At 33.2% G+C, this 72,089-nt stretch overlaps 4 protein-coding genes and 1 long non-coding RNA gene across 8 annotated transcripts; 4 read left to right on the top strand and 1 right to left on the bottom strand.

The window, feature by feature from the left end:
• The first annotated feature begins 14,806 nt into the window (after positions 1–14,806).
• Positions 14,807–17,820, top strand: LOC107628479 (uncharacterized). Its single transcript, XM_016331131.3, has 5 exons — positions 14,807–15,415; positions 15,507–15,583; positions 15,771–15,810; positions 15,927–16,041; positions 16,975–17,820. Exons 1-5 carry the CDS (start codon positions 15,130–15,132, stop codon positions 17,615–17,617), a joined length of 1,161 nt encoding a protein of 386 aa, XP_016186617.1. The 5' UTR covers positions 14,807–15,129; the 3' UTR covers positions 17,618–17,820.
• Positions 17,821–24,637: 6,817 nt separating this feature from the next.
• LOC107627707 (uncharacterized) lies at positions 24,638–34,063 on the top strand. Its single transcript, XM_016330529.3, has 6 exons — positions 24,638–24,665; positions 25,265–25,320; positions 32,749–32,817; positions 32,924–33,045; positions 33,347–33,414; positions 34,035–34,063. The coding sequence occupies exons 1-6, from the start codon at positions 24,638–24,640 to the stop codon at positions 34,061–34,063; spliced, it is 372 nt and encodes a 123-aa protein (XP_016186015.2).
• Positions 34,064–40,196: 6,133 nt separating this feature from the next.
• On the bottom strand, positions 40,197–45,790 carry LOC107625790 (pentatricopeptide repeat-containing protein At3g12770). 3 transcript variants are annotated; one of them, XM_016328505.3, is made up of 3 exons: positions 45,472–45,790; positions 43,558–43,800; positions 40,197–43,062 (listed from the first exon to the last, which is right to left on the bottom strand). In XM_016328505.3, the coding sequence occupies exon 3, from the start codon at positions 42,776–42,778 to the stop codon at positions 40,256–40,258; it is 2,523 nt and encodes an 840-aa protein (XP_016183991.1). In that variant the 5' UTR covers positions 42,779–43,062; positions 43,558–43,800; positions 45,472–45,790; the 3' UTR covers positions 40,197–40,255. The 3 variants fall into 3 exon arrangements, with proteins under 3 accessions (XP_016183991.1, XP_088359908.1, XP_016183992.1); XM_088503782.1 differs by having other exon boundaries at positions 43,558–44,323; positions 45,472–45,739; XM_016328506.3 differs by lacking the exon at positions 43,558–43,800 and having other exon boundaries at positions 45,472–45,765.
• Positions 45,791–49,807: 4,017 nt separating this feature from the next.
• On the top strand, positions 49,808–53,641 carry LOC107627706 (uncharacterized). 2 transcript variants are annotated; one of them, XR_002357834.2, is made up of 5 exons: positions 49,808–49,959; positions 51,434–51,490; positions 51,654–52,159; positions 52,238–53,025; positions 53,308–53,641. XR_002357834.2 is itself a non-coding variant. In XM_088503885.1 (4 exons), exons 3-4 carry the CDS (start codon positions 52,034–52,036, stop codon positions 52,826–52,828), a joined length of 717 nt encoding a protein of 238 aa, XP_088360011.1. In that variant the 5' UTR covers positions 49,808–49,959; positions 51,434–51,490; positions 51,654–52,033; the 3' UTR covers positions 52,829–53,276. The 2 variants fall into 2 exon arrangements, 1 of the variants encoding a protein (XP_088360011.1); XM_088503885.1 differs by lacking the exon at positions 53,308–53,641 and having other exon boundaries at positions 52,238–53,276.
• Positions 53,642–56,819: 3,178 nt separating this feature from the next.
• On the top strand, positions 56,820–58,711 carry LOC148575219 (uncharacterized). The gene is made up of 2 exons (XR_015905226.1): positions 56,820–57,234; positions 58,481–58,711. It is a non-coding gene; the product is annotated as an uncharacterized LOC148575219 (long non-coding RNA).
• Positions 58,712–72,089: the final 13,378 nt, after the last annotated feature.

The following is a 72,089-nucleotide window of genomic DNA, read 5'->3' as shown; positions in this document are numbered from 1 at the left end:
CTTCATATGGCACCTAACTTGGGAAATTCCAAGTTAGGCGCCACCTTGGCTGAACGTTATTGTGGAGTTTGTGGTTCTGGCACCTAACTTGAGGAATTCCAAGTTAGGCGCCACCTTGACCATACCAAGTGTATACTATTTTATATCGTTGGAAAGCTTTAGAAGTTAGCTTTCCAATGCCACTGGAATTACATCAATTGGATTTCTGTAGCTCAAGTTATTTTCGTTGGAGTGCAAGGAGATCAGAGTTGACAGCATCATTCACTTTCTTCTCTTTTTCTATAGAAACTCCATCAAATTCATCCGAATGCTACCTGAAATAAACAAAATTACACACAACTCAAAGTAGCATCTATAGTGGCTAAAAGATATTTAAATCTTGATTAAACTTAACAATTCGAATGCAAATTCACCAGGAAAAGATAGAAAAGATGCTCACGCATCAGCTAGCAACTCCAGCAACCATTCAAGATCCAAATTAGTACCTGAATTTAGGTGCTACATACCACATGACACATGATGAGCAGAATTTGATGGAGAAACAGGAGTATGAAGGAGATGAGCAAGTTGTGATAGGCAATGGAACATGTTTGCAAATCAATTTTTTTTTTGTAATTCGTGTTTTAAGTCTAATTTGAGCTCTAGGTTATTCTTGATGAGAAAATTGTTACATGTACCTGCCATCACTAAGAGTTTGATGAGTGTATATCAATTTTGTTGTGATAACAAAGTATTATTTGAATTCCATGCTGATAAATGTTATATCAAATCATAGGAAAACATGGCAGTTATTCTTCAAGAAAATGTGGATACGGAATTGTATAAATTTGTCAAGTTCATCACTGCACACACACCAGCACCTGCACATGCACATGCACATACACATACACCAGCAGCCTATGCTTTTTCATTAAAAAGCTTGAATTAGTTTCTTCTTTGGCATCTAGATTAGGGCAACCAAGTAAAAGTGTCATGTCTAAATTTCTTAACATTTGTAATCTCTCTTTTACAATTGATAAACTAGAATATCCAGGTTGTTGTATTGGTAAATCACACCAATTATCCTTTCCTATCTCACAAACAATGTACATAAAGCCTTTAGAACTTGTATACACAGATATTTGGGGCTCAGCACCCATATCTGACAATAATAAAAATTAGTACTTTGTGAATTTTATTGATGCATTCTCAAAGTTTACTTAGATATATCTTCTTGAATCTAGAGCTCAATTGAAATCAATCTTTAATCGCTTGCAACAAATTATTGAGTTGTAATTAAACACAAAATTAAATATGGTACAAAGTGACAATACTGCTGAATATATTAGTTTATCGAAGATTTTTCAGAAAAGAGGCATTTGTCATAGGTTCTCTTGTCCGCATGTGCATAAGCGAAATGGCTCAGCAGAAAGGAAACACGGGCATGTAGTTGAAATAGAGCTAACGTTGCTGGCTGGAGCTTCAATGCCTACCAAGTTTCAAGGAGAAGCTTTTACAACAGTTGCCAAGTTAATCAATATGCTACCTACACCAGTTTTGAATGGACAATCACCTACAGAGAAGTTGTTTGGGAAGAGACCTTCCTATGAGAATCTAAGAGTGTTCGGGTGCTTATGCTTTCCTCACCAAAGACCCTTCAACAAGCTCAACAAGCACAAGTTGGATTTCAAATCATCACCCTGTACATTTGTTGGCTATGGAACAACTCAGAAAGGATACAAATGCCTCACTCAGCAAAGAAAAATTATTACAACTCCAAATGTAATTTTCTTTGAAGACAGATTCCCTTTTAAAGAAGCAGCTAAGGACGGATAGCAATTTCAATGATTCCTAAAATTTCCTTAGTCAATAATAAAGATAGACAGCAGCAGTAACAAACTAATTTAGCCTCAAGACAGTAGCATCAGCAACTAATACCAACAAAGTAGTATAGTTCAACCTTAAATGGTTCAGCCTCAAGACAGCAACAGCATCAATTAACCTAGGAAAATGAAGGTAGACAACAACAACATTCTATTTCAATCTCAAGACAACAGCAACAACAACTAGTATCAACTAATCAATAGCAATAGTATACTTCAGTCTCAAGACAGAAACATCAACAATTGACCCAAACAAATGAAAGTAGACAGCAACAACAATATCCTAATTTAGTATCAAGACAACAGTAACAAAAACTAGTACCAACAAAGCAGTAACAACAATTAGCACAAACAAGTGAAGGTAGACAGCAGTAGCAGTATAGTTCATATCAAGTTCAATAGTTCTAGTAATTCAAAGAATTTCCTCAATCAATAATAGCAGACAACAGCAACAATTAGCACAAGCAGAACAACAGCATGGTTTAGTATCAAGTTCAGCAATCGCAATGATTCCAAGAACTCTCAATCAATAATAAAAATAGACAGCAATATCAACAATTAGCACTAGAAAATTTGTATCAGCAGTATTTGAATTCCACAATTTCCTTAATCAATATTGCCAGACAATAACAATAATTAGCACAAGCAGAACATTAGCATGTTTCAATATCAAGATCAGCAATTCCAACAATTCCAAGAATTTCCCCAATCAATAGTGTAGATAGACTGCAACAGCAACAATTAGCACTAGCAAATCAACAGCAGCAGTATTTGAGTTCCACAATTTCATTGATCATTAATAAAGAGAGACAGCAGCAACAACAATTACAATTAGTGACAGGCACCACAAACAACATTCAGAACATACAACATCTGTTAGATAATACTCAAAGCAGCAAATACATAATTGAATAATCAATTAAAATAGTAACACCTCAACAAAAACCACCAGTAGCATCAACAACCCCTGTTTCAATACCTATAAATGACATAGAAATTGTCTTACCACTTGATGAAGAAGCACTTACAACAGCAGCAACAGTGAATGGAGACTCCATGATCACCAGAAGCAAGGCTGGTATCTTCAAAACAAGAGTATTTTTAGCTAGTGTGGAGCCAAGAAATGTACAGCAAGCATTGCAATCCCCAGAATGGAAAGCAACTATGGATCTGGAGTATGAAGGACTGATGAAGAATAAAACCTAGGAACTAGTCAATCTTTTCCCAAATAGAGAAGCAATAGGAAGCAGGTGAGTGATCAGAATTAAATACATTCTGATGGTTTATTGCAAAAATACAAGGCAAGACTGGTGGCATAAGGGTACTCGGAAAGGCCAGGTTTTGACTTCACTGAGACATACAGTCCAGTTGTCAAACCCACTTCAATCAGGCTACTTCTATCAATTGCTCTGGCTACGTCATGGATAATTAGGCAATTGGATGTAAACAATACCTTCCTACATAGAGATTTAATGGAAGAAGTATATATGAAGCATGATGAATGAATTTTTGATGGTGTAGAATTTCACAAATGAAATCTCGTTGCAAGTATAGTGTCTAAACCAACAAATAATCCTCTCATGCAAAAATTTGGTTGTCACAAGTAATAAACCCCTATAAAAATAACCGAAGTATTCAAACCTCGGGTCGTTCTCCCTAGGAATTGCAATAGAGTGTTCTTGTTATTGGTTATGAGTTGTATATTTTGGGGTTTTGGATAAGAAACAAGAAAAGTAAATGGCAATGAAAATTAAATGGTAAAAAGAGGTCTTGACAAGGTTTGGTGGTCAAGGATCTCTATCCTTATCACTAACCACAACATCATAATTGCAAGGATCAATCCTATTAAGTCATCCTCTAACAAGTAAAGAAAAGTCAAATGAGCTACACCAATCCAAGTCCATAAGTCCTAGCCACTCACTAATTGAATTAATGAGAGCTAGAGTCAATGACTACCAATTATCATCAATCACTTGGACATTAGTGACTCAAGAATTCCTAAGTTACCTTCCCAAGCCAAGAAATAAAATTCTACTCTAACATCCTTCCAAGCATTTTGTCAAACACTTGGAAGGAATAAAAGGAAAGTAAAATCAAATTACAAGAAAAGTAAATCTACACTACTCAATTGCAAGGAATTAAACAACAACAAAGCAATTCAACAATAAAGGAATATGAATCATAAATTGTATTAAAAGAAAAATAGAGGAAACAAAAGTGCATCAACATAAAAGTAGAGAATTACAAGAATTAAATACTAAACTAGAGAGAGAGAAAGAGAAGGTAGAAGAACAAGAATTACAAAAGGAAAAATAAATCAAAGCATGAAATTAACCTAGATCTAGAGAAGAATTAACCTAATCCTAATCCTAATTCTAGAGAGAAGAGAGAGCTTCTCTCTCTAGAAACTACCTCCTCCTAAAACTAGAAACTAAAAGTGAGTAAAAGATGTGAACCCCTTCAATCCTTGGTCCTTTTAACCTTTTCCTGCCAAAATTCAGCTCCAAACTGGGCCAAGGGCACTTCTGAATTTGCTAGGCACGATTTCACTTAAAAATCACGTGCCAACACCGATGCGTACGCGTACAGCACGCGTACGCGTCTCTGGAGTTTTTATGATCCACGCGTGCGCATCCATTGCGCGTGCACGTCGATGAGTGCCTCCCAAATCTTTGGCTTTCCATGATTTCTCCACTTTGCATGCTTTTCTCTTCATTCCTTTGATCCATTCCTAACCTTTTCAACCTGAAATTGCCAACAAACACATCAAGGCATCTAGTGGAATCAAAGGTGAATCAAAATTAGCAATTAAGGGCCTAAAAAGCATGTTTTCACACTTAAGCACAAATTCGGAGACAAACATGAAACCATGCTATTTCATTGAATAAATGTAGGTAAAGGGTCATAAAATCCCCTAAATTAAGCACAAGATAAACCATAAAAATGGGGTTTATCAAAGCAGCCTAAAGGATGAAAAAGGTGACTCATTGATAGTTTGCAAACTAACCAAGACACTCTATAGGTTGAAGCAAGCTCCCAGAGAGTGGTATCACAAACTGGCCAATGGATTAGCAGAATTGGATTCAAAGCAACAAAATTAGATGTGTCAGTATTTTTAAGAAAGATGAATGGAGTGAAAACTTTTGTGTTGATGTATGTAGATGATATAATCATCACAGGAAAGTCTGAGGTGCATATAAAAAAAGTAATTGAAAGGCTGAATGCAAGGTTTGCACTCAACGACATGGGTGACCTTAGCTTCATTATTTTCTTGGTATTCAAGTAGCAAAAACAAGTGATGGAGGGTTGCTTCTGTCTTAATAGAAGTACATTAATGAAGTACTAAAGAAAGCAAATATGGAAGGATGCTCAAGTTGTCATACTCCTCTACCATCAATAGTGAAACTATCAGCTTTTGGTGGTTCTAACTTCAATGATCCTCAGCTCTATAGGTCAATAATTGGTAGCCTGCAATATTTGACTATGACAAGACCTGAGATTTCATATAGTGTACACAAAATATCACAATTTGTATAAGCTCCTTTAGATGTTCTCTAAAAAATGGTAAAGAGAATACTCAGGTACCTCAAAGGCACAACAAACCATGGTCTGCTCTTGAAGAAAGCTAATTCCATGGAAATCACTGTATACAGTGACTCAGATTTGGATGGCAACCCTGGTGATAGAAAATCTACAAGTGGGTATTGTGTGTTTCTTGGTTCAAATTTGGTTTTATGGGCTTCAAGGAAGCAAACAGCATTGACAATGTCAAGCACAGAAGCTGAATACAGGAGTATGGTAGGTCTAGTAGCTGAGCTAATTTGGGTGAAGAACCTAATGATTGATTTGCAGTTTCCACCAAAAGAGGCACATATGGTCTACTATGACAACTTGAACGCAGTTTTACTGGCTGCCAACCCAATCTTACACTCTAAATCAAAGAACTTTGAGATAGATTTTCATTTTGTTAGAGATCATGTGAATAACAAAGACGTTAAGGTGAGTCACATTCCAGAGACTATGCAAGTAGTTGACATTCTAACAAAGGTAGTGTCCTCTGATAATTTTCTCAGCTTTATAACTAAACTGAGCATTGAGGATCTAGACAGTGCAAATGGAGAATCAAGGAACAATGAAGAAAATGGGTCAAGGAACAATGACAGTAACTACAGAGCAAAGAGAAGAACTCAAGAGAGAAGACTGCTAATTTCATGATTGTTGACTGCTATAGCTTATTGTTGATTGCTATAGTCTTTAATTGCCTAAGAAAAAAAAGAGATAGAACAGTTAATTGCCTAAGAAAAAGAAGAAAGCAGAGATGATAATAGGACTTTAAGAAGAAAAAGACAATAAAGATGATGATAGGAGTGTAGTTCTCAAGTTAAGTGTCTTAAAGCCCAAGTAACTAAAGCAGCAGTTAGTTTTACCGTTAGTTTTATCTTTCTATTTTTAAGTCTGTTAAGAGTTAATTGCAGCACTCTCTGTTTATAATTTGTTAGAATTAGTTAGCTGTTAAAATCTTCTAAAATAAAGACTCTAGAACTAATCTATATCTATAAAAGGTTCATTCTCTCATTGTCATTGTTGCTGTTCAATCACAAACTAAATCACTCACTATAGATTTAGTTTCTCTTCTCTTCTTCTTCCTCTACTCTTCTTCTTCATCTACTCTTTTTTTTTGAACTTTCATCACCTAAGTTCATATATGATACCTTTTAATAAATTAGTTATTAGATATATATTTGATACAAATCGAAAATTTTTAGGATAAAATTGAAATAAAATAAAATTTAAGAGTATTTTTAAAACTTTTAACAAATTTTAAAAATAAAAAAATATATTTTACCCTTAAAAAAATGAAAAAAGTGTTGAATTTTTTTAAAAGATGCCAATTTTTTTTTTAAATGAATCGTCAAGCTAAGATAGTCTATTGAACCAATTATTTTTCAAATTAATTAGGTCAAGTCTGCTTAACGTCTAGTTTTTATAAATATAATTTTAGAGACCAAAGTCTGCTATTTAAACTGAATAAATAGTTTAGCCCGATGGATTCGCTACCTTGGTACTATTTCTTTAATTTGGCAAATATCTTGGATTAACTTAGTTATCGTTGTAGTTCGTAGTATAATACTAGCATGTGTAAGGCGTATATATACACGCTACGTACGAATGCAGAATAATAAATTCATATATTAAGGATGCATGATTGCATGATGTTTAATATTAATTTATATTTGGTGAAAGATTTATAATGCTTAAATAATTCCATTTGTACATAATTTATTGATTTAGCAGAATACTGTCATAAAACGACAGACATGCTCATTCTCAATTGATAATAATGAAGTTTAGATCCGAATAAGTAGGGTCACGCACTCTAATGTAGCTTGTTGTATCAATTAACAAAATTATGATTATTTGAGATAGAAATTAAAAACATATAAAACTGAAGAAAAAGGACACAATTGGACTGTGGAGCGTTGACCTCATACTCCTAGCTAGCATGTTCAAGTTGCATGCAGTGAATCTTTTCTAACATATTCTTAAATATAATTAATTACTAGCAAGTAATACAAAAACACCTACATTTTTTATATAAATTTATTTTCTTTTTGAAATTTGTGCTATCACACAATGGTGAGTAGGCTTGGTTTTTACAACAATATAAAATAAGTAACAACGTAGCTAATTATTTTAGCATTTTCATTTTTATGAGAATGAATTAATAGTGATAGGATAAAATATATTTTTTATTTTGATAATTGTAGAGTTAAAGTAGTCTTTTATAATATTTTTTTAGGTAACATCGACTCTATAAAAATCGCTGCAATCTAATAACATGATACAAAATTACATTAATTTTTAAAGTCGTTATAACACATTTTGCGAAAATTAAAAACCGCTATTAAAAAAAAAAAAAAAAGAGCTGCAATTTAGCAATCTTTTTGTAATGTTCTTGGTGAGCGAACGTATAAATATATAATCATTTATGTATCTTATCCTATATTTTTGGGGTAAATATTTTTATAATAATATTAGACTAAGTCTTATAGGGATAAGTATTGTTTTGTTCTCTAACGTTGAAGGTTAGAATCGAAACCATCTCCAACATAATTTGTGATTTAGAATCATCCTTAACTTTTTTTTTTCGTATTAAAATCGACATTTTAATAAAATTTTTAATTTTATTCCTAAAATAGCCCTATTTTAATAAAAAAATTATAAATTTAAAAAACAAAAATAAAAGAACGCGTTTTGGGAGGAGGGGAAGGAAACGCGTTTGGGGGGGGGAGGAGGAGGAAACGCGAAGGGGGAGGGGAAAGGGGAAAGGGGAAAGGGGAGGGGAAGGGGGGAGGGGACGGCGCCGGCTAGCGCCGACAAAGTTTGGAGCTGCCGTCGCCGTCGCCGTCGCCAAAAGAAAGAAGAAAGGAGAGGGGCTGCGACGGGGGAGAAGAGAAGAGGGGAAAGAGAGAGGGAGCGCTGGTAGAGGGGAGGACCGTTCATGCATGCTTCTGCCGCCGTGGAGTGCGTCGCTAGGAAGAGAAGCCCGATGCGAGGAGGGCGGCACGCAAAGGAGAAAGAGAGGGATCCGAGGCTGAGCTGGTCCGGTCCGCGCACGCTCCGTCACCGGTCCGCGGGTGATGGGTGGCCGAGGAGAGAGAGGGATCCAAGGGTGGAGTGCGTTGCCGGTCCTCGCACGCTCCGTCACCGCTGCTGGTGATGGGTGGTCAAGCGCCGATGGTTCTGCATCTGCTTCTTCTGAATCTGCTTCTTCTTCTGCTTCGCTTCTGCATTTGCTTCTGCTTGAGTTTTTGCATCTGCTTCTGTGACTGCTTCTGCTTCTGCTTCTGTGACTGCCTCTGCTTCTGATTTTGATTTGTTGTTTTCTGATTTTATTGTTGTTGTGTGTTAATTTGGTTGTTGAATTTGTGTTGATTTGTTGAATTTCTGATTCCTAGATTTGTTGAATTTATGTTGATTTTATCAATGTTATTTTTTTTGTGGTGGAGGTAATGGTGCTGCTGCTGGTGGTGGAGGTAAAGGTGTTGGTGGTGGTGAAGGTAAAGGTGCTGATGGTAGTGAAGGACATTTTTGTCCAAAAAAAATTAAAATGACGATTTTAATACGAAAAAAAAAAGTTAAGGATGATTTTAAATCACAAATTACGTTGGAGACGGTTTCGATTCTGACCCTCAACGTTAGGGACCAAAACAATACTTATCCCAAGTCTTATATTATTATTATTCATGTCTGTAGAGAGTAATGTAAATCATGTAGAGTGAGTTAGTAATTATGAATTTTATTTAGCAAATGATTTAACGATTACCACTAAAGTCATTCTATTTAGTCATTAAATTAAAAATTAACGACTGATTTACTGTCATCACCATAGTTTAGTTGTCGTGATTCTAGTTCTCAATTATCTGAATAGTTCGCAAAGGTAAGAAATGAAGAAATAGTTGAGAAATTGCAAGAGAAAAATAATGCTTTGACAACTAAATTGGAGAAGTAGAAAATGAACTCAATAACCAATTGCTACGATGAAAAAGCTGAATTTTGAGATTTTGATTCTTCAATTATGGGATGAAGAAACAAATGAAAGCGAGGATGACCAATGATGGTGAGCAATCTTCCAAAGAGTGATGATAATTATATATTCATAGTAGTATGATTAGTTAGTAATTGAAAAAATTCAGGAAATCAACTACAACATAAGCCAAACTCAAGCCAATCTTTATATTTTTATTTTAAAATTTAAAAAATTAGAGTAGTAAAAAGTTATTTTTTTTTATAACAGATTTCCTATTTTTTAATTAGTTAGCTCTAATTAATTACCTCCTAGTTAATTCTCTAGCAGAACCCGTTAATAATTAAGACATTTGGATGATTAAGTAATTGGTTATATAAACATTACTTTTGCTTATTAGTTATATGGAAATTGTGAAATGTTATTTGGTTTTTATATGAAAAAATAGGTCTATTTTTTTTTATTTTTATATTTTGTTCATTTACAATTATATTTAAAAATCAAGTTTTATTCCTGCTACATGTGAAATATAGTAAAAATTTATATTTAAAAAAGCAGTAATAACTAATTTAGTGATCAATACTAACAACCTATTTAGCAACAAAAAATACAGCGACCAAATTAGTAACTATTGAAATTATATATGTTAAATTGTTACTAATAATCTATTTATCTAACAATTGACTTTTAGCGACCGATTTAAAAACTAAAATTTTGATAGTCATTTAGTGACTGATATAATTTGGCATGGGTTTGGTGGCTCTTTGTTAAAAATTAATTGTTAAAATCGGTCCTTAAAGGCTAATGACCGAAATTAGTCGTTAAATATAATTTAGCGACCAAAGTTCTGGTATCCATTCAAATAAGTTGTTATTATTTGATTATTTTTTGTAGTGCAATAATTAAATTTGTTTACAACTAATATAATAAATCTTATGAGATATAAAATATGTATTTCAAATTATTGACTAATTTTTTATATACATATTACATATCATCGCATAATAATTTTGTTGAAAATATTATTTACCTATATTATTTGTTAGTGGTTGATGTTTCATTAATGGATATATAATTTGTTTCCCATGGGTAGGATTATAAAGGGGAGAGAATTAATATACCTGCAGAACCTAACATTATCAAGAACCTCGTGATGATTAATTAAAAAGTAATGTAAATTTTGCTTTCACTGATTAGCTTTTGTTGATCTGGATCACGTTCCATGCATGCATGGAAGGCCACACGGTCATGCACGTGTGAGGAATGAAAAGGGTCCTATTTACCAACTCAAAAGCATTCTTTCCTCTCCCCCAAATTAAAGTGGAAAAGAAATAAGGTTGTAGCCTAATAATGGTTTTAACATTTTTTTTTTTTGTAATAAGATATTGCCGAGGTGTAAAGAGATGGATTGCATTTGTTATTATTATAATTTTATTGAAACTATTGTTACTTCCCTATAATGTAAGTTTTTTTTAAAAAGAAAGTTAGTTTTATATTAAATAAATATTTATAAGTTGGTTTTTAAAAGCTTCATTACTTCATTAGTATATTTTAAATTTATAAGTTTTATATATCTAGATATTCATTTTAGTTTGGGTAAATTTTTATATATAATTTATGGAGATAATCCATTTAATTTAGGTATTTAAGCTGACATGAGATTTTATTATTCTATAATTATGACTGGATTAACCGCCAATATTTAATCATATTTTTTAATTCTCTTCATCTCTTGGCTAGTTTTGGAGTTGAGTCAGTTATTCTAATATTTTTTCAGACTGTTTGTGAATTAAATATAAAAATTATTTAAACTAACAAAAATTTCTTGTAATAAAGTTAAGTTGCTCTACGGATTGAATTTCAAAATTTTGTTAAGGCATTTACTGCTAGACATGTATAAGGAGTAATCTTTTTTTTTATATATACTGTAGAGAACTATTAATTTAAAAGAACAATATATACTGATCATAATTATAATTTTGACTATTTTATTATCGTTTTGAAAGAAAAAATAAAAATAAATTCATAGGAGAAGAAACCTAGCTCCATGATTCCCGATTGAACAGAAAAATATTTGAAATTATTATGATGTGTTGTGTGTTTTTGAGAGACACGTGATCTGGACCATTGGATCTGTTTTATTTGGTTTTATTTTCTTTACGCATAGACAGCACAACACATATGAATCCATAGAAATCCAAGTCACAGATCACTGTCATGTCATACACACATGCTCCGATAATTTTCTCTATGTGTGTGTTCTTCACTAATAAAACATTGATCTTGTTACGAATTTATTACATTATAAATTTTATAGGTTAATGGGTTTATTGGAATACTAATAAGGAGTCAATTAAGGTAATTAAATTTGGAGAAAGAGCAGTGCTTTTTTTCTATATTTGTTCTTTGATTATTTCGGACTTAGGAGTGGAAATGAGTTGAATAAAATAGAGTTTAGATCTAACTCTAATTCTATATGTGAGTTGAGAATATTTTAACTTTAATCTTATCTATTTTTAATTTGTGGGTATTTAACTCTACATGTAAATTACAAAAAAGATGTAATATTATTATATAATTTGATGATAATTTAAAATAAAATTAATTTTTATGTAAAAAAATATATTAAATTATTAATTAATAATCTTCTTTTAGTAGCTAAGAATTTTTTGCAGGTTATTGGTTCAACATATCCACTTAAAACATATTTATATATATATATATATATATATTACGAACAATAATAAAAAAATTGAAATACTTATAATTTTTGTTGAGTGAAATAAAAAATGAAATTAGGAATAAACTTTTATTATTTTTTATCTATTTCAAATAATCTGAATTACTCATTTTTCTTGTATCAATCTCGTACATCTACATCTTTTTATAATAAACATTGTTTTAACATGCATCAATATTTTTTTAAAAACTAAATATGCATTTTTCTGTTAATTTAAAAATAATCTAAATACATCAGCTATAGTTATACCAGCAATTGTTAAAAACTGTCACCAACTCTAATTCTTACACCTTAAGAAAACAATAATTTTCAAATGATTGTGTTTTGCAACGATTTATAACCGCCACAAAATTATAAAACAACAGCTGCTATTTGGCGGCCCTTTGTTTGCCTCTCCTCTCTTTTCTCCCTGCAGAGCGCATGGACAATTAATATATGGTCTCTATATATATAATGAATTTGGATCCTTTAAAGTGAAAAAATTAGTAAAGTAATAAAGTAAAAAATTAATTACTATTAAATTTTGCTAAAAAACTAATTTGAAGTATGGCCAATTATAACCAACTACTTAAAAAATACGCTAGTTACATAAAAAAAAATAAAACAACTCCTCTCTACCCTTATTTTCTGAAATTTTAAAATTAAAAACAAAGAAGAGTTAACTGAGTTAACTTATGTTATAGTTAATTTCTTAGAATTTCTCATTACAATTGATTTTATAATTTTTATAAAATATGTGCTCTAATATCTTAATTTGAGAATAATTAATTTCTAATTTTACCATTTTACTAACTTCTCGTTTTAAAAGAATTTGATCCATATATAATAACTCAAGGTTTTCCTATATAAAGCTCCATCAAACAAAAGGTGGGTGTTTGATATGTCATATTAACTATGATAGGATTTTATACAGTATGACTTTGATTGTTATTTAGTATAGACTCTACAGTTAATACATTGTGTCAATTTATCCATGATATAACCCCATTAAACACCAAAACATTGCTAACGTTATTAAGTAAGGGGAAACGTATTTAATTGTTTTTCTAATTACATAAAAGGATATTGTGACTTTGTTTTTATATTTTACTAATTAGATTTTTTAATAAATGATATTGTTAATAAATGAATTTCAATATAAATTAATAGTTACATAAAAAAAATTAAAGCTTGTCAAACGATAACTTTTTAAAAATACTTGCATTATATGTTATTATGATTTTTTAATGAAATAATTAATAAAATTTAGAATATTTTATGATAATTTATTTCTACAATGCGTAGTAAATGAATTGAACAATTTAAATATTTTATAACAACATTCATTTAGATATGTTTAAATAAATTTTATAAAAAATAATTATTTCTGTTAATGTAGGAAAATATATTTGGTTATCACTTATCAGTGTAAACTTTTTTACATTGAAAATATTTTTTAAAATATTTAAATAAATATTATTTAACATAAAAAAATTTATTATATAATAACAGTTTTTAGTTTGATTAAAATACTTGGTATTTTTTGTTAATTTTATTAATTATTGTTATTTTTTCCGTTAGATTTTTTACTTTAAAATAGAATTACATGCATAATAATTACATAATATAATATACTATACAATGACATGCCAAATATTGTATATTGTTAATTTTTTATTAGATTATATATAAAGAAATATGACGCCTAAAATATATATATATATTTTTTTAAAGAATGAAACTAGAACAAACAACAACTTACTTGTATTAACTTCATATTGTCCCGGAAATTTGGGGACTTAACCTAATACTTGTTCATTTCTTTATATTTTCAGAAAAACAGGGCTAAGCTAGCCAGTATCGGTAAATAAAAAAAAAAATTTAAATGGTGTTGACAATTATTTTAAAAGATAACGAGACCTTTAAAAAAAAATTATTTTTGGTGTTTAATTTTTATTTTTGTGAGACTGATTAAATTAATTTCTCTGTTAATATTTTTTTTTTTTTGTATTAATAGAATAAATTTACATGACATATTAAACTGTTAATTTATTCGTTAAAAACCAACTAGAATTGACAGATTCTTTTTTGTTAAGAGTCTCGTTATTATCTGATCTTTTGGGGATAAGGACAGTTTAATTAGTTTTTTTATTATTTTTTTTCAAATACTTTGATTAAATTTATTATCTAAAACTGAGAAATATTAGTTATTTTTAAATTATTTTTATTTATAAAAATTAAATAAAAGATATATTAGTAATTAATATATTATATAAATATGTTTTAGAGAGAAATCATTGAAAAAGGAGTTAATTAATCTTATAAAATTAAATATAAAAAATCAAAAAGAATATTTTTTTAATTAAAAATTTCATAATCTTTTAAAAAAATTATCAAAGATCAAAATAGATATCCACCCATAAAAATATTATGATGAGAAGAATCAAAGCCCTGCTTATTTTATTATTATTATTATTAATATTATTGAGAAGAAAACATGTTTGTCTATTATGATAGAAACGTTCCAGCGATATAATAGTAAAATATTAGTGTGACTAGCTATCCGTTCATCGGTATTGATTACTTTATTGTCACACCAAAAAATAGCTTTCCTTATTCAAGTGGCAACAAATAAAGGTCTTGTATTCACATGAAATTATTAATTATATTCCTTGCATTCCATCATCACCACCATGCATATTCAAAACACATATATGTTTTTATTCATCACCTCATCACTCACATATGCATAAAGAGAAGAGAGAGAAGAAGGAGTAATAGATAGAAGGAGTAATAGATAGAAGAAGCTAGATGTTCTAATTAAATTTCATTTGAAGATCCATCTAGGGTTTCTACTACTTCTTGGTATATCTCTTGTTAAGTGTCAAAGCATGGAGGAGGATGAACAATTATTATTAGGTTTTAAGTAGTGGATTTGGTTCCATTAATTGACCTCTAGGGTCAAAAAAGTCAACCCCATTTCTTTCTTTGTTTTTTCCCTTATTAGTCTCCAATTAAGTATGGAAGAAAGCCATGGATCCCAATGTTCCAAGACAAGCCCTTCAAACCTTGAGGAAGAAGAAGAAGAAGAAGAAGAAGACGACGACGAATGCGAAAACAAGAAGAATAATGGAGGAGGAGGAGGAGGGTGTTCAAGCAATAGCACAGTGGAAGAGAATAGTAATAATAATAATGATAAGAAGAAAATAAGGCCTTATGTTAGATCCAAGTTTCCAAGGCTTCGTTGGACACCTGATCTTCACCTTAGATTTCTTCATGCTGTTCAAAGACTTGGAGGTCAAGAGAGTAAGTTCCATATATATATTATTCTTAATTGGATTATTTCAATTTTTGCTATATTATTATTTATATTTATTATTATCTTTCTTGGGAATAGGAGCAACCCCAAAACTGGTTCTTCAATTGATGAACATCAAAGGATTAAGTATTGCCCATGTCAAGAGTCATTTACAGGTAATTAATTAATTAACATAGATAAGTTTGGTATACCCTCGTGATTTTTCTCTTTATATTTAGTTTTGAATTTTGATTTATTATTACAAATAATAGGTTATTTTAATCTATATATATTCTTAGCATATCCTAACTCATTAGCCTGATTTAATAATTCGTTGCTTATTTTCTTTTCTTTTTTTCTCAGATGTTTAGAAGCAAAAAATTGGATGAACCAAATCATCAAGGTACAAAATGTTTGTTTCCCGGCCCCGTGCATATTCATAAACTTATAAATGCATGTTAGTATTATTTATTAGGGTTTCCAATTAATTGCAATTAGTCCTAATTGTATGTATCACAGTGTTGGCCAATCATCATAGTAGTCGTCTTATGGATACTGGAGACAGAAATATATATAATCTTAGCCAACTTCCAATGCTTCAAGGGTATAACCCAAGCACAATTTCATCCCACAGGTACACATGTATAATCTAGATCATAGTTATATTTAGGTTTAATTACTTTATTAGTCTCTATAATTTTAAATTTATAATTAAATTTTTATATATTTTTTTAATTTAATTTTTATATTACTTTTAATAATTTTATAATTAGATCATTTTCATATTAAAAATATTAAAATTAATAAAATATTTCTTCTAAAAAATATATAATCAAAGATCTAATTAAATTCTTAATTGGTATTATGTTTAATTTGTAAAAAAATATTCTATTAACTTTAACATTTTTTACGTTGACAAAAATTTAATTATAAACTAAAAGTAGTGTAAAGATTTAATTAAAAAATACAAAAAATTAATTATAAATTTAGTGAAATTACAGATATTAATAAAATAATTAAATCTTATATATATATATATGATTAGTTCCTTATCTTTTTTACTTATGTTAAGTACATGTTAAAGCTGTATTTATTAGTAAGTATTTGAAGTAAAAATATAAATACATTGATAGAAAAATTAAGGTAGGTTTGTTTTGTGTTTTTATTTTTTATTTTTAGTATATTCTGTTTTGATAGAAATCAAAATATTATAAGTACATTTGGTTTGTATTTTTATTTTTTGTTTTTATTTTTAGTATTTTTTATTTTTAATTCTGCTTTTTTCTTTTTGCTTTATAAAATTATAAAAAAAAGAAATAACTGAAAATAAAAAAAATATAAATATAAATCAAATACACTCATATTATTTTTATTTTTTTCACAAAATTATAAAAACAAAAAATATGAAAACAAAAGAAAAATAAAAACACAAACTAAATATACATATTTCTATTTTAGTTTTCAGCGAATTAAAAATAGGTCAAATTTTCTCCTAATAAATACTTTGAAATTTGGTCTTAATATTAATCAAACTAGTAATAAATTGTCTTTCCTTAATTTTTTACAGATTTGGATATGGGGATAATTCATTCACAAGTGCCTATGAAAAAATGGTGCATAGACCTTTCAATTGGGCTAATAGCATCTTCCGGGTTGGTTCTTCTTCCAATTTTATTGAGCAGCAACAACAACAACAACCAATAATAACAAGTAATAGTAGTTTTAAAATCCATGAACGAAGAAAAGATGATCATGAATTCCTCTCATTTGGTAGTAGTAGTGCACATGATCACTCCCTATGCACTAAAAGATTGAGCAATAATAATAATGTTGGTCTCACCCCATTATTATTATCATCACAAAATCCAAGAACACAAGACAATAATAACAATCATAACATCATCATGCCATTGAAAAGGAAGGCATCACCATCATCATCATCATCATTAGCTACTGAAAAAATTGATTTGGATCTTTCATTAAAATTGAACTCAAGGATAGATGGTGATGATGAAGAAAGAAGAGTGGAATTGGAGGATCATGATGATAATAACAAGAATAATGATGATGATAACAATCTATCATTATCTTTGTACCCTCCTATTCAATCATCAACCTCTAATAATCTTAGAAGCAATAAGTTGAAGGAAGCACAAGATTGTTGCAAGAAGCAAGGGAAAATGGCTAGTACCCTGGATCTGACTATATGAATGAGACAAAATTCTCAGTGAGATCTTGAGGTACTTGTCAGAATTTTAATTTATGCATTTTTATTATAACCAGATTCTTACATTAACTCATCATCTGACATAGTTGTATTTTTCTTGTTTGATTTGTGTTTAATTAATTATTATGTACTATCAATTACATGCATTAGATGAATAAATCATATATGTTATTATTAGTTATGAAATTATCTTTAGAAATATGTTTGGTTGGAGGTAAAAATAGAATAATCTTTTTTTTTTTTCCAGATAAGAGAATTTTTAAGGTGTAATATTATTATAGATAAAATGATAATTTCACCCAAGTTTTAATTTTCTAAATTGAACATATACCCATCTATATAAAAATTCATATGATGAGAAAACCCAGTGACACAAAAGACTGAAATTAGAGTAAAAATCCCAAATATATATAAAAGTTTGCCTTTTGCCTTTTTGGTGAAGCAGAAGCAAGATCAATAATGGATTTGGGGTAGATTTTCAATTTTTTTTTTGTTTTGCTAACTTCTATATGTTTTTATGGTAAAGTTAAAATCTATAGGTTACTAGTGCAACTAGAATCTACATGCTTAGCTGGTAGATCAAATGTTTCGAGTTTTATTCTCAATTTTCAATTCTCAAAAATAATCAAAACTATTTTAGAGATGTGTGTTTAAGCTGCGAAACATCAGATTTGATTCTGTAAGTAAATTATCAATGATGGCAAGCATATGTTTTTTACCATTTTATTGCTATTACTTTATTTGATGCATAAAAAATTATTACGTGTATACTAAAAATTAATGATTAAATTAGTTATCATATATATATTTATTTATGTTTAAATATATGTATTATTTAATAAATTTTAATGTATATTTTATATTTTAATATAAAATTTTCTTAAAAATGATCACAGTTAACATTTAATAAAAAAATTTAAAATTTAAAATTAACAAAAAGTTATGTTAATAAATTTAATATTAAACTTGTTTGATAATCTATTATAGTATTAGTTATTATAATATTGGTCTTAATATTATTTTCTAATATATATGTTATAAAATAATTAATTTAATAACTAATTTTTTATATATACACAATATGTTTAAAAAAAATAATAGAAAATAGTAGCTGGATAAGAACAGTTGAATATCACGTGCTTTGAAAAGTAATCGTCAAAGTTCAAAAGGGGTACTAAAAACAAGAGGATATGTATAATAATTGTTTTTTCCCCCTAGAAGTGCAATTTCGTTTCAACAAACTTCAGTTACATTTGATTTTATAATGAGGGGAAAATTGAAATAGGAGTAAATATTTTCATTTTATTTATTTATTTATTATTATTATTTATTAATTTTTACGACTACACATTCAGATTCATTATTATAACAGCATTATTTATCTTTAGAGTTATAATGTGTTTCTATTATATCACATTATTTTCTTTGGTATTGTATTCTTTGCTATTATATCAAATATCACATTAGGCGAAACCAGATACATATTGAGTTGATACATCTTTATACATGTATATGTTAGGGTGTGTTTATTTATACACGTATTGAACATTGAAAAAAGAGAATAGAGAGAAAAAATTATGTATGACGAGTGAGATATAGATATAAAAATTATATTTTCAGATATAGAATTGGTATATTTTGTGTTTTTTTATAGGAATTATACAAATATATTAATAAAAAATATAATTTTATTTTTTATTATTTTTTATAATTATATTTTTATTTTATTTTTTAAATTTTGTGTGAGAAATTAAAAAAATTAAAGTATAATTTTTTATAATTTATTCTATCTTAAATTTAATTATCATCAAATAAAATATAAAACACTTTTTTTGTGTCTTTTTTTTTCTTTTTAAAAACAAATACAACCTTAAGTACATTGAAGACACCAACATTCCAAATTAAAGAATAATAACGCTAGTCGAACTATATAGACACTGTTTTTTCAGATTGATCTCTTTTAATGTGAGAGAGTGAAAGTTTAATCACTTTTAAATTAAAATTTTAAAATTTATATGTGATAGATGTTATAAATTTAACAATAATTAACTTCTTATTTTTTCTCTTTACAAATTTTTTATTTTAGAATTTTTTTTTTCAATTTTTATGCAGTAACATTAATTGAGAAGAATTCAGCGTATAAATGTTTTTCCCTTAAAATTAAAATAAAAACTTTTTAATTAAAATGTAAAGTATATAATATTTTAACTAATTTCACATGTATTAATATTTCATAAATGTATAAATCACATGCTTCTATATATTTATTACGAGTAATGATAGGTAACAACCAATTTTTTTTAATCAATATGAGTAATTTTTTAATTATTTATTTATCTTATATTCTAAGTCTTAAATAATAAATATTTAATTTTAAATTATAAATTATAAATTTAAATACAGTTAATATTGGCTAACTAAAAGTTAGTTTAGTATATTTTTTCATTTATTATCATTCAGTTATGCGCTCCGCTTAAGACTACAAGTGAACCGAACTGAATTGAGTCAGAAGACCAAGTTCAAGTTCCACTCATAAAAATTAAACTCAATTCATTTATAATTGAGCCTATTTATAAAGCTCAAACTTAGACTTACCAAAAACTTACGAGTTGGCTCAAATAATAATATGATTCATAATTTTATATAAATAAAAATTTGTGTTTCTACAACCATAATTTATATCCTTTATCATAATCAGATATAAAAATACAAAATATTTATTAATATAAAAATTATAACAAGTAATATATATATAATCAAATTAATTTACGAACTAATTAATTGAGGTTATTAAAGTTTAAATTTAATTAATTTAATATATGAATTTAAATTTACTTAAGTTTAGCTTATAAGTTCATGAACGAACTCAGTTTATTAGATTAATTAATTCATGAATTGATTTCACTCACTTTTAAGACTAATTCCGTTTAAAGCCGATTATACATAGTTCCGCGGGAAGCCGATCGATTGTAGATAGCTTCAATAATCTAATGAAATATATATACAGAGTGAAACAGGCAATTTAATTAATTATACTTTACCTGTGAAGACAAGATATTTTTCCTTTTAGAAAATTAAATTGCAAGTTGCATTGGGGCTACGTAGTATAATTTTTTGGGAAATTACGAACAGATAAATAAATAATTAATTGAAGGATTTGAAGCTGCTCACTTGCATATATTCTCGACCTGATTTATAAGCTAATTAATCCTTCCTAACTTCTTAACACGATTTCTTGCAGAATTTATACAAAACATGTTCACATGAGAAATGAAATATATATAATCATGTTAGTCGTATATTGAAATTAATATTAAAATTAGTTATTAATATAAAATTATATTAAAATATTAAATATATAATAAAAAATTAAATTATATATATTTATATATAAATATATATTGATTAATTTTAATGATTAATTTTTATATACAAATAATATTTTTATTGTATATATATATTGGAAAAACCAATTGTTTGATTAATCTTCCATACGCAAGAGTTTATATTTATAAAGTTTCAGACTAGATAAAAATATAAAGATTTAATGTACAAATGTATATAATAATATAAATTAAAATTAATGTAGTAAATACTTTTAATGGTAATAATAACATGTAGGAATAAAAGTATTTAATGCCATTTTTATAGATGATACCCTTTTTTTTTTAATTGAAACAGTCAATAAAGATTAATTCCATATTCCATCGCAGATAAGGATTTGGCATTGGTTAATGGGTTATTACATGCACAATGTAAAATTTGAATTTTAAATACTTATTTAAATAGATGAGTGAATTAACTACTCTATCAGTACAAGTTGTTTGATAAACACTATATATATAATAGATCGAAGATAACACATCTCAAAATTATTATCTGTACTCGGTTGATCTAATCCGATCTGATATGAATCTAATTATAAAAGAAGTAAAAAAAAATTTCTTTTTTATTTCAATCTCAAAATGAAGAGTGTTAGGGACCAGTAACTTTTGGTATTTGTAGTCATCAAATAGTCATTAATGATAGTTTTAATAGTGTGAGATTGGTGTGAGATTTCATCCAATAACTCACTTTTTTTTGCTGATTACATGCTGGTCAGAATTTAACAAAATTACTGGCCCTAGCCTTTTACTAAAAAACATAATAAGTAACTATAATTGAACAATGCGAGAGTAATAAAAATTATATTAAAAGAGCATTCTGATACATAAATATTCTGTATTAACACATTTCAAAAAAACTAAAAATCAATCACACACACCTGATAATTACATCAATTTCATAATTTGAACCCATAATTTCAAAGTTGCACGAAAACAATTCAATTATTGCTACAAAACTTCCATCTGGTAACAATATAAAGTTACATTATCATAGAATAATTTACCTAAAGCATAAGTTTACAAAGTTTACGATGTCAATAAATTCCTCAGCATAGCTACTATTCATCCTAGTCCATGAATCAACCTCTTGAGCATGATCAGCCATATGCTCAACATAATTATAATCATGACGATGATGATGAGTTGCAGCCACAACAAGTTCATCTTCAAGTAGAAATGAAAGATTAGGATTTTCATCTGTCCTCAGCACATTATTTGCTTGAAAGAAAATTTCACAGAGTTCATTGGCATCAGGTTCATCGCCAAAGACATTTGAAATCTTAATCTTCAGATCCTTATTATTACAAGACATTTGGAGATTTAAAAAAAATTATATATAGATAATAATCTGCAAGAGTTTTGAGAATGTTATTCTCAAAGATATGAAGAAGTTGCAAACCTAAACGAGAGTTGAACATGTGAATCCATAAGACATAGACATAGGTACCTTTTTATAGTGGTTTATATTTTATAATAAATGGTAAGTGTAGGCATACACCAACTTTTCCGTTGACTAACATGAAAGTGGAGCGTGCGTATTTTTAATTTGCTTAATCAAATTTGACCTCATAATATGTTATAGACTAATATTATATGTATAAGTCTTTTTATGAATCAAGTTAAATAATAAAAAAAATGTTAGAGGTTAATAGATTTTGTAATTTATAGTTATAAATTAATTATTATTAATATTTTTAATGATGTGAAATTATATTTAATGATGTGAGATTATTCATTTATTTTTTATTGATTAAGTACTAATCAAATTTTAATAAAAATACTGATTTTTTAAATTTTTTCGTAATAAAATTTAAAATAATATTAACTATAACTGATTTTTATTATATAAAATTAACTTAATTAAACTTATTAATAAAAAAATTTAAATATGTAATATTATTCATAAATATATATGTCCTGCCTGCCATTTAAGAAATGTGTTAAAAACGTATCTACTACCAAGCATCCGGCAGTTATAAATTTAATTATAGATTGCAAATGACAATCTTAAATAATTAATGCATCTTTTTACTTAGATTAAGCTTAACTTTTTGGGTGCACATATTCATGCATGGGATAATAGTAAAAAATTGCAGGAGTTTTGAGTGTTAATCTCTAAAAGAAAAAAAAAAGTATAACTATTGCTTATAATATTTGGGGTTGGTTTTAGTTTTTTTTTTTTTTTTACCAAAGATATGAGACTCGAACCCACAACTTCTTAATTGAGTATGATGAGACTATGCAATTTGAACTATAACTCATTGGCTGGTTTTAGTTTCTTCCATAATATCTTTTACAATGATACTATATTTATACAAAAAATTAGTTACCAATAGAAATATATGCATGTGAGATCTCATAATCTTTTTTTATCATACTTCTATAAACTGTTTAATTAATTATTTATCTATTATAAATTTGATTATTTTATTATGACAAATTTAATTATTTTAGTAGTTGATTATTTAGTTAAAAAATATATAAATTAACGTGTATAAATACATATACATACATAAAACTTGATTTAGTGATTTATTTTGTGTGTGAACAAAATATTTTTGTATTTTTTTATTATATGTTTATCGCTAGCTAATTAATTCTCTCAAAACATTCTAATTTTGTCATTTCAATAAATAAAATCTAAATTAAAAACCAAAAATAAATATAAATTTAATCCAAATTCTTATGAATAAAATTAATTAAAATCACCGGTAAATATTATAAAAATATTATTTACTTATTTAAATTTTAAGTAAGTATGATCATAACTATTAGAGTAAATATATATTTTAATTAGTCTCTAAAATTTTTAGATAAGAAATTTTGATATTTAATAAATTTTTATTATTTTAGAGGTTGTCGAGACAAATTGATTCTTTAATAATAAGAGGACTAATTTATCTTAGAAAAATACTAAGGGACTATCAAAATTTATTATTTTTGGTCATCATTTACCCATCAACTCAATTTCTTTAGTCTAGTTCCTTTAGTCTAGTAATCTAACAATATATTTTATCCTATACTTTTAAATATTGATAGCTAATTGCTGGATAAAAACAATAAATTTTAATGGCTCTCAAACATTCTTCTTTATCTTATAGTGATATTTGTTGAGGATCTAATTGCCTTCTAAAAAATTTATTAAAAAATTATTTGTCTAATATACATATTAAGTATTTTATTATAAGTAATAGAGTCATAGAGGGACTAAATTATTTGAGAAAAGTAATACTTATTAGGAACTTATAAAATAATAAATTTATTAGAGACTAAAATATTTGATCTAAAATTTGCATAGGACTAATTTAAATATATACTCTAAATATTATTATTTTAATTCAGCGGTGATAAGAATTAAGACCATTCCGAGATTTCGGTTGACTAGACCTAGCAATGAACGCACTTTTAAGGTAAGTGTTAAAAACGCATTTGTTACACTGGATTCTATGATTATAAAAGTTTTGAATTAAATGTATAAGATATCATCTCATTTTTTTCTATATGAAAAAAAGTTGGTGGTTTTACTAGAAATAGTTATTTAGTATAATTACATATGGGTAGATGTTACAAGGAGAGCAGGTGCAACACGCAGGGCGTACTTAGTTAGCATGCGAGACATGTGTTGGCCATACTACAAGAAAAAAGGTGTATCAACACACTTTTTAAAGCGTGGCTAAAAATGGTCAATGACCACGTTTTTATGAGGGTGGCCACTGATTAGTAATTTGGCCACGTTTTTTGAGAAACATGCACGCTTTTATGAGGGTGGCGATTGATTACTGATTTAGCAACATTTTTTTTGCCACACTTCAAAAGCATGGCCATAGAGAAAAACAGGCACACTTTTAAAGCATGTCTAGTTTGTCTTCAAACGGTCACATTTTTAAAGTATGGCGATATCCTTTAATTAATTGGTTACCCCAAAAAAGCGTAGCGATAGAGTTTCCACCAAATTTTTTTTCCAAACCTTTAATTTTTTTTCCAAGTTAAACACTTTAACCCTAAAATCCTCTAAGTGATAACCCTTCATCATCGCCCAGCCGTCAAACACACCCTACCCAGCCCTCTCCACCCAGCTATAGACCCTTCACTGCCGATGAGGACCCTTGCCACCCCGTTGCGCTTTCTCTCAGCCCTTCATCTTCATCACTGCTATGAGAATCCTTGCACCAGCCCTCTCTTTGAGCCCTTCATCTTCATCACTATTGAGAACCTTCATCACTACTGAGAACCCTTGCACCCAGCCCTTTCTCCAAGCCCTCTGTCGCACCCTCTCTTTTGCAACCCTCGCACCCTCAACGCAAGCCTCCTCCTCAGATTCGCAACCTCGCACCCTCTCTCGCAACCTTCCATTGGCGCTGCCCCGTCGCCACTGCTTTGTCGGCATGTCCTCCCTCTTTCTAGCGCGCAGTGTACTAGCTAGGCTCAGGCAGCAGTCAAGTAGTCTGGTACTAAGAAGTCCCGTGCCAAGCCCTAAGAAATGGTAGGCCGAAAAATGCTGCCAGAGATTAAGATGGAGGACTAGCGCCGTGGAGACTTTGACCGAATGAATAGGTACACTTCCTGAAAGAAAGGACTATGTCCCGTGGACATCATTTTGGATCTACATAATCCAAATGCCAGCGAAGGCTTGATAACTAGGGTAAATAAACGAGTCTGGGCGAAGCGCACCTCTGGTACTTTGCTTATAGCTTTTTTAGGTTATGCAATAGACGGTGGTAATGGCTCAATCTATAGATAGAAAGCCCTATGATGGAAAACTATCACGTTAGGTTTGGGCGCTGTCTATCATTGCCTATCCCTCACTCGGTGCTCAACCTTTAAGGTTTCTTTCGTTTCTTTATTTAGACTCTGTCACTGCCACTGTTATTGCCCACCATGTGTTTGATTAAATGTGTGTGAGCAATGCAGTGCAGTTTTAGAGTACTAAAAATGTCTCTAAGTTAGATACTTGTTCTTGATAGTTAACGACCTATATTTAGATTGTTCTTGTGAGAAATCGCTTAGTTTGCATCTTTACATACTTATTTGGAACTTGGCATCTGCTAATTAATTCTTATTCTTTTGTTTTTTGGATCTTATATGTTTTTTCTGAACAACTTTATTATGTTTATTTTCAGGAAAATATATTTGAATGAAAATTTGCCATTAGGGGGCCTTGTGATACTGAATTTGAGGGTGGTATTTATCATGGCCGGATTCAGTTGCCTGCAGAATATCCATTCAAACCTCTTTTATTTCTGCTTTTGACAGTCAGATCTTACTTAACACTACAAGGTAAGTATTTCTTCGCTTTGTTTCTTTGTTCCTGTGAGAATAAGGGCTGTGAATCTGTTACTGTGTTGAAGATGTGAAAATGAAAGTTTAAATATTGACACATTAAATTTAGGAATATGTTAGGATCTAATATTTTTACCGAAAAAAAATTAAGAGAATTGGCTTGTGAATCTATTCCTGTGAATTTGTTCCTGTATGTGTTGCTTCCTATTTTGTTGTGTATTATCAAGCCTAATTTAGAGAATTACATATTGTGTATTATCAAGTTTAATTGTGCTTACTTCCTATTTTGTTGTGTATTATCAAGGTATTCATTTATTTATCTAATCAAATATAATTGATTTAATATTTTGCTTTGCTTCACTCTTGTCTATGAATATTTGCTTCAATTATGTTTTAAGTTTGAAGTTTGAACATCAAACAGAATTAACATTGTTCTAAACTCCATATTAGCATGTAATCTGGTAGGATGTTATATATGCTTTTCTTACAAAGAAACTTTAAAGCTAATAAGCGGATTAGATAATACATAGAGATTTGAGGAAGATAACTTTTCTTCTTTATTTCCTTGTTTCTATTAATTATATATATAAAGGTAAAAGCTTAAGGCTGCCAAGGCAGATTTCTCTAATTAACTTCTATGCTTTAAAACTTTTCCATAGTGAAATATTGAATGGGTAGATGAATTTTATTGGTTCTTAACTTAGAAGAAAGGAGTGAAAGTTGAGTACATATTAGTAATTAGTAGGGTTAAGTTCAATTTTGGTCCCTAACGTAGGGGTCAAAAATTTGTTTCGTCCCTAAGTTTTTTTTTTTAAACAAAATCGTCCCCGAAGTTGATAGTTGTATTAAAATGGTCCTTTCGCACCAAAAATAAAATTTAATGACAACTCTGCCCTTTGCGGTTTCTCTCCCTTAATGTTCATTCCCGCGAAGTGTTTCCTCATGAATCAACGCATAAACCACCTTGAAACACTTGAGAACTGAAACGTTGCTGCGAAACCCTCAGACGTAGGTGCGAACAGAAAGCATTGTCGCCATTGGGGGGTTAAGGTTGAGAATCAGTGTGCTGAGACATTGGTGAGTGATCGTCATCGTTGCAGCAGCTGATTGTTCAGGTACGATTACTTTCCATCCCTCAAGCAATGACGTCAACTGTTCAGAACATGTTGTTGGTTTGGTTTTGATGATGATGTTGCTCTGTCCGAGCATTTAGGGGTTGAATGCAGTCTTTTGAGTCTGCTGCCATAGCTAGGGTTTGTGAGTAATGTATTCTGTTGTATATGTGCTTGTGAGTAATGTATTCTGCTGTATTGCAGGGTTGACTAAGCAGAAGATGGTGTATATGAATGTGAGGGTGCATCATGGGGGTGCATTCGGTTATGAGGAGGGGGTTTTTAAGTACCTAACGGGCCAAAGTACCATCATCGAGGACATTGACAGCGATCGTTGGTCTTTGTTTGAGGCCTATGAAGAACTAAGGCAATTTGGGTACTTGCAGGCCAACATTGTTGCGTTGTGGTATAAAGATCCAAGCTTTGATGATATGGAGACTTCCCTGAAGTTGCTGAAGGGTGACGCAGAAGCAATCGACATGTGCAACATTGCTGGGTTACGGGGCTTGGTAGAGTTGTATGTGGTCCATGATGTTGGCGATGCCGAGCCGTTTCCAGAAGTGGGTTACGTTGATGTTGGGGGAGTTGCAGAAGAGGGAACAGATGATGGGCTGGGCTTGGTTGTTTTTGAAGGGCAACGGGCTGAGACAGCAGGGGCCAGTGCCGAACCTAATAAGGCAACCGAGGGTGGAGATGTGGGGGATGAGTTTCAGGTAGATGGAAGTGAGTCCAATGACGAAGACAGTGAGGATCCGGAGTACATGCCATCTAATGAGGAGGGAGACAGTGTAGGAGAGGTGCACTTCACTGATAGTGATGAGGATTTTGAGGGTGATAGTGGATTTGATGATGGTAATTCTGTGCCGAAAGAAGCAACTGCTGGGAAGGAAAAGGGTAAAGGTATAAATCATTTTAGTGATGAGGATGGAGCAGATAGTGATGAGTTGGAGATGGACCACATGATTGGTGGGGATGAGGGGGACGAGGACGCAACTGAGAATGATGGTGATGATATATCAGATAGAGTGGGTCAAAGGTTTCCAGTTCATAAACCTTTGAAGGATATGAGCAGTTATAGGTGGGAGGTAGGGACACTTTATGCATCCAGACAAGAGTTTAAGGAGACTGTGCTGGCATATGCAGTTCATACGGCTAGGAGCATGAAATTTAAGAAGTGTGATTTGGTCAGGGTTAGAGCTGTGTGTCAGAAGGACTGTCCATTTTGGCTCTATGCTCATAAGGTTGGGGATGAATCCACATGGCAGTTAAGAAGCTTGAACCTCCAACACACCTGCATGCAAACGCACAGAGTTGGGATACTGCACACTAAGTGGCTTGGAGCGCAGTTTAAAAAGAAGGTAGAGTCTAATCCCAGGATTAAAATAAGGGAGTTACAAGCAAAGGCACACAAGAAATGGAATGTTACTATGACCAAGTCCATGGCAGCCAAGTCTAAGCAAGAAGCACTAAGTCAAATCCAGGGTGCATTTAGGGAGCAGTATAGAAGGATTAATGACTATTGTGCAGAGATTCTAAGGGCCAATCCAGGTTCATCTGTCAGCTTGAAAGTGATTAGGAGCCCAGACTTTGCCCAGGAGGTCCAGAACCCTGAATTGATGAACTATTGTGTGTTCCAGAGATTGTATGTCTGCTTCAATGTATGCAAGAGGAGTTTCCAATATGTCAGACCCTTTATCAGTTTGGACGGGTGTTTCTTAAAGACTCCTCAGGGTGGCCAGTTACTCACTGCAATAGGAAGAGATCCTAATGACCAGATCCTTCCCATTGCTTATGCGGTGGTTGAAGCTGAGACCAAGGATTCATGGGTATGGTTTCTGCGACACTTATCTGATGACCTGGGTGCTGATAAAATTGGAAGGTGTACATTCATGTCGGATCAACAGAAGGTAAACAATAATTTGAAATTATTTGGGCATTTTATAACTTAAACAATAATGCTGTACTAATTAGTTTGGTTACCTTTTTGATGTAGGGCTTGTTACCAGCTCTTGAGGAAGTCATCCCTGGGGTGGACAATCGCTATTATGTGAGGCATCTGTATAACAACTTCAGGAAGAAGTATCCTGGATTGGAGCTGAAGAATCAAATGTGGAGATGTGTGAAATCTACACACTGGAAAGACTGGGAGAAGGAGATGAAGACAATGAGAGCCAAGAGTGAGGATGCATTTTGGCACTTGAACAGCATCCCACCCAGGTTCTGGTCCCGTTCTCGCTTTTCATTTTATTCAAAGTGTGACTGTCTTGTTAATAATATGAGTGAGAGTTTTAATGCTGTGATAGTGGAGGCTAGAGAAAAACCCATTGTCACTATGTTAGAGGACATTAGGGTGTATATTATGACTAGGTGGGCTGCCAATAGAGCTAGGATTCAAGTTTACCAGGGTAACATTATGCCACTGATATTGAAGAAGCTAGAGAAAAAGGGTAAAGCATTCTAGGGATTGGAGGCCATTTTGGTCAGCTTCTAGTAAGTATGAGGTTATGTGTGGGTTAGACAAATTTGTTGTAGATTTGGCTGCTTGTGAGTGTTCATGTAGGAGGTGGCAGATGAGCGGGCTACCCTGTCCTCATGCCATTAGCTGCATAACATTCAAAGGCTTGGACTTGGAGTCGTTTGTCGATGACCATTACAAGAAGGATGCTTACCTGAGGTGCTACCAAGAAGTGATACATCCTCTGAATGGGCCAGATCTGTGAGAGAGGTCCCAGTATGATGATGTCATGCCACCACCATATCGGAAGCCAAGTCACCGGCCAGTCAAGAAGAGGAAGAGAGGACCTGGGGATGATGATAACAGAAGCCAAACTCACCTCTCCCGTAGGGGCCAAACACAGAGGTGTTCTAACTGTGGTGCTCTAGGTCACAAGAAATCAGGTTGCACAAAGCCTAAGAAGAAGGTATCTTCCATTCCATTCTGCTATAGTGTTCAGGTTGGGTTATATTTACTTGTGCTTCATAATGTTCCTTATTTTTTTGTTTCTGTCACAGATCCAACCTGCATCTCAGCAAGCTGCCAAGGGTCCAAGAAGAGGTACTAAGGTTGCAAGCTCACAACCCCTGGCCAAACAGTGCAAAGAGGGAGATTTAGCAACAAATCATGCTCTCAACCCAGCCCTGCAACAAGTCATTGCAACACAGTAACTACTCAGCCCAACAAACCAGTAACCAGGCCCAGGAAGATGGCAGCTAGGCCCACTGATAATTCAACCCAGCCCAAGATTCAGACCAAAAAAGTTGCCGGGCCTGCACCACCTCAGTCCAACCCTACAGCTCCTTCATCCCAACCTTTGCCTCAAAAGAGAAGTGCAGTAGCTTGCTCCACTAACAAGAAGCCATCACACAGTTAACCAATTCAAAAGAAGAGGCGTTTCTCTGTTATCCAGACTGGTGCACCTCATATCCCAATGCAGAAACTCAAGCTAATGGCAAAATTGCCTCCTAGTGCATGGGGCAATCTTTAAAGAGGATTAGTTATGTGTTTTGGCTGTTAGGCTGTTTCATTAGGTCTGAAACAATGTTATGTTGCTATTTTGTTATTTTGTTATTTGGTTCCATGTGGTGGACAAATTTTAAGTTTGTTTATTGCTTATGCTGGTCTGTGTTTTTTTTGTTTAAGTGCTAGAGACAACTCTGTAATTTACCATTTTGGCTTATGGATGATGTTGTGAACTTTTATTGTCAGTGTTTTAAGAATCATTGCTTAATGTTTTATCCTGGTGCACATAAGTGTTCTTTACATGTTTTCAACACATTTTTACTACCTCATGCTTGGAAATTTGCACAACATATTTTCACTGCTTCAACACTTTCATTCATTCATTCAAACATCTTAACAGGGGATACATCACATTACATCATTATAGCCATAAAAGTAACAGCATCCCTAAACCAAAACAACACACAAAAATCCTACAAATGATGTTCTACTCATCTCCTGATTAGATGCATTCCATATGGTTGCCTCCAACTGCTTGGATTATGCAGCAACAAATAGAGAAACCCAATCCACCCAACTACTCCTAAAGCAGCTACAATCCTCAGCTTCCATTCCACATCCTTCAACCTTGTCTTCAACGTTGTAATTTTTTTCTTGCATCTTGCAATCTCAGAATCCCGCAGCACTCCTCCAGCTTCTGGGTCTGCCCACCTAAAGAAATCACAGCCATCCTGAACCTATCACCACCCAGATCTCATAAGATGAAGGAAACTCAAATGAAAAACCTCAATCTCAGAAATTACAGGCCAATAAAATACCTCATAGTAGACACAACCCCAAAATCGTTGTCCTGGGTTGTCCTTCGTCGTTGAGGTTCGCAGAATCGGCTTCTCTCCATGCCCACATAGCATCTCCTTCACAGGCGTTCGAATTCTGCCCGATCTTGAACCCTGGGAAGCCATCCAATCAGTGTCTCTATCCCCGTCCTCCACTTCGTCGAACCCTAGCGCAGCTTTCTTCCTCAAAGCCTTCGACCCAACATCTTCTCCTCCCTCTCCCACAGCGTTCTCTTCTATTATTAATATTATGATTATTAATATTATTATTATTAATTAATTAACAAACAGTTAAGGAGAGAGTAGCGAACTCAGGGGCATAATTGTCCGCTAGACCATTTTAATACAACTATCAACTTCGGGGACGATTTTGTTTAAAAAAAAAACTTAGGGACGAAACAAATTTTGACCCCTACGTTAGGGACCAAAATTGAACTTAACCCTAATTAGTAATATACATGAAGTTTTCTATATGTCTAAACTTGAACTGAGTCTTGAAGTGATAAATCAGTGAGTGAGGGAGGTTTTTGAAAAATATTAAAGGCTACATATTAGTAATTAGTATTTATTTAAGTTTATCTTTTTATTTCAAGCTTTTTGTAATTGTCTATTCATTGCTGCTGCCGCTGCCACCTCTCTTGGTTTGCTTTTGCTGCGGTACTGTTGCGGTACGCATTTATTTTCTATTATGCAATGCTAGTTGACTATCTTAATTGTAGTCTACACGTTTCACTTAAACTAATTTTCAACATACGAGCTATTTTAATCCTGCTAGTTGCTGCTGTCCAACTTTAGTCAATGAACAGAACTAAACATTTTTCAAAATTTATTGTGTTTGCTTGCTTGCTCTTAGTTTACTTCTTGAACTAAATCTTGTGTTTCCTTGTTTGGTGAATCTTGATGTCATGCTTATTCATGCAAAAATTGTTAGAAAATTGATTGATTTGTAACATAATTGATAACCTTGAGTCCTTGATCATCTTGAGAAATAAAAAAATATGATTCTGATGAGATTATTACAATTTGTGCTCTTGAAGCAGCTGTCCGCTGGTAGTTCTGCTCCCTTGCACAGCTTACATGGTTTTGGAAATTTAAGCGAGACTATCAAGGTATCATAATTTTTTTTAAATAGTATATAATCTTTTGTGGAATGTTCAGTGTGATCAATATTCATGTATTTTCTTTGTTTTGTGCAATTAACTTTGAGAAATAAAGAATGAGTTCATGATGAATTGGGATGGTCTACGAACAAAAGACAAAGAGCGTATACTTGTTCTCGCTGCTACAAATAGGCCCTTTGATCTTGATGAGGCTGTTATCAGGAGGCTTCCAAGAAGGTAAACATACTATTTTAATATCTTATTCTAAGTGCTAACTTCAGCCATTGGCTCAAATTTTCAATGGCTATGATTTTTAATGGCTATTGATCCTTGAGCTTCACTTCAGTTCAGATGTGTGTGTTTGGTTCTGGAAGCTTTTTTTTTGTTCATTATTAGATATTTTGTATTGATTGGAGACTAATTTTTCTTTCTAATCTTTCTCCCATGTTATTCTTGTCTTTTGTATGAAAAAAAATAAACAAGCTATATTTGATGCTATTCTCATCGGATCCTTGCATTGGCCTTCCATATTGAGCAGTGCCAAAGATCTAGTCAAGATGTTACATGCTGATGCCAAGGAATGGCTTTTAGCAGTTGAAGTCCTTAGTAAGTTAGTAAATTTGTATTATGTCAAAAGTGGTTTATATTTTATATGTAATTGTATTGCACTATTGTTTATGAAGTCCAGCTAGCTGTGTGTTAAGATCAGATCTATTGGAAGGATAACAAAATCAGCGAAGACTGAAAAACTGGCATGAAATAGATTTAATTGTGACAAAAGGACTTTGCTATATAGAGGTAAGCTTGACATGAAACATGCTAAAATTGATACATGCTTAGACACTCTATTTGTGGCATTGCAGACAACATAGTTCCAACCTTCTTTTATATTGAGAGAAGCTTAAGATTTTTATTTTGATTCATTATGGCTGCTTGCTATCATTGCAGTCAATGCAATGTTTAAATTCTATTTGTCAATGTTTTTATGTGATTTTAATGCATACTTTTTACTAATGCTTCCTTGATACTGGCATGAATTTTTTTACATTAATTCAGTTAATGAAATTATTTAATGAGTTGAGATAAAAATTTTCATTTGTTCGCTTTGCTATTAGAAAAACGTACCTATATTTTTTATTTAGGAACCCAATGTATGAAATTGAAATATGCCTTTAACCTCTAGTATCTGAATTCTGATGCTATATCGTTAATATTAATATGTTCAGGTCAGAGGTGGCCAGCTTTGGGGGATTGATGTCTACACATATGACTCAAATCTTGTTGCAGGTACGTATTATTATAAAAAAGGGATACAAGTTTTGATTACTAAGTGACAAATTTGACATGTTGGAAATTAGTACTGATTTTGCGATTTGTTGTATAGTTCTCATGCTTACAGGTTATTGTCGCCCAACAGCTTCTCCACCTCAGACAGCTATACAAGAGTTGCGTGCAACCATTTGTATGCTACAACTTAGTCCGGATGTTGTTCAGGAATTAGATTAGATTTTTTCTAATATAGAATTGTAGTTTTTTTAAATGTTTATTTTGGAAGTTGAATTTATTTTTTCTTAAATGTTTCATTCATATTTTATTATGTACATAATTCATATAAATCAATGAAAGATTAATTTTTTAGTATTTTATTTTATTTGAAAGATTAACTTATTAATATTTCTATTTTATTTTTTATTGTTTATTTTTTTATTTGAAAAGAATTAGGCAACGCTTTTGAAGTGTAACGACAAGTTTTCACTTTTCGGCATGCTTTAAAAGCGTGGTTGTATATCCATCTTTCGACACACGTTAAAAGTGTGGCTGTATGTCTATTTTTCGACAGTTTCAAAAGCGTGGCTACAGGGTTATACATACAGCCACGCTTTTAAGCGTGCCAATAGATAAAAGCATGACAAAAAGTAAAGCGTACCAATAGATCAAGAAAAGCGTGGCGATAGATCAACCGGCATGCTTGCAGATGTGACCCTTTCAAAAGCGTGCCGGTAGCTCAAAAAACGTGGCGAAAGGCTATCGGTACGCTTTTTCGCACTTTTTGACACGCTTTAAAAGCGTGGCAAAAAACGTATTTTCTCGTAGTTCCACATGGCAACATCTAAGGCAACACGCAAGGGACGTGTTGCCCACATGGTGACATCCCAGGTAACATGCAAGAGGCATGTTGAGTGCTTTATCTGTATAAGGTGAGGCTCGCTACCATTTTACTTCATTGCAAAGAGAAGAGCTGTTTGTGTATTGGTGGTGTGAAGGAGGGTACCATAAATATGGTAGTGTATCACAACAGTTAGATTATACGAAATACTCATAAGGGGTTGAGTTTTGCGTGTGAGAATCCGTTTTCGTTTATGGTTCTATGCACCATGACGTTCGTGGAGCTACAGTATGATCTCTGTCAAAGCATAAAGAGCATCAGCAATATTCTGCAACGGAATTCCGTTATCGTATTTGATAGCTTAATACAGTTTGATATTATGCCGATCATTGATGAAGCAAGTATCCTGCGTATGTGAAATTCACTGGCAGACTCAGGTGCAACAGCCAAAGATTGAGTTGTATGTTGAGTTTGAAAATACAAATGTAGATGGGATTCAACATGATTTCAGATATGGAAGATAATAGAGCTAAAGTGTACGAAGGAATAAACAGTGATAGCGAAAAAAAATTCGAAACTACCTACGAAGCCAATGAGAAGGACGAGGATGGTGATATGGGAGGTGAGGCAGTAGTGGAAAATGTAGTGGTTTCACCCACAGTCAATCAACTGATAGACTTTCTACCTTTTATGCATAGCTTGGATCTTGACACCATGCATGTACCGGAATTTTTCAAATATGCAAACATGGGTACTTGAGGAGTGAGTAATACATTTTCCTTAATTTATATTTTGGATAGATCAATGAGTGACAATTTTTTTTTCTATAGATGTTGCTAATGTTGAAGACGAGGAGTTCAGGATCAGAAAGTTGGTCATTGCGATAACTAAGAGTTACACTATCTCTAGAGGAGTCAATTACAATATTTATGAGTCTGAACCACAGACGTTCTATGCAAAATACAAGACGTATGGTTGTGAGTAAGATTGACTTATCCGAGCCAGCTTGATACAGAAGAAAGGTTGTTGGGAGATACGGAGATATAATAGAAGGCACACATGCACCATCGGAATGTTTTCACAAGATCATTCAAAGTTGGACTCAGACACAGTTGCTGAGACTATAAGGCCATTGGTTAAAACTGACCTATTCATGAAGGTAACATCTATAATTTTTAAAGTCCAATCAAGGTTCAACTACACTATCAGTTACCAAAAGACTTGGTTGGCAAAGCAGAAAGCCAGAAATCAATAAACCAAAGTTTTTGGTGGTTGGAAAGAATCTTACCAAACTTTACCAATCCTTTATCCATCCCACATCTAACATTCTTCAGTCATGAAGTTACACTCCATGAACAGTGATGCAATGGTCTTCTACTCTAATGATTTTTGTAGGTTCAGAGATAGGTTGTGCATACTCAAAGTGGTGCATCACTCGATCTGCAGGCACTACAAGAAACAATATAATTATCGATGCAAAAAATTGACGGTCAGATTTTTCATTGATATTTTTTGACAGCTTATCGTCGATAAAATAAAAAATAAATTATTAGAAATAAAATATTAAAATCGACGACCATGTCATCTATTATTTTAGCAACCTTCTAACGTATTAGTATTATCGTCACATTGCTAACGAAGTGGTGGGTTGAAAACTTTTTTCTTTAAAATCGACGGACTGGTTGTCTATTTTAATAATTATAATATCGACCGCTTTTGTTGTCGATAAATTTAGATGATCAAGATCTTCTTTCAAAATCAAATGAAGGGTATAGATATTTATATAAAATAAACGGCTAGAAAGCTTATTTTTGTTTTAACTAAAATCGATGAAAATTGTCGTCAATTTTTATCAACAAAAAATCATACACGCTTTTGCTTCCAGCATCCATCGTTTTAGTCAATTTCTCACTTAATTTTTACGTCAAAAATTAACCCCAAACCTTTAGAGAATCAGAATTCAGAGTGAGGCTGCTTCTTCTTCTCCAACGCCTGAGAGTAGAGACTAGAGATAGAGTCACGGTCACGGAGAGAGGCAGAGAGCAGATCAACAGAGTTTCTTCTTCTCCGACGCCTGAGAAAACTTGCCATCCTCCGCCTGAGAGCAAAGCTTCTTTTTCTCCTCCTCCGTGTGAGCCCGTCTTCTTCTTCTGCCAAGATAAAAGGTGAGGAAGGTTGAAGTAGAATGGAATGAAAGAGCACGAAATTTGGACTGAGTTAGTAGCAACAACTTCGATTTCTCACTACAGCAACATCAACAACAGCCCAAGTATCAACAACATGGAACAACCACAGTAACAATGGCAGCGAATCCAATAGCCTACGAGGGTTTAAAACTGAGCAAAGACAGAAATGGACATCAAGCAGGATAGGACAGAGTCAATAATAGAGCTTTATGGCAAGACAAGACAGAAAAAGATTAGTCTTACCAAAGGAAATAAGGGGATGGAGCATCGGCAGCTCCGGTGATCCTCACCGACAAGGACAGAACTGGCAGAAGCAAAGCGAAGCTAGAGCAAACTTGCAGAGTTTCCGGTAGTCGCTTTCGGCAACATCAGCGCGGTTCCCGGTGACCAGAGGCGCGGTGGCACAACCTACAACAATTAGTCTCTCTCTCTCTCTCTCTCTCTCTCTCTCTCTCTCTCTCTCTCTCTCTCTCTCTCTCTCTCTCTCTCTCTCTCTCTCTCTCTCTCTCTCTCTCTCTCTCTTCGAAGCCCTATACTTGTAGCCGCGACGGCAACGACGAAGCCCCGCTTCCCGCGGCAGGGACAGTCTCCAGGGGCGACGGCGAGGACGGCGGGAAAGCACCTCCTCTCTCGCGCTTCTTCCTTTCTCCTTTCCCGATTCCCTATTTCGATCTCCTTCTCCCTCTCCCTTCCTGATCTGCGACAACGACGGCGACGGCGGCTCCCAGCCCCGCCGGCGTCGTCCCTTCCTCCCCTCTCTTTTTCCCGATCTTCACTCTCTCTGCTTCTCCTGTGTGTGCGTGTAGCGTGTGAGGTAAGAGTTGAGAATGTGTGAGTTAATTTTGAAATTAGGGTTAGATTTGGAAAAAGAGGAGCAAAGATAGTTTGGTAATTTTAATAAAAATAGGAGATAGAGTAGTAATTAAAAATCAAAATTAATTATTTTTGAGAATACCATTTATTTATAAACTCATCAATTAGTTTTAAATAGCTATTCTAATTTTTAAAAAAATTAAAAATAATTTAATTAATTTCCTTAATTCATAAAAGTAAATTTAAATATCTTTAATAAAATTATTTCTATAATAAAAAGCTCAATTTAATAAAATAAAACATAACTCATTCATAATTTAAATTTTCTGAAAATAAGAGGTGTTACAATATTTACTTTTGCAATTTTTTTATCTATTATTTTTATCATAAAATTTTAAATTTACGTTTGTTAATAACAATCGCATCGATATTACTGAAACCTAGTTAGCATAATCAATTTATCAGCTCAACTAGTTTGACACATTAGTTTTACAATGTGATTAGATAAAACAAAATTTAAAAAAAAAGAAAGAGAAACCATTTGCCTGCTTAGTATTAGGAAAAGGTAGAGTACTAACTTCAAATTCAGTTACAAATTTAAATATAATTTCTTTTTCTCATGATTAGGTGAATATGTTAATATGGTTAAAGCAGCATCACTGATACATTTTATGATCTATATTGCTTAAACTAAAATGTTTGTGGTTCTTTTTCCTATGCTATTCAAGTGCATTCTTATTCGCTTTTAGTTTTAATGTATACCTATTATATCTAGTTGAGTTTGTCAGATATTTTAACTGTTAGCATTGCCAATTCATTTGATTATGTAAGCTGCTGCTATTACTGAATTATTAGAAGAAATAGTCTTATTAGCCAAAAGTGTAGTCAGTATAGGGGAGCTGAGGTTAGGGACAAGATTGTGAGAATATGACTAGTGAACTGGAATTAATTCTCTATATTCTTTCTTTCTTTGTTTTTGATTTGATTTTGAATTGGATATTAATGTCCCTTGCCTGGATAGAATTGCTTGCTTCGATGATATAAAATCGGATTATAACTATTTTCTATCTTCTTCTTACGGCTTCGTGAAAGAATTGCCGAGAAAACACTGAATTCTTGTGAAGATTTCTTTTTTCCGGAGGTACGTTTCTTCTAGATGGAATTTTAAGTCTACTATTGCAGGTTAACACTCTTGCAGCTAAGTTATACTCACTTGGTGGAGATTGGGCACGCTTAGGCCTTGATACATTGTTCTTTGATATATGCCGTGGGACAGGAACCATTGGTCGGACATTAGCACTTAAGTTGGTATGGAAAAACAAACACATGCATGTGGGTTTTATGCAACGAAACTATTTGAGAAGTTTATTGGTGAGTTTTTGTGGTCTCTTGTTTTTGACAGGAAAATATTCAGATGAGCCAAGTCCAAGTGAGGAGTGGTTTAAGCAAGGGAAAATGGTAACTATTATTTGTTTTGCATCCATTCCTTAGACTTCTTTTGTTTGAAGGATGTAATAATATTTCAATGACTTATTAGACATGGACACATATTTTATGATAGGGTAGACAAACTAGATTATAGGCTAGTTGGTCATATTGGGTCGTCGATGGTGAGCAACCAGAGCCATTTGTGCAGGCTAGGACGAGTGCACCTCTAGAATGCATATCGTTAAAGAGCTTCTTTGCCTCAACAAGATCACAGGCCTTACAATACCCATATAACAATACATTATAGGTATACTCATTAGGTATGTAGTAACCCTTTTTGAATCATCTCAAACCACAACTTCCTTCCTTCACCAAGCTGTTGCTTCTTGCAGAAGCCTTTGATTACTATTGTGTACATGACTCTATCTGGGAAATACCCTCTATCCTTGACATCAATGAAAACCTGAAATACCTCAGAATTGTTCTTTCAAGAGTCCATCAGGACTCATGCCATTCCCTAGAACCTGCCTAAGAAGTTCGTATCCCTTCGAAACCTTGTCTTGCATAATACCTGTACCAGCTATCCAACAGTCTCAACATTAATGTCAGCCACAACACCAGATTCCAACATATGCTCATACAATGTCCAAATCAGATCATCCTCCCCACCTTCAAACAACCCAACCAAATACTAATTGAATAATGTCATTTGAGCATGTAAAAATTAGTATTCAATTGGCACACAACACAAGCCAAACGAGAGGGAGAAAGGAAAAAAGAAAAGAAAAGAGAAAGGTTTGAGTATTGGAACGGAGAGTGGAAATGGCGCTAAAATCTAAGGTTGATGGAATGAGTTTTGGACATCAAATAAGATGTTCTTGTAAAAAATAACTTAATTCTCAGCATGTCCTCATCACCAGTAATCATTACAGGAGCATTGGCCATCAACAAAGTGATGGAAACGATTAGCATCCCTTACAATAATTTCCCTCTTAACTATTCTTGATATGTATTTGGTAACATTATGACAATCAACACAGACACGAAGGTTTTTTGTGATCCTAATCAAGCTTCCATATGGTGTGCTCAAAAGACCAAATGCAATAGCTAATCTCTCACTATGCCCCCAAAGCAACTTAACCTTCATTTCCTCATTCACATCACGAAGCACACAACTAGTATCAGGAACATAGCCACAAGCCTCCACCTCAATCCTCAAGTTTTCCAACAATTGATGAATATCTTCCCACTTAGGATGTGAATCATCACCAGCAAAAAATGTGTGAAGTTCATTTCCTACTTCAATCAAACTATAAGCAGGTGTTTTCTTCAGTCCCCTTGTCCTCATGAGGCCTCTTATGTGATTCACTGCGTCCCATCGTCTTGCTTCGGCATATATGTTTGATAACATGACATAAATTCCAGAGTTTAAATCATTTAAAGAAAGTAATCTATCTGCCATTTGTATCCCCATATTGATATTCTTATGAGTTCTGCAACCACTGAGCAAAGCTTCAAGCACATCAGTGCTTGGTTCGAAAGGCATTTGTTTCACCAATGTGTCTGCTTCCTCGAGATGGCCTGCTCGACTAAGAAGATCAACGAGGCAAGCATAGTGTTTGTCACTAGGCTTGATGCCATGATCTCTTTCCATACTGTGGAACAAAGTTTTACCTTCTTCAACAAGGCCTGAGTGACTGCAAGCCGTTAGGAGTGAAATAAATGTAGTTTGATTTGGTTTGACTCCCTCCTCTATCATTCTGCCAAAGACACCAAGAGCTTGATGTCCATAGCCATGCATTCCATAACCCATAATCATTGAGTTGCACAATATACTATCTTTAAAAGGGAATCCGTTGTTGAATAATTTCTTAGCTGAGTGGATTTTTCCACACTTGGCATACATATCTATCAAAGCTGATATATTAATTGCATCAAGGGTGTAACCATGTCGGATAAAATGAGCATGGATGCTCCTACCTTTCTTGAGAGATCCTAGGTGGGTGCAACAATGTACTAGACTAACAAGAGTCACAGAATTGGCAGCCACATTTTCTTCTTGCATCTGACAAAACAATTTCAGCGCATCCTCTGCATAGCCATTTTGGGATAAACCTACCAGCAAAGCAGTCCAAGTAATTACATTCCTTGTATCCATTCTTCTGAAAACAGTAATTGCCTGCTTTGTGGCACCACATTTACAATACATGTCAACAATTGCAGTGGACAAAACTAGATTCGGTTCAAATCCTTTTCTAATGATATAGGAATGGATGGATTTTCCACTTCTCAGGTTAGATGTAAGACAACATCCCTGAATAAGGCTCACTAAGGTTCCTGAATCAAACCCAGCACCAATTTGAACTAGTCTGCTAAAAAGAGCAAAAGATTCATGTACCATACCATTTTGAACATATCCTGAAATCATAGCATTCCATGAAACCAAAGTTCTACTGCACATACTATTGAAAACCAACGAAGCACTATTAGTTTCACCTATCTTACTATACATGTCAACTAAAGAAGTCAGCACAAACACATCGTTGCCCATGCCACACACAAGGACACAACTGTGAAGACATCTTCCAAATTTTCTTAGTCCACTTTCTCCACACACCTTGAGTAAGCTTGCCATTGTCACACGACTCGGCCTTATTCCGCAATTAATCATCTCAAGGAACATCCGAATCGCCTCGGTAAAGCACTGCCACTGCACATAACCCCCGATCATTGAGTTCCAACAAACAACATCTCTTTCGGGCATCTCATCAAAGACTGCTCTAGCATCACCAAGTTTCCCAAACTTCACCCAGAAATTTATAACCGAACTCCCTACAATTGGATGCAAATGTAATCCCTCTGCAACAGCATCCCTAACAACTTCCATCCCCATCTGAAAATCCAACAAACTGGTGCAGGCCTTGAGAGCAAACATACAAGTATAACTGTTGATATCTATATGACAAGACCCCATCATTTTAAACAAAATAGGAACCTCCTTACACTGTTGGTTTCTTAAATACCCAGCCATCATGGCATTACAAAGAAAGGTTTCCGGGTGAGAACATTGATCGAACACCTTGCGGGCAATGCCAAAGAAACCCAAACCAGAGTATGCCTTGATAAGTTTTACAACTAGAAAGCTTTCATTGTACACACCGTTAATAATGATCTGAGCGTGGATGGACTTAACATGGAAAAGGGTGTTAGAGAATTGATGCAACAATGAGGAGAATCTGAAGAAAATGGAAGGAGGTGATTGGTTGAATGAGGCATATTGAAGATGACGAGAAGCATTGTGAATAAGCTTGGAGGGTATCATGGGCTTGGCAATTGCATGTGTGAGGTGAATATATGATAAAGGCACAAACCATGCATATGAGAAGGTAGCGATATTGAATTCTAGAGCTGTGTTTTGGCCAACCAATTTATACATGATACATTTAGGAGAGTGGCAAGGTTACTGTTCATGTTCTTTGTCTTATCCATTTCTATCCTTAGATAAAAGCTTCTCTTTTTGGTGTGTGTCACTATATCCTTCTTCCGGATGCTTTTTTTCCCTTTCCTATAGCTATAGGATATTAGGAATTGGCCTCGTCTGGCAGCATGTGCTTTAAATAATGGCATTGGAAAGTCACCAAATATGGTGAAAGCTCGAATTCCCCAATGTCTTACAGCGTGCTGGTGATAGATGGAAATTTCAGAAGTGAATTAAAGTACCTGTTAGTTCAAAGGGATTAAATGTCAATGTTGATAATCAAAGAAGTGTGTTTGAAAATCGGACAATCTATTGTTGAAAATCTTCTCCTCTACATGTGTCATTGATGTAAAGCTTACCTATAAAAAGCGGTGATCACTTGACAGAAGGACAATTTTTTTTTAGGGAAAGAATCCAATTTATCACTTCTTTCCTATTACCTATTTTAATGCATCAAATATTTTTCATTTACTCAAGCATCACCATTATCAAATGCAAACACTTCATTGTCATTCACACTCTTTCATTTACCCAAGCATCAGCATTATCACACAAACACTTCATTGTCATTCACATAGTCACAACTTATATTGGGAATACATAAAAATCGTCTCTAGTACAAGTTAAATCCACAAACATTACAGAAAATAAATAAAATATGAAAGAATGGACAGGTTCTGTGTGACTTGCACAATATCACATCATCATAAGAAAAAGAATAAAGAAGGAAGCAGTACCTGACAAAACAGTGGAAGAAGAGAATAGGAGCACAGAAAAGGGATGAAAAGGGGGCACAACTTCACCGTTGGTTACCGTCTGCCGCCAACATCTATGACTTTGTCTATTTCATCTAAGCTGCCCTTGGACATGAGGTTGCTGTCTTCCATCGCCAAAAAATCTACGTGAATGAACCATGGTGGAGGCAAGTCTTCATGGAGCAATCGTTCATCATTCTTTCTCATTCTCAAATTCTCTCTCCCCTAGTTATTAGTGATGTATGTATGACTTAAATTAAAAACATGAGCACACAAAACCTTTGATATATAATTTTTTTTTACTCGTTTCGGGCAATCATGACTAAAATAGCAGGCCCACTACAACACTCCAAAACAACAATGCAGCATATTCCCTCTTTTTTTCCCTTTATTCATTTGTTTAGAAACCATGAATGGAAAGGAACCACCTAACTTCAAAGATTATGTCAGAAACTTTAACAAGGATAACTCAGGAAAAATGTAATAACAATATCCAAAGCCGACAAATTACTATCTAAAAGATTAAAGCAAGATTCGCTTAGGGAACTAACATGTGCCTATGACAGAGAAGAGAGCTCCGTATGAAACAATTATGATAATTCCAACTACAGAAAATTCAGTGCGCGTACACACATTATTAGAAATTATATAATTTACTTTAGGATCTATCCGCAGAAACAACTTTGAGTACGTCATATTATTTCATTTGGCCAATCTTTTCTCAGGCAGTTATCAATCTTTATTTTTTCTGCACAAAACCAGATGTTAAATCATAAGGTTCGTCAAGATATAAGCTCCAACATATATGTTCATAAGGAAAAAGGCATGAAAACCTCAAGCTCGTCATAGGAAGTCAAGGTTTGTAAAATAAAAAGTCCAGACTTTATGAGATATACTTGTATTTATTTATTCATTCACAAAAATGTCAACTATACTGCACATACATCAGAGAATTCTCAACAGTCACAGGATCAAATAATGCTTCTCAAGAAGTGTTAGTAGCGATATTTATGGCAGGTCAGAACAGTATGAAAGTTCTTAGGAAACTAGACAAACATTACAAAAGTTTGTTTCTCTTGCAAATCATCAACAGCATTACACTACACATGAGAAGCTAAGAGTCTCAAAGATCAAAGAGTTATCTTCACACACAAATTTTCCTTTCACCACATGTTTTATAAGCCTTATCAACACTCAGGACCAAAGATTCAATTGTAAGATCAGAATACTACACATAGGCAATACCAATACAAAGGCTTCTTGTTGAGAGAATCCCAGCTTCTTTCCAACCATTTTCATTCTCACAATATTTAAACAAATTAAACAAGATGGAGAGCGTGTGTGATTTGATTAAAACATCAATCAGCATTGTCAAAATATCATTCCTTAAGATGCAGTACTTTAATCACAATCAACACTAAGCAATTCTCCTCAAGTAGTTGAAAACAAAAGTAAAGGAGTTGCTGCTGAAAATTATTATATAATTTAACAATAACATAAATTCACAACAAGCTCAGGATCACTTTGTGCAACAAGTGCAAACATACAAGTAACAACATCTACATTCTAAAAGCAAAGAAACAAGAAAAACATGCATCTACAAGACTAATTACCCTTAGCCTTATCATCTGCCACAACATTGAGATGAGAAAGCTATTGAGGAACTCATCAAGTTCCTCATAGAACCCAATCGCATATTATTTATTTAACAATACTACCAATTTTTTAACTTATGCACAGCATAAGAAACAATCAAGCTTCAGCAATAATAGGATGCAGAATCAATAACACCATATTATCAGAATTAGTAATCAATCTCCAACAATCATTTTGCTGAAATAAATAATTCGCAGAATCAAGGTTCAGCAAGGACGAGAAGACGACAACGATGTTTACCTGCTAAAAGGCTGCTCCGTTGCTGCCTGGTGGTTTGAACGACGACAAGCTGGTGTCCAGCGGCAGCGATGATCAAAGACGACGGCGTAATAGGCGCCTCCGCGATGAACCGTGGTCTGTGGTAGGCTAGTGAGGAAGAAAGGGGAAGAAGGCTGTGGCTCCCTGGCTGGTGTACGCCTGCGCGGTGGTGGCCGTGGGAGGTGACTGAAGCAGGGAGAGGAGGCTGGAAGCTTCTCACCTCTCTTTGTTGTGTTGTCACTGTGACTGTGTCTGCGTCTGGAACCGCTGATCCAGGAATTGGGTTCGACCGAGCTGGGCTAAGTAACCCTTGGTTCTGATCCGTTTGAATGATTTAATCAGACCAATTTCGGGAGACACCAAAAAAAAAAAAAAAAAAAAAAAAAAAAAAAAAAAAAGAGCAAAGCTGGTCTAATTTAATATTTATTAATTATTATAACAATTAATAAATATTAAATAATAAAAATTTAGATTATTTTTTATTAATTTTTTTGTTATCAAATTATTAATTAAGGCCGGAGATGAGTCCATTGGAATTCGACTAGTTAATAATTCGATAAGTTGAGTTCATGACAATGAAATCTATGAGTTGGTTCGATATATAAGCCTTGTCCCACTAAGTGGGGTCGGCTACATGAATCAAACGACGCCATTGTGCTCTGACATGTATCATGTCTACGGAGAGACCGTTTACATGTAGGTCTCGTTTGACCACCTCATGGATGGTCTTCTTAGGTCTTCCTCTGCCTTTCGCCCTTTGTCCATCTTCCATCTCATCCACCCTCCTGACTAGATGTTCTATCGGTCTTCTTCTCACATGTCCAAACCACTTGAGACGCGATTCAACCATCTTTTCCACAATGGGTGCTACTCCAACTCTCTCCCTTATATCTTCATTCCTTATTTTATCCAATCGCGTATGACCACTCATCCATCTCAACATCTTCATCTCTGCCACACTCAGCTTATGTTCGTGCTCCCCTTTATCCGCCCAACACTCCGTACCATACAGCATAGCCGGTCTTATAGCGGTGCGATAGAATTTACCTTTAAGTTTTAAAGGCACTTTTTTGTCACATATAAAACCAGATGCACTCCGCCATTTTGACCAACCTGCTTGGATCCTATGATTTACATCATGTTCAATCTCTCCATTGTCCTGTATGATGCACCCAAGATACTTAAAACTTTTAACTTTTCGTAGGGTGCTTTCTCCAATCTTCACCTCTATATTGGGGTTTTCCCTTCTCAGACTGAACTTACATTCCATATATTCCGTCTTGCTACGGCTTATGCGCAGACCATACACTTCTAGAGCTTCTCTCCATAACTCCAACTTCTTATTTAGGTCTTCCATTGACTCTCCCATAAGGACGATATCATCGGCAAAAAGCATGCACCATGGCACAGGCTCTTGGATGTGCTCTGTGAGTACTTCCAAGACTAATGTGAAAAGGTATGGACTTAAGGATGATCCCTGGTGTAATCCTATACCAATAGGAAATTCCTCTGTCACACCACCTTGAGTCTTCACACTAGTTGTGGCCCCATCATACATGTCTTTAATTGCCCGAATATATGCGATCCTTACTCTCCTCTTTTCTAAAACATTCCATAAGACCTCCCTTGGTACCCTATCATACGCTTTTTCCAAATCAATAAACACCATATGTAGATCCATTTTATTACTACGATACCTCTCCATCATCCTTCTTAATAGGTATATCGCTTCAGTGGTAGATCTGCCTGGCATAAATCCAAATTGGTTCTCTGTTACTTGTGTCTCTTTTCTCAACCTCCGTTCTATCACCCTTTCCCACAATTTCATAGTATGACTCATAAGCTTAATCCCTCTATAGTTTCCGCAACTTTGTATATCCCCCTTATTCTTGTAGATAGGTACCAAGGTGCTCTTTCTCCACTCATCAGGCATCTTCTTTGACCTTAAAATCTCATTAAAAAGCATGGTTAACCAGTTGATGCCTTTTTCTCCAAGACCCTTCCAAACCTCAATCGGGATATTATCAGGTCCTACTGCCCTGCCATTTTTTATCTGCTTTAAAGCCTCTTTTACCTCGAAGTCTCGAATCCTTCGATAGTAGTCAAAGTTTTGATCTTCTTCCCTTGTGCATAATCGACCAAGGCTCGGAAGAGTCTTCTGTCCCTCATTAAATGACTCGTAGAAGTAGCTCTTCCACCTTTCATTAATCTTCTCCTCTTGAGCCAACACCTCTCCATCCTTATCCTTTATGCACTTAACCTGATCCAAATCTCTCGTTCTTCTTTCTCGGCTCTTTGCGATTCTATATATACCTTTTTCTCCTTCTTTCGTGCCCAAAGACTGGTAGAGACCCTCTATGCTCTTGTTCTTGCTTCACTTACAACCACTTTTGTCTCTTTCTTAGCCGCCTTATATTTTTCCCAGTTATCTGTATTGCGGCATAAAGACCACTCTTTAAAGCATTCCCTTTTTATCTTTATCTTTTCTTGTATACTCGCATTCCACCACCAGGACTCCTTGTCTCTTGGTCCTATTCCTTTAGATTCACCAAAACTTTCTTTTGCTGTTCTTCTAATAACTTCTGCCATCTCCCTCCACATCTCTTCTGTGCTTCCATTTTCATCCCACTTTGTCTCTTCTCCTACCCGTCTTAGGAAGCTTCTTTGTTCCTCACCTTTCATCCGCCACCACCTCATCCTTGGGTTCTTCGTATGATGTCTTTTCCTCAACTTTTGCTCAACGCGAAAATTCATGACGAGCACCCTATGTTGTGTTGTCAAACTCTCTCCCGGGATAATTTTACAGTTAATGCAAAATTTCCGGTCGACTCTCCTCAACAAGAAGAAGTCGATTTGAGAGCTTGTCATGCCACTCTTATAGGTTATAAGATGTTCGTCTCTCTTTTTAAAACATGTATTTGCGATGAGAAGATCAAAGGTTGAGGAAAAGTCCAAAATAGTTTTACCCTCGGTATTGATCACCCCGAAACCATGGCCTCCGTGAATACTCCCATATCCAGTCACTTCTCTCCCAACATGGCCATTTAAATCTCCTCCTAAGAAAATCTTATCTCCCAAAGGTATGCCTTGAACCAAACTCTCTAGATCCTCCCAAAACCTTATCTTGTGTTGTTCGTCCGAACTCACTTGCGGTGCATAGGCGCTAATCACATGGAAAGCACCTCCCTCCACCACAAGTTTGATAGAGATGATCCGATCTCCCACCCTCTTGACATCCACTACGTCCTTCTTCCACTGCTTATCCACAATTATTCCAACCCCATTCCTATTCTTCACCTTTCCTGTATACCAAAGTTTGAAACCAGAAGTATCCAACTCCCTAGCCTTTGCACCAACCCATTTCATTTCTTGTAGGCACATAATGTTAATCTTCCTCCTTGTCATGGTGTCCACCACCTCCATGGACTTTCCTGTTAGAGTGCCTATGTTCCATGTCCCAAATCTCAACCTTCTGTCGCTTCGACCTTTACCTTTTACTTTGTGAACTAGCTTATTTACCCTCGTCCGTTCACGAAAACGCGAGAACCTTTGCTCATTTAACACTACATCCGGGCACCGATGCAGCGGCTCTTGCTTTGACACCGTACTCGAGCCATACGGCGCGTTGCTTTCGGGCAACGACCTAGCTTTAGCGCAATAATGTCTTTGATTCATGTCATGGGGGTTCGGCTATATTTTTATGTTGGTTGCCGAAGACCTAACACAACCCTCCTCCTTTATCCGAGCTTGGGACCGGCTATGTACCGCAAGTGTAACATAGGCGGAGTTATATAATATATATATATTATTTTGAATTTTATATATGCATATATAATTATCATAGATGGCATAAATTACAATGGATAGAGATATAATTTTTTTATTTATATAAAATTATTGATTATATTTATGACGTTTGAGTCAGTTTGTGAACTTTAGGTGTGTCGAGGTTGAACTTTATAAATAAGCTCGATTATTAATGGATTGACCCGTAAGCTAAACTCAATTTTCGTGATTCAAACTTAAAGTTGATCTGACTGTGCAATTCGACTCACTTCCAAACTTTAACACATTGTTTGGAATAAGAAATTTTGAAAAGAAAGAAAATGAAAGAATAGAAAATGGATGGAAAAGCCCATTTTTCATTGTTTGGATCAAAGAGGAAAATGAATGAAAAACAAAAAAGTTACCATGGGGCCCATACAATTTTTTCCTTCTCAATGCTGCGAAAAAAACTGCAAGAGAAAACTAAACAATGTTGAAATTCCAAAGTTACCCTTTCAGAAATAAAAAGCAAAATCCCTAACCCACATTCTCTGGAAATTTGATGTAAGTGTTTTCTCTTCTCCTATTTTGCCGGCGTCTTCAACAGAGCCACCGTAGGTTCCCACCATCCTCAACATCACTAGTAGCTTCATTGTCATCGTGAGAGCTCCACCGCGTCTTCATCCGTGTATCCGGCAGACGAAGGTGATGTTCTTTAACACACTCCCTCATAACACGATTTTCTTCCATTGTGATGCGTAATTTTCCAGTCATTCTAGATAAAGACTGTTCAAGAACTTTTGATTTCAATTGTTCTTTAGCTATCTTATCCTTGAAATATCCAAGCAATCGACTATCATCATTTATATGTTTTATGTTGCTCTCTACTATGTCTTGTTATGATCTCATTTCAAACTTCAATTTTGACTTTCCTGAAATAGTTATGTAGATACCCACAATAGTTAAAAGATACAAATAGCAAAACACAGTATGAATATAATAAATTGAATTTCAAGTTCATCATAAATTCATTTCAGAACCTTTCTTAGGAAATGTGGTCATTCAAAAATTAAAACTTAATTATTTGAATTCGACAAAGAAGGGACTAAATAACTGTTAATTTGGACTATTCAATGCAATAATATTTTGAATCAAATACTTTAGCAGTGTGATGTAAATCTTAAATACTTTGAAGGGTTATTTAGCCCTTTTGTAGTACTAGCAATTTAAGACTATAGTATACACTTAGATACAATAACAAGGTCATTGAAAAGAACTTAAATTGGTAAAAAGAAATTCCTGTTAGCAATTTAATATTATAGTATACTTGTTTCTAACTTAAGGTTATTCGGTCAATAAACAAACACTATTTAAAAAGAGGGACAAGTTAGTATTGTGCAGCCATCAAATTAAAGGCAGGGGCCTACTTGAGTAAGGAAAACATGTTTTAGAACATTCTTTGTTAGGGAAGACTTTGCTGCTATAAGGCTGGCTGTGGGACTACTCTACCATACATCTATGAGCTTTTGATGGCCTTTGAATTGGTTTAGTTTCCTGGCTGCTATACAGTACACATGTTTCTATTTGTTCTCAATTGCTCATGGATAAAGTATGTTTCCTCCTTGAAAAGTTTAAGAAATTTTAATTGCATACTTTATATTTAATTTTGTTAAATTTCAATCTATATGTATGTAATGATAATTACCGTTGATAAGTTCTAATTATATTCTTATTGTCTAAAAATAGAGATTAATTTTTGTGTTATATACTGATATTAGTATACTATAATTATTAATAAACAAAATTTTAAGGAGATGGGAGTTTCAAATTTAAATTTTAATGTTCATAGAATATGTACACATGTTGCTCAGTTATGACAATCATTTATACATGTTTGATTTCTTAACTTTTTTTTTATTTGTTTCTTTTTTTGTATTGATTTGATTTCTTAATTATATCCTTCTTTTATTTCCTTTTTTATCTGCACAACAAAGCATTTGTGCAACGCATTTTCAACTATTTTTTTACATAATATACAAAGTGCTGTGTTGGTTAAATTAGTTTTTGGCCATCTAAATTATTAAGTGCTTTTAGTAGCCAAGTCCATTGAATTTTGGTGCTAATCCAAGTCATTGAGTTTATCATGTGATTTACAGTTTTCGCTTATCATTTATGACAGTGAGCTTTGGAATCGAGTTTAGCATTTACAAGTTTGCGATAAGTACCTCATAACAAGGTATTATTTTTATACCGTGTAACATGACACCATAATTTTATATAAAGCTTTAGTTTTAGTTTTTTGTTTCACAACAAATGAATTGCTAAAATGTGACCACATATATTACTTTCTAGTTATGTTTATGTTTGATATGTTCACTCTAAACATTATATTTTCATAGATGAATGGTGAAAATATCGAGGATGCGAATGTAGAAGACAAAACGAACGTCATACCTGACTTAGGATTTCAAGTAAATCAAGTCATATCTACTGACCTGTATCATCCTGAATCAATACAAATCTTAACTCGTGTCAGGGAAGAGTTAGAAAAGAGACAACATATTTGTGTCACATCTCTTTCATGTGTTACGGTGCATACGTTGTATTCTTTAGAATTTTTATCACAATATAGGCCTAGACAAATCAGTTACGAAAATTTGGAAAGAGAAAATAGGCGTACGCAGTTAATGACACAGTTACTGAAGCATATGCCAATGTTGTGAAGACTTTGAGCATAGCAATAGGCTCTCACATAACAAAGAATCACATAAAGAATAGAATGAAGACATTGAAAGATCATTTTGCTGAGACATATGACTTATTTCATCACTTAAGTGAATTTGCATGGAATCCTGTAACTAGAAACTTTGAAGCTGAAGAGGAAGTTTGGCAAGACTTCATTAAGGTATCTTAAACTTTGCTGTTATTACTTATACTATTGATGAAGTTAGTCAACGAATAATTTCAACACTTGTTTATGTAGGAGAAACCACAAGCAGAAAAATGGAAAAAAATGCAAATTAAGCATTATGATACTTTGAAGGAGTTGTTCGGAGCTGATAGAGCTACTGATAAAGGGGCTACTACGTCACGAGAAATAATTCAAGAAATTGCTAGAGATCACATTGATTTGAATGACTCATTTGAAAACGTTGGATTTTCTGACATAGATGTTAATATGGGACATGATACCCTAACATTTCCTGCTAATTTAGATTCACCAAGTGGTCCTCATAGTCAACTAAATCAATTAGGTGGGACTTCAACGTCAAGAAGAACAAAGCGTAAGTCTCCTATGAATGCTTTTTTGGAGGCACAATATGAGAAAGTTGCTTTGGGAATTACTACCATGGCCGATGCTGGCAAAGAGGGTACTTATCTGTCTAGCAAGCTACATGATGTAGCTCAGAGGCAGGATGAATCAGCTGAGAGACAAGCTTCTGTGGTTGAGAGGCAAGTTTCGATTGCCGAAAAGCAAGTCTCGTTAATTGAAAGACAAGTTGCAATTGCTGAAAAATGGTTGGCTATTATGCAACAAAGTAGGCCTCGCCTTTATAGCGAATCAAATGTATGAGATATGTTGACTGAATTGAGTCTGATAGGATCAGCTCGGATGCAGTGTTATCAGTTTTTATGTGAAAATGAGCAGAAAAAGCGCCAAATTTTTGGGATCCCACCTAAAATGCGATTGGATGCTCTTTTTCATTTCATGACAGCTGCTGGTGTTCGCTTAGGAGATATGGTACTTTCATAAAACATTAACCATTACAGGTATAACTTTTATACGCACTTAATTTTTGATTAATTTGAGGTTATTGCTTTCATTAATTGATTATGTGTTTCTGAGTGTCATATACTATTGGTATATCTTCATGTATTTAAAGAAGATATCATTTTCTGTTTTATTTATGTTAACTATGGTTGGAAATCACTTTATGTATATATACTTTGAGATTGATTGGTTGTTTAAATAGAAAGACATCGATAAAATAGATTATCATGATCAACTCTGATCTTTGAATTAAGTTGTCTTTGTTGTATATGTTCTTGCAGGAATCATAACTTGAAAATGTTTGGGAACAAGAAGTACATTGCTTAGTACAAGTAAAAATTTATCATGTGTTAATATTTTTTACTCGGAAAAACTTTATTTTTTTGAAGTAGATGGGTACAGATGGCTCAAGCTATGTAGAATTGATTTTTTGGAAGTAGGCGATGTCGCTGACCATGAAGAATTACCCTTTTGAAAAGTGTTGTCTGGTGATAAAATAGTACTCTCTAGAAGTTCTTTTGGTTATTACTTTTTTGGCGTTTTGTTTTATGTTTATAAAAATTGTATATGATTTTTGGTCGCACGTACTTGGAAAGAAATGCTACCAACTTTTGATAATATTTTATTTTGTAAATACAATTTAGTGAAATTTTTTTTTAAATATACTTAAGGAGATTAATAATGTAAAGTATGAGTAGTTTTTATTATTTTTTTACGAGATTATGTATTTCTATATTTTTAAAAAGAATAATATATATTCTTATTTATGACATTAAAAGATAATAGAAAAGAATGAATTCATAAAAATAAATTCAAAAAATTATTTTTTTAATGAAGAAAACACGTTAAAATTTTAAAATATAATTTAGATAATTTTTTTATTAGAAAAATAATTTAAATACATTGGTATATTATAATTTATATATAATATAAACAAGGGTATTAATGTAATTTCAATTGGTTATAATTTTCTCTCTTCTTACTTTTTCTTTCATCCAAACACAAGAAAAATTTTCTTCTATTTTCTTTCCATCCATTTTCTCTTCATCCAAACAACATAGAAGAAAATCAACTTTTCCTTTCATTTTTTTTCCTTCTATTTTCTTTTCTTTCATTTTCTTTCCTCTCATTTTCCATCTTCCATCCAAACAAAGTGTAAGTATAGTATTGATAAAAAGTGTTGACCCTTTATTTTTTAAAAAATTTTCTTTCTCACAACTTTACCATTTCAAATTTAACTTCAGGGTCTCCTCGACTCCTCTCATCACATGAATTTATGAGTAGATAATATGGATAAATCCAGTTATATAATTTATCCATGTTACTTTTCATATATATATATATATATATATAGTAATTGGGTACTAAAAAAATGGTCTATGATCATGGTAAAAAATCATTACTATAACTAGTAAAAAGGGTAATCATAGATCTATAGTTACGGTTTTTGATCTATAGTAATGGTTTTTTCACTCCTATTTTATACTGTGATCACAGCTTAATCTATGATCATGATTTTAGCGTGACCATAGCTTATTTATAGTCACCTTATTTTAAAACCATGACCATAGTCTACTCTATGGTAATCCTATTTTTAATCTGTGACCATAACCTACTTTATGGTCACCCTTTTGTAAAACCTGATCATATGCTAATCTATAGTCACGGTTTTAGTGTGATCATAGTTTATCTATGGTCACTCTATTTTAAAACCGTGATCATAGCTTACTCTATGGTCACCCTTTTGAAAACCCGTGACCATAGCCTTATCTATGGTCACCCTATTTTAAAACCGCAATCATAGCTTATTATGTTTTCTGAGATTCATTTTTTTTAAAGTATAATCACATCCCAAAATTATGATAATCACAAAATAAGTCTAAAAGAAGAAATTCAAAAAATATAAATAATAAAATTTATATAAACTAGATATATTTTTAATCCAAACAACACAAATTAAAATAGGGTATAATTTATCCATTACATGTAATATTGAGTAAAGTCTCTTAAAAAAAGTATAGAAGACATCAAAATATTATATTTAGATAACTAAAGTATATATGAGATCCATTCCATCTCATATTTTTATGAAAAATAATATTTTTCATATCATATCCTTCTACTAGCAAAAAAACTAAACATGTTGGAATGGAATAAAATACTTTTGATAATATAATACAGTTGAATAATGAATGTGACACATGTTTAATAAGTCAATTAACATTATTCGGGAGAGGACTATATTAACAAGTCAATTAACAATAGAAAAGTACCCATAAAAAAATTTCAATGACAATGAAGGAAAAAAAGGTTTAATAAGTCAACTAATAATATTATGAAATACATATAAAAAGATTATGAATTATTATGAATTATTCTGTATATACAAAGGAATGATGTATGAGAGAGCACATGGCACAATTTTCAAATTATCATATTCTTAAAAGTCTATGCAGTCTAAATTGCTATAATACTACGGTCAAATAAAAAATAGACTAGCAGAATAAAAAAGTAATGTCTGTCTTTGGTGTTGAGGTGATTATGTATGCAATCAATAAGGTGAAAATAAATTCTATTAAAATTTGTCACAAGCCTGTTAAAATCACCACAAATAAGATAAGCATCGTACAAGTCAATATCCCAAACTGGCATATTACAAATATGAAAATTTCTGCCAATTAAAACATAGATTGTATTTATACCACACAACAAGGTAAAATACCATAAGAATAACATAGCCTTTACATTAGCAGATCAATTTTTCAAATATGCAAATCCATCAAATAGACTAAACTATCAATTCAACCCAAAATTTTACATCTGCAAAATAAATAAATAAATATGATGATGCTGATCACCATCAACAACACATCTAAAATGATAGTTCCAAGACAAAACTATTAAAGAATTTTGAACATCGTGTATCATATAATGCCAGTAAGACAATGATAAATAATTTAAAAAATAACAAAAAATTAGACTATTTTACTCACATGATTATAAAGACACTCAATTAGACAACACAAAATAAATAATGCCAAATTATCTTTAAGACTAAAATCAGTATATACATTCTGTAAAGAATAATTGACAGTCCACTATCAATTCATTCATACCAACTACTCAACTATAAATGAAAGAAAGTAAAAAAAAAATCTCAACTTAAATAATGAACAACAGCAGCTAAGACAAACATAAGCAAGAGGTACTCAGCTAGCATTAACTTGCATACGCATGCAGTACTTTTTAATGATTGAGTAATTAGTAAAAAAAATCAACAACAAAATAAAAATAAAAATTCTAATAAAAAATTCATACTTAGTTACTAATACATCGCATCAATTAACTTGAGCAAACAAATTCAGCTTCTTATATACACATAAGCACTAATAGCAAGATTACAACTCTAAGCCAAAAGTAATAAATTTTTCAGCATTAGATTCTAGTAATGCATTTAATATCGCCTTAAGATATTCAACATTTTCATAAGTCCTTTCTAAATGTGTAACCTTGCCAACTTTCAAGCCATGCCACCAACACTTAAAACGCCTTTTATGGCAACAACATTGATCCTTCTTAGGAGTGGCAGCAATACCCGAACCCGCGGGTACCCGACCCGCCCCCTACCCGGTCGGGGCGGGTTTAAACCCGACCCGCAACGGGGCGGGTTTGAAGCGTGGCGGGGTGGATGAGCGGGGCGGGGCGGGGTCGGGTTTAGGGTGAACCCGTCCCTACCCGCCCCGGAGTGCATAAATATATATAAAAAAATTAAAAATTAGGGTTACTTGACTTCACTTCCTCGCCGCCGTCACTCATTTCATTTCCATTCTCAAATCTCAACCCTAGGCATTAGGCAAACTCTGAAGCTCACTTCGTCACTCACTCACTCTTCACTCCTTGAGGCTTGAGGCTTCAGGCCTTCAGCTCTTCTCCAACTCTCTAAGGCTGTCAAGGACCACATCCTCTGCTCAGCTGCGCCAGTAAGTCACCGTCACAGCTCGTCCGATCGTTCGCCGTCGCTCACCAAGACACCAACTGTCCTCATTCATCTCGGTCGCCTCGCCGCTGTCGCTCATGGAGTTCACGTCGGCGTCGCTCCCACTTCTCGCCGTCACTGTCCTCGCCGACTCGCCTCTCCAATCTGCGGTCTTTGGTCTGTGCTCACCTTGTCGTCCCTCCTTCCTCCGTCGTCGTCTCTCTGGTGACTGGTAAGCACTAAGCACTTCTCACTCAATACTTACCGCCGATGTGCATGTTCAGTTTTTTTTTTAATTTAATTTTTATGATTTATGTTTTATGTTAAAATAGTTAAGATAAAACTAAAATTAATTTTGATTTCAAAAAATTAATTTCTCGCTCTGGTGACTGGTAGATTCCTGCATTGTGTAGCTCTTTTTCTTGTAAAATTCAGTCCATGGAAAATTCAGGGAAGAATATGTTTGTTGGCTCAATTTGTCAGACTTTGTTAGGCTAAAGCTTGTAAAATTGAAGTTGTTTTGGCTTCTTTGATGATTGGTTATATGGAGAAGAAGAAGTGATTTATTCTGATTTTGCAATTATCATTGAGTAGTGAATGGACTCTTCAAGATTAGAGTGACTTGGTTTATGAAAGGGAATATGATCAAGGTGTTATAATTATGAAGAGAATCAAAGACTGTTCTGTTTTTTCTGTTAAGAACAAAGGCCAGAGTAATAAGTTTAGTGTTAATTATGTTATGAACTTTGTTTATCTGTTTTGGTATGTTGCATTTTTTGGTTGAATAAATTTGGCTGAATTTTGCCTAAAACTTGTGTGATTTTTGTGCAATTTTACTACACTAATTAAACAGCAGAAGTGCAGAACTGATCAACAAATTTTGCTGATAATTCCATTCCATGCATCTTGTAAATTTCTTCCTGTCCATGTTATAAAAAAAAATTCAGTATTTCAGTTATATCTATCTAAAGAAATAAAAGGGTATTGACAATTCTTTCTTGGTCATTATGATTCACTTTCCTAATCTCTTAATTATAAAAGTTGAGTGATGAATTATCAAATCATATTCACGTAGTTTACTGCTACTGCTACTGTTACCAAATGAATTTTGAATTTAATAAAAGTAATCTCTAAATTATAAATCTAAATAAGCAATTGGACTTCAGTTCTAAGCTTTCCTCGTCGAGTTCCTTATTTTCCTTGTCAAGTCTAGTAAGTTCTTCATGGAGTAATTGGACTTCAGTTCTAAGCTTTGCCACGGATCCTTCGAGCTCTTGGAATGCTTCCTAATAAAATTAACAGTTTTGTTTATAAATTGAAATTCAAGTTTTGGAGATATATATCAATCAAGATAATGCACATTTTTATATTGTATTATGTACCTGTTCATAATTTCTCTTCCTCTGAGCACATTTTCTGCTGGCCTCTCTTACATAGTACCAATTAATTTGCTAATTGTTACATCTTTTGATTTTCAGGTTTAAATTTTGATTTGCAAACTTTTAATGATGATGAAGATGTTGAAAGTGATCAAGAATAAGGGTTGAAGATTCCTTTATATCTAATATTGTAATTTCTTTATTATGGTGTTAAGTTTGTAGTGATCTAACACTTTTTTTTTTAATTTCAAGTTATTTGAGCTAATGACATTGTATGAATTTCATGTTTGTATTTTAATTTATTTATGAATTTTAAATTTTTTGTCTTAATTTAGATATGAATTTGTTAAAATTAAAATATTTAATTTTTATAGGGGCGGGTACCCGCAGGGGCGGGTTCGGGTACTGCAATTTACTATCCGCGGGTTATGACGGGGCGGGTAGTACCTAAGTTATGGGACGGCGGGGCGGGGTCGGGTAGGGTAAAAACCCGCCCCTACCCGCCCCACTGCCACCCCTAATCCTTCTTGCTGCACATCAACTTCTCATAGAAATACTGTTATTTTTGTGAAATAAATAATAAAGATAGAGGCTTCATAACATTTTATTATGAACTTTCAAAAAAAGAAACTTGCTATTGGAATGAACAAAAAGTTGTAAATGAGAACATAAAACAGAAAATTAGGATACAATGACATACTACAATGAATGGCTTCATGTTAAAATAGGAATGCAGGCTTAATGAAATAGTTTTCGGGAAGCAACATCACCACAAAATGTGATTACAATGACAAAAAAATCAAGGTGCTGAAAATCGATTCGAATTGGCCGGTCGAACCGTGAACCACTACCAAATACGGTTCGGACAGAAGCCAAAACTGGAGGATTGAGAAACCGACATTGGACCGTCGAATCGGCCAGAAACTGGTCGTCGAACCGAACCGTAACCCGGCCGATTTTTTAAATTTTCCCAAAAACGGCAGCATTTTTCTTTTCCAACCCTAACTTCCCCAACCATTGCCCCTCTAGGCCTCTACTCTCCAGTTTCAGAATGGGCAGAAGCAGAACGCAAAGCAATACTCCCCTCTTCTCCAGTTCTCCTTTGTCTCACCATCATCGAAGCCACCAGCGCAACTTCCATCTAGCCAACGTCCAGCCACCACCGTTTGAACCACTCGCGCCCCCTTCCCCCAACACCCCCTCCTTCGTGAATGTCACCCAGAATCTTCAAAGTTCAAAAATCAAAACCCAAACTAAAACCCTAGGTTCTTCAACGACGCCGCCACCACCGTTCGTGGTTATTGGCGCCTCCGCGGCTTCCTTCTTCCCCTGTCCAGAACCAGATCCTCTCTTCTAGCTCGGCACGTCGTCCATCCTCCCGTGGTTTCTCTCTCCGAGGCTCGAGCTGTGCGTTGTTGTGTCGCCGTTATCTCGCTGCTCGTCGTCGTCTTTTTGTCATCCTGCTCTCTGTCGAAGGTTAGTGGCACTACTTTTCACTTTTTCCCTTTATGCTCTGTTGAGTCTGTTCTAAATATGATTAGTGATTTTCTGAATGTGAAATCAATCAAAGAAATTGATTTTGTGTTATTGTCAAAATTATTACTAAAAATGGATTTGTTAATCTGCTGCTGCTATTTTTTATATTTTGAGTATGCTGTTTTTTAATTTTTGTTGGTAAATTTATTAATTTCAGAGTTTAGGGTGATTATTTTTGTGGATAGATTTATTGATTTCTATCCCTCGTTTGTGCTCCCTTTCCCTCATATGTTCGAGTTTGTGCTCCATCTCCCTCAACTATGAAAGGTGAATTCTTGCTGGTATTGGTTTCTTCTATATTACGTTGTTTTTCTTGCTGCCATTTAAAGTTTAATTTAACATTTGTTTTATTTTGTGATTTAGAATTTAAACCCTTGTTTATTACGTTGTTGTTTTGCTTTTGTTTCTTATCTAGTTCTGCTAGTTTTTCCATTGCTATTTTTTAAATTGCCATTGTTGTTACTGATGCTGTGGAAGCTCTTGTTACTGATGTTGTGTTATTAATTTTTTTTTACCTGCAAAATTTGAATTTATGTTTTTTTATTTCAACACTGAAAATGACAAAAGTTCAACTGGTGTTTGATCATGTGAAAACTGGAAACTCTTGTTGCTGATGCTGTCTTATTAAGATTCTGCCATTGTAGCACTCATGCACATGGTGTTTGATCAAATGCCTAAAAGAAATTAGAAAAACCTCTCAATGAATGTAATGAATTATTTGACTTTAGTATTTGTATTTTTCCTTTTGAATTTCTAGGTTCTGATGGATAAATGGGTATCATAAGTATGTAAAAAAAATAGTAGTACTGAAAAAAAATTAATTATTAGAGATGAATGTTTATCAATTGATTTGTATTTGTGTTAGTTGTGGTAGTATTATGATTCTGAAAAATGTATGAATTAAGTTAAATAGTTGTATAATTTGAATAATATTTTAAAGTTTCTATTATACTATAGTGTGTTTATTTATATTTTAATTATTATTTTATTATAAAATAATTATTTCGATTTAATTACGGTTAAATCGGTTTAACCAACGAACTAATGAACCAGTAGCTAGAACGGTTCGATAATCGGTTCGATTTTCAGAACCTTGCAAAAAATTAACATGTCATAGAAACTTTATCTAATCTAATAGATTTAAAGTTATGAGATTATAACTTAATAAAACATTAAAGCTTAATTTGATTTTTAGTTTAGGAATTTGGTACATTGTTGGGTGAAGGGGTCAGAGGAAGAGAGAGCAAACAAACCTGAGAACGCAAACAGATAAAAGAGGGAGACCAACCACGGCGACGACGCAGACGGTGAGGTAGCAGCAACCATGAGCACTGTAGGACAATGAAGCAATGACGACGACAATAGACGCCCGGGGAGCACCAAGATGTGATGACACAGTGTAGCGATTCATGAACGAAGGCGACAATGCCTTGCACTCAATGACGATGCAGGGAGCAGTGCAGTGGGCCAGTGGCAGTGCCCAGTGGCGACGATGTGGCTAGTGGCTGCGAGCAGAAGACCCCTTTCTGAGTGTATTATTGAGTGTGTGACTGTGTGAGTGAGACATTGAGAGACTCGAGTAAAGGGAGGGGGAATTGGGGCTAGGGTTTTTTTAACAACAGCAAAGACCTCTTTTTGTCACCTTTGAAAACCTTGACCATAGATCCTTTTTAGGTCACCCTTTTGAAAAATCATAATCATATATCTTTTTAGGTCAGCCACCAAAACCATGACCAAAGATCCCTTTAGATCACCTTCAAAATCGTGACCATAGACCCCTTTTAGGTTCCCATTTTTCGAAAAATTGTGACTATAGACCCCTTTTAGGTTACTCCCAAAACCGTGATCATAGACCCTTTTAGGTCATTCTTCATAACCGTGACCATAGACCTCTTTAGGTCACCCACTAAAACCGTGATCATAGACCCTTTTAAGTCACTCTTTCATAAAACTGTAACCATAGACCCCTTTTAGGTCACTTCCAAAAACTGTGACTATAGATCTCTTTAGGTCATCCCAAAACCGTGACTATAGACCCCTTTAAGTCACCCCCAAAACCGTGACTATAGACCCTTTTAGGTCACTCGTTTTTGAAAAACCGTGACTATTGACCCTTTCAGGTCACCCTAAAAACTGTAACCATAGACTCCTTTAGGCCACCCCCAAAAACCATGACATATACCTTTTTAAGTCACTATTTTGAAAAACTGTGACCATAGACCCTTTTAGGTCACCCTTTTAAAAAACTATAATCATAGACCCTCCCCTAACCATATAAAGTAATGGGAAAAATGGTAAAGTAATGTGATCTCCACTGTTGCAGAATCCACCATCGTTGACCTCTTCGAGGGAGAACTCCATGGCTTTCCAAAGCTCGACCTCTTCTCGAAGCAGATATTCCTCTCATAGTAGACTGCTACTTTACTCCCATGGTGAGAGACCGGTGTTGCAAACCTCAGGGACAAAGGAGAACCCTGATCGCAGATTCTAGGGCTGTGTCTATTTTGAGGTTTGTTGTTTTCTTTTCTTTTCAATTGAGTCGTTTGGGTGATGGAGTGAAGAGTGAACACGATGGGTATGTGTAGGTTCAACAATGGTGCAACTTCTTTCATTGGGCAGATCCAGAAACAGAAGTGGAACACTCAGAAATTATAAGAATAAGGAGAAAGATTTCCTCGCTGAAATCAAGAATGAAAGTGGTAGAATGGAAGCTGAAGGTCGTTGCTGTGTTAGAGTTTTTTGGGTGGGTTGGGTTTGTGTATTTGCTATTGCAGAATTTTTTTAAAGTAAGACAACCGTGTGTAATTCCATTGAACCTTGTCTGAAAAATGTGTTGGATTATGCTGTTGTTGTTGTTGTAGGTAAATTGGGTTAGGGTATATTTAAGTGGGTACCCTAATTCTGTTTTGTTGAATCTGTTCAAGTATGTATGAATGACAATTATGTAAGAATGGTTGGTTTCTGAAATAAGAGTAGAATTTCAGTTTGACAAATAGGTGGGTTCCATTATTGTGTTTTGCATAAGTTTCCTGTTATAAGGCTACTGCTAATAAATGAACAATTTCATAACAATGTCATAAACAACAAACTAAGTAACAGCAACATGATAAACATCAGAATAACATACGTAATAAATATAGTGTTTGACAACCAACTAAATCCCAAAAGGGTTGGCTGGTCCATGCCAATAATTCAATACAACACTGAGTAGCTCAGAAGCAAAATATCACCAACCAAAAGTAGCTAACAGAATCCACATTGACATTACTAAAAACTTAAGACAAACTTAACTCAAAATAAGACCACATGAATTGTATCTAAATATCAAAATATGCTCCTAATTTTCCAATTTTCCTAAAGCAATCCCTATTTTCTTGGAGGCAACTTTGCCATTAACCTTAGTTTCTTGGGAGAAACATGAGGTGCTCTAGAATTTCTAATAGAGAAGTGTCCAACAGGTTGGCTTGAAGATGTGAAAAGGGTTGGCTGAGATGCTAGAAGGGATGTGGTGTTTGGCTGAGTTGAGGATGAAGAAGGTGCTGAACTTATTGGGCTGGTGTGCTTCTTGAGCTGTAGTTTAGGCTGGACTGAATAGTTGGGCTTAGTGGTTCCTTTGGGCCTGCCTCTAGGCCTTTTGGGCTGTGTTGCAGAGTTGGACTGGGCTGAAGATGGTGGCTGTGTTGCTGAATCAGTTTTTCTCTTGACACATAGTTTACTAGTGGGCTGTGAAGATGTAGTCTTCCTTCCTCCCTAAGCAGTTGGAGGATGTGAGTTGGTGCTTGATTTCTTCTTCTTGCCTTTGTTAAGCTTCTTTGATTGTTGGGCCTAATAGACAATTACAAATTAAGTACAACACTATTAGGCTTATGACAAACATCAAACAAGTTTTAAGAAAAATAAAAAAATCATCATACCTCATCTTCAATAGGTTTAGGGCATCTACTTTTGTTGTGTCCAACTGAACCACATATTGAGCATCTTTGGATCCCTCCCCTCTTGACAAGTGAGTGCGGCTACTCTGTTCTTCCTCCCCAGCACCTGATCTTCTCTTTTTCACTGGCCAGTGACTAGGCCTCCTATACGGGGGTGGCATAACATCACCATGTGTTGTCCTCTCTGAGAGATCAGGTCCATTCAATGGGTGTATGACTGACTCGTAGCACTTCAAGTATGCTTCTTTCTTATAACAGTCGGCCACAAAAGCTTCCAAGTCAAGCCCCTTGAATTTGATGCAACTAATAGCATGCACACAAGGTATGTACTCATCTGCCACCTTCTACATGAACACTCATGAGTGCTAAGGTCCACAGCAAACTTTTCTAATCCGTTAACAACCTTATATTTCTGAGCTGCAGACCAATATGGCCGCCACCCCAGCTAATCTAGACCTTCTCTCTAACATCATTCTAATCCTAGGTAAGATCTCCCTGAATAGTTCTGAGCTAGTTCCCTATCAGTAAATGACTATCAGAACACATTACCATATTGAAACAATAAAAAAAATATACACAGATATTCCTATTTTACGGTGATATTAATCCCTAGTCTCACTACAAACACCTTTGGCCTCCATTCAATCATCAACAAAAAACCAAAACCTAAACCTTCTAACCCAAAACTAACTACTAGGAGGAGAGCTACCATAGTCAATGGAAGGGGAGAAATCATACCTACACCAACCCTGCGAATACTGCCTCACCAACTGTTCAAGTCCCTTCCTTCACACAACTCAAACTCGCCTGCTCTCTTCTCTCCAAGAACAACTTCCGTCGTTTTCGATTCTGGACTAGGGCATGAAGCAATCACATTGGTTTATGAAACGTTGTGGTTAATGCTGTGGTTAATGTTGAGGGTTTACATACAAATGAATACATTAAGTGTTTCGCACAAAACAGAAAAGCTGAAAAGGGTAGCTTCGTTATTTAGAAAAAAAATTTATTAGAAAGGACGATTTTAATAGCAAATAAAACATTAAGGACGATTTTAAATCGAAAACTACATTAGGGATGGTTTTGATTTTGACCTTAAACGTTAGGGACCAAAACAATACTTACCCATTAAAAAAAGAGATTTGGCGGGTTCAGCCCGCCAATCCGCTGTTAGGCGGGGCGAGGTGAGGTTTCAGAACCCCCTCATTAGGCGCGCGGGGCGAGCTTCCCCGTTTTGCCACTCTTCAAAACCATAACCATAGATCTCTTTAAGTCACCCACCAAAACTGTGACTATAGACCTTTTTCGGTCACCCTTTCGTAAAACCGTGACCATAAACCCCTTTTAGGTCACCTTCCAAAATCGTGATTATAAATCCCTTTAGGTCACCCCCAAAATCGTGACCATAGACTCTTTTAGGTTACTCCCGAATCATGACTATAGACTCCTTTAGGTCACCCTCCAAAACCGTGACTATAGACATTTTTAGGTCACCCTTTTTTAAAAAATCATGACTATAGATTCTTTTGGATCACTCCCAAAACTGTCACCATAAATTCCTTTAGGTCATCCTATTTTAAAAAACTGTGATCATAGACCTTTTTAGGTCCTCTTCCAAAACCTTGACCATTGTTCCTTTTAGACTATTTTTTTTAAAAAATCGTGACCATAAGTATTTTATAGTCACCTTTTTTAAAAACCATGGCTATAGACCCAAAATGTTACTGTTATGTTAGTTATTTTCTATTTTAGGCTTATTTGATCAAATTTAGTGAAACAAATCTCTTCTTGTGTTGTTGTAAGCCACTTCTTCTTGCATCAAATTGTAAATATGCATGTTGTCTCTACCAATCACTGCCCTGCAGAACTACTAAAAGTATTTAATTAAAGGATAGGGCAACTCTCACAAGATGAGCATGTTCTCTTTTTATTTATTTGTTTATTTTTAACATCTCATTTGACTAGGTAACAACATAAATGTTAACCAACACGAGATTAGTCGAATAATAGAGAATTTCATCTAATAGTTTTGAATTTGAGCATGTAAACGAAAATAATAAAAATATATTAAACTCATAGCTAAAAGGGACAGTTACAATTCTTTAAGCCAAATCAATCAGATTCCTAACAACAGGGTATTATTAATATTTTAGGTGGCAAAAAAATATAAAAAAAAAATGAAAATGATGAATGAGTTGCAAGTTGTTCTAAACATTTATGGGCAAGGCTCCACCTTAAGACCACCATTGTTGTGTGCGATGAAGTGATCAGCACGAAATCGCCTGGTGTAAATAAGCAGAGCAAGAAAAATGAGAGAGGTGAAAAGCAAGACAAGAACCAGCAACAAGATCTCACCATGTAGAGCATATTTTGGGTCACTAGAGAAGTATACTTTATCATCACCATTTTTAGGGTTAGTACTTGTTGGTACCATAGAGGGTGAGAGGGAGAATATTGATGGTTGTTCATTAGTGGCCATGAAGTTGAAGTGAATGAATTTCCTAGCTTGCAATTTGCAAATGTTGCCTATATATATATCATCAAGAGGCCTAGTATAGTTGCCACTTAATAACTAAGTTTATTAGGTTAAGAATTCGAGTGCCTATGGAAATAAATATTTTTACAGAAATGTTTGGTAACCAAAGAAAATTAGCCAAAACAGTCATAATTTACCTTATTTGTCTCTCTAGCTTTACGCTTATACGAAAATGTAGGTTTAGTGATACAGAAATGAGAACTAATAATATACAAGAAGATGCGAATTGAAATAAAAAAAAAAGATAAATTGAAATTAAAAATAGTAAATAAAAAATAAAAAAATTAAAATTAAAAAAAATCACTTTATTTTTTTATGTAATTTCTTAATACAACAATAAAGAGATTTTTCAACTTAACTTGTTTATACTATAGTTTGAGAATTGAATCGAAAAATTCTCTTAATTTTTTATCTAATTTTTCAATGTAATAAAAAATAGACTCACTCAACCTCATTTGTCCACACCGTAGTTTTATCACAAAACTAAAAATAGAATTTTAACACCTCTAATCACTCTATATGACTACAATAATTTAAAAAGTATTTATAATATTTTATTATATTAAAATAAAAAAAATCCTGAACCTATAACATAAAATTCAATTTAATAACGAAATAAACAAAATTAAAATATATTAAATTAAATTAAATATTTTAAAAATATAAACTAATAACTTTTAAATAATACTTGAACCTGATGTTTATATTACGAATATTTTAAACATGTATTATTTAGATGGTACAAACCTTCATAATAAACTCAAAAATATGTCTTTTCTATTAATATTTATTAAACCTAAAAGCATACTTTATCTTTAGTGAATTAAATAGTATTAAATCTATCTAAACTTAATTTTTTTTAAAAAAAAAAAGGAGTGATGATTACATAACAAGTATGGGTTGGTGTTTGAGTTTATTACGGAGCTTGGAAACTGGACCCTATATGATTGAAATTGACGAGGGAAAGAGAGGAGGTAGCGAAAAAATGACATGGGAAGTTTGGAAGAAGCCAACACTCCTTCGTGGATAACATTGTGGTACAAAATTGGTTGTATATAAGGTACCTTTTAGTTAAAGCATGAATTCAATAATTCATTGAGTTGAGTCATAATAAATAGATGAGAGATATATACTGTAGACATAAAGTATTAATCTTTGTGTATAGTATTTGGTAAAATTATAATAGATAAGACATAAATTAATTTAAAACTCCCAAATATATACCTAATATTTATTTTTATTTTCTTAAAAAATTATACATCATTCACCAATATTATCACCATCACCACTATCCTCACCCTTAGAATCATCCACCACCATCAGGAATATATTACCGAGTTCATATCTCTAATTAACATAATCACTAATAATCAAATGATACCTAAGTACCGTGTTATATATATTCTGTTTGGAAAAAAAAAACTTTTATTAAAATAATAAAATTTGTAAAATAATAAAATAAAAAATTAATTATTATTAAATTTATAATTTTTATCATGGGTAAATTTCAGAACTTCGATTAAAAATAATTAAACTCTCACTTAACTTTTCCAGAGAACATAATGAGTTGTGTTTTGTGTAAGCGGATGGTAGTTCTTGCAGATAAGCATCTTTCCCTCAATAATTAACTCACCTCTTATATTTCTACAATAATTAATGGGTCCTGTCATAAGATATTTTAAGTTCTTTAATTATGAAAAAATGTTAGGAATTGCTACTTTTTTAGGGATATTAATTAATATTTTAAATCAATATTATAAGATTTAATATTTAAAATTTAAAATTTAAGATATTTTTTAAAAAACAAAAAATTCAACACAACAAGGTGAAACAGCTAAAATTTAAAAAATACAAAGTTACTAGGTAATAAAACAGAAAATTAAACTGTAGTCATTTTCAGTATCGTCATCAACAACTAAAAGGATCAAAATCAACCCACTCTTTGTAGCTCTTAATCGACTTGTTGATAACTTTCGCAATACCTGCTTCTTGATTCCTAAATATCCTATCATTCATTTTCAGCTAAGTATTTTAGATGATAGCATAAAACCCATCAACGGATAATGATCCGATAAGCATCTCTGCTCACCTTTAAGCCGCGTCTTAGAAAACTCTTCAACCCATTCCACGCTAACTAAAACGCGATAAATTCGATTGCACAATTGGCCCCTGAACCAAATAAACCTATGGTCATTCAATTCTAAATTCACCAGCTCCATATCATGTATCCAACTTCTAAAATCTTCTTCTGCTGCTGTTAATATGCTGACTCTTTTCTTCTCATCCACTGTCACAATCTCATTAAAATTACCCATGTAGCAAATTGGGACTTGACATAACCTAATAAAGATAAAGTTCAACTCTTTCTAGTCAGTTTATCCTCTTTGACATGCGCACCGTACACCAAGCAAAACGTACAATTGAAACTATTATTCGTCAACACTCCTTTCATATACAACCATTTCTCCTCTTTATAACAATTATTCGCCTTAAACATCATGTCGTCCCACATCAACAATAAAACTCCTAAAAGCATCATCCGATCCCACAAATTTTCAACCCATTGCATCAAACTTAGTTTCTTCGTTTCTATCAATCCTAATATGTTTACCTTATTTTTCCTTTTAAAATTTTTCACCATTCCCAACTTTTTGACACCCTATAAACCCCTCACATTCCAACAACGGTAAATAATTTAAGCATTGTATTACACATCTTATTTCGATTTTTAAAGCGACTCTTTCTTACTTTTTTCTTTTGTTTTGTTTGCTTCCTTTTTTATGCATTCCTTTCATTCTGAACTTAAAGAATAACCATAATGTCTTCTCCCTCGTCATAAAGAACAGCTCCTAATTCCACTATCAAATCTCAAGCCACTCTATTTTTAACCAAATAGTCTTCCCAACTTCATCCTTGCTTTTCTAGATTTGGCTCACTGCTTACAGAACCTCCAAAGTCTTCTAAGTTTCTTAAATCCCCTTACTCTTCAAAAAAAATTTCATTCATTATTAAATTTTCAATTTTTACATCTGATTCTTCCACTTCCTAGCTTGAACAGTGTTCATCTTCATATTCCTGTTCAATTTATTTGTGGTGGCACAGATACCATTCAAATTCCTTATCTCCTTTTTAATTACTGTACCAGCCTTAACGAGTATCATGATCATCTTCTCATTAAAATGTGCTCGCATCCTTTTGTTATATTATTCTCTGCACTTTCGACAAACTCTAATCTAGCACAAACTGGTTCAACAATGACTCCTTGAGGTTCTCGTTCTCCATTACACACCATATCAACGTACTTTGTCCAGAACTCCATACAGTCACCAGCAAAATAAGTTATGAAAATATATTTGTAAATCAAATGTGGACTTAAAATGATAAATATTATTAACTATATTGTATTATTTTGTAATTATATATGGATGACATCAAAAATCACAGAGACTTTAAATAAAGAAAAAAATTGTGCTCTTACAATATCAGCCTTCAAACGAAGTACTATTATTAACAAATATCAGTAATAGTGTTCTGGGGATCGGAGAAGGAATTTGAAGGTCTTAAATTGTAAAATGACTAGAACTACGTATAAAAGTATCACGTAATATTTGTTTTCATGCAAATGCTCAATATCTATTAAAGAAATTGCAAAAAAAATAATGTTACATATTTAAATTTTTTATTAAGAGAAGTGCTAAAGAATCAGTAATTTTTGTGATTTGTAGTCATTAAGTAACTATTAATGATGTTTTTAATATTGTGAGATTTCATCTGATGGTGTAGGATTACTCACTCCTCTTTTACTGGTTACATGCTGGTCATAATTTAATAAAATTGTTGGTTTTCTAGATTTTTTTTATTAATTAAGTTCAATCAAGTTGATATAACATAATAAAAATTAGTTATAACTATTATTATTTTAAGTCTTATTATTTAACTTAATTAAACTTAATTTTATAAAAAAATTTAAATATATAATATTATTCTTTTAAAAAAAAAGTGAACCCGTCAACTCAAAATGACATAATTCTTCTGTTGTTGGTTGTTACTATATACACGTTCAGCTTCTGTTTCTGCTATATATACATAATTACATATACGATGTTGTTGATAAGCTCACACTTCCATTAAATTGTCCTAATTCCAACTAGGTTTAACATTTGCTTCCACAACTACTCTTTGTCGTACTTATTTATTCAATTATTTATGTATTTGTTTATTTAGTTTTCTACGATATTCTTCAATTTAACAAGTCACATTTAAATTTTATTTAAAAATTTATTGTTAATTAATAAATTATTGTATACATATTTACTTAAATAAATTAATAAATTAATTATTAAAGTGACTCAAATTAGTTATATATTTGTTTATTTATGTATACTCCTTCTAGTACTTATGGCTGAATGATTGATGGGATGTTATCATTAACTTACTATGATTGTTCGAGTATGTATATATGCAATAATGTTGATCATTATTATTCATATATACGAAAAACATGTTTTTGTTTTATTGAGTTTATATCGAATCCAATCAATGTAATTTTTTGTGGCAGGCATAACAATTTGCTACTTGGATCTTTAAGGACTTGGCTGTCCTATCCTAATGTTTTCTTTAGAATGAAACAAGAAATGATGGGAAATGAAAGAAACAAGAGATAGGCTGTGACACTTGTGATCTTGAAAGTTGAAACCTTATTTATTTGTTTTACTCCTTTGTATGTGGTAAAGATTAGAACCATGTGTGTGCGCGCGTGTTTGTGGTTAAGATTAGAACCAACGAGAATCCTAAGTTTGCATTTGCACTACATCCATGTGGTTCACGAGAAATAACTACTGTTGAATAATGGTCAGTTGGATAAGCACTCAGATATTTTGCAACATGTTTAATTCATGTTTAAAAAATTACGAATGACCACTTTTTGCTTAAAATATGTATAAATTATAGGGAAAAAATTGAGAATAAATCAGGAGTTTGTACATACTCTTTAAACAAATATTAGATATGTTAATTTGATTTTTCCTCGACGTTAAAATTAACGTTAAACAATTACTCAATGATACAAATCAATTAATTATTTATATTAAGAAAAGAAAATTTTGGACAAAGACTCAATTACGAGGACGTGTCAGTCTATTAAAAAAAAAAAAAACAAATTGAGGAACAAGGATTCAAAACTTAGTCTTCTCTAAAAATGTGTTTGCAAGTTTGCGGAGATGATAAGAAAATTCTTCTCAAAAAATTTGACATTGTTCACAAATTTTGAAATTTTGAGACTTTTATTAACCTTTCAAAATTCTCCCAAAGTCTCTATTTTCTAAAATTACAAAACAACTTGCAATATGTAATATACATATTATAATGTATATATACATACACTCATATTTTAAAATAATCAAAGAAATACATATCTACATAATACACTTCAAGCAATTGAGAAATACTGGTTTTCGTTGCAACACATGATAATGGATCAACGTCAATACTACCAGCTTTATCTCACGAAAATTTCTTACATTAACACAAATTTAACCTCATTTAAGATCATTTTAAGCACATGATAAAAGAGTCCTACTAATTTTATTTAAGATAAATTTAAAATGTTCATTAATCCTACTAACTCTTGTGAATTCTTCTCATCTTGGATTGATAAATCCTACCTTTTGAAGGCATTGCAGCTCATAGAGCCATCGAAATAAAATAA

The sequence above is a fragment of the Arachis ipaensis genome, chromosome B2, assembly GCF_059453495.1.
Source record: "Arachis ipaensis isolate K30076 ecotype BB chromosome B2, ASM5945349v1, whole genome shotgun sequence".
NCBI lineage: Eukaryota > Viridiplantae > Streptophyta > Magnoliopsida > Fabales > Fabaceae > Arachis > Arachis ipaensis.
The sequence above is the reverse complement of the archived record's forward strand: the minus strand, read 5'-3'. Positions and strand labels throughout refer to the sequence as shown.

What these genes read in the sequence shown, in the direction of transcription:
- LOC107627706 (XM_088503885.1), top strand. Translation starts at nt 52,034, where the DNA reads ATGAAGACATTGAAAGATCATTTTGCTGAGACATATGACTTATTTCAT. An exon ending in TTTGGCAAGACTTCATTAAG is followed by an intron (nt 52,160 to 52,237) that starts GTATCTTAAACT and finishes TTGTTTATGTAG; the next exon opens with GAGAAACCACAAGCAGAAAA.
- LOC107627707 (XM_016330529.3), top strand. Translation starts at nt 24,638, where the DNA reads ATGTGTTGGCCATACTACAAGAAAAAAG. An exon ending in ATTTAAGCGAGACTATCAAG is followed by an intron (nt 32,818 to 32,923) that starts GTATCATAATTT and finishes TGAGAAATAAAG; the next exon opens with AATGAGTTCATGATGAATTG. An exon ending in ATCAGGAGGCTTCCAAGAAG is followed by an intron (nt 33,046 to 33,346) that starts GTAAACATACTA and finishes CATATTGAGCAG; the next exon opens with TGCCAAAGATCTAGTCAAGA.
- LOC107625790 (XM_016328505.3), bottom strand. Translation starts at nt 42,778, where the DNA reads ATGTATAAATTGGTTGGCCAAAACACAGCTCTAGAATTCAATATCGCT.
- LOC107628479 (XM_016331131.3), top strand. Translation starts at nt 15,130, where the DNA reads ATGGAAGAAAGCCATGGATCCCAATGTTCCAAGACAAGCCCTTCAAAC. An exon ending in GGATGAACCAAATCATCAAG is followed by an intron (nt 15,811 to 15,926) that starts GTACAAAATGTT and finishes TATGTATCACAG; the next exon opens with TGTTGGCCAATCATCATAGT. An exon ending in AGCACAATTTCATCCCACAG is followed by an intron (nt 16,042 to 16,974) that starts GTACACATGTAT and finishes AATTTTTTACAG; the next exon opens with ATTTGGATATGGGGATAATT.